This window comes from Carettochelys insculpta, chromosome 22 (genome assembly GCF_033958435.1).
Source record: "Carettochelys insculpta isolate YL-2023 chromosome 22, ASM3395843v1, whole genome shotgun sequence".
Classification (NCBI taxonomy): Eukaryota; Metazoa; Chordata; order Testudines; family Carettochelyidae; genus Carettochelys; species Carettochelys insculpta.
Window position 1 is genome coordinate 3,707,111 of NC_134158.1, and position 63,741 is coordinate 3,770,851.

Below are 63,741 nucleotides of genomic sequence, written 5' to 3' on the forward strand. Positions count from 1 at the left end.
ATAAGACTCAATATTTAAGGCACAGACAACCAAAAGTAGTCATCAAGGTTGACAAATCGGAATCAAAGTGGGCACATCAGAAGAGCGGTAGGAAGGGGAGAAATCCAGAGTCACATCAAACAAAGTGGCTATGTCTACACTAGCCCAAAACTTCAAAGTGTCCATGCAAATAGCCATTTTGAAGATTAGTAATGAGACCCTCTTTAGAATGCGGGGGGCGGGGTGGGGGGGCAGCACTTGGAAATTGCAGCGGCTCGCGCTGCGCAGCTGGTCCAGATGTGGAAATCCCCTTCCTTTAATTTGCTGATAGGAATAAGGGGATTTCGAAGTTGCCGGGGTTCTTTTGAAAAGGACCCCCATCTAGACCAGCGCTGCAATTCCAAAGTGCCCCAGCCACGCACTTGCTAATGAGGTGCTAAATATGCATTTAACTGCTTTTAAAGATGATAAATAGCAAAACAAAAAGCAGTCAAGTAGCACTTTAAAGACTAGCAAAATGGTTTATTAGGTGAGCTTTCCTGGGACAGACCCACTTCTTCAGACCAGAGCCAGACCAGAACAGACTCAAGATTTAAGGCACAGAGAACCAAAACAGTAAGCAAGGAGGACAAATCAGAAAAAGATAATCAAGGGGAGCAAATCAGAGAGCGGAGGGGTGGGGGGGGGGGAAGGTCAAGAATTAGATTGAGCCAAGTATGCAGACAAGCCCCTATAGTGACTCAGGAAGTTCCCATCATGATTGAAACCATGTGTTAATGTGCCGAATTTGAATAGAAAAGCCAGTTCAGATGTTTCTCTTTCCAAAGCGGAGCAAGAATTGCTTTTCTGCAACACACATCCCTTGAGGTCATCGACAGAATGCCCCGTTCCATGAAAATGTTGACTAACTGGTTTGTGGATCTGGAGCGTTTTGATGTCTGTTTTGTGCCCATTGACCCTTTGTCTAAGGGAGTTAGAAGTCCACCCAATATACGAAGCACCTGGGCACTGTTGGCATATATGATGTTAGTAGAGGAGCATGAGAAAGTGCCCGTGATTCTGTGAGTAACCTGATTAGGTCCAGTGAGGGTATTTCCAGAGAAGAGATGTGGAGAAAGCGAGCAGCGGGCTTTGTTGCAGGGAAAGGTTCCAGGACCGCTATTCCTGGGCTTATAGACTGTGGCTGTTAGTGAGAAACCTCGTAAGGTTGGGAGATTGTCTGAAACAACAAACAGGCATGTCACCCAGGAGCTTCTGTCATTATTCCAAATGTTAAACACGTATTTCACCGCTTCCTGAGTAATTTTTAAAGGAGCCATTTATATAGTAACTTGGAAGATCACAGCAAATAAAAACACAACCTGTAACCAAAACTTTAAATGATTCTTTGAATAAGTCTGCATATTAAAAGCCTTGTTTTTGGTTCAGAAAAACGAGACCTTCACACTCAAAATCTAATTTTTCACCAAATGCATTTTCCTCGAAAGGGAAGTGCACCGCTCCTGGAAGCACTGCAATACCAGGTCGATGCATGGAGTGGATGGAGCAAGCCCCTATTCCATCTCCCTCTTCCAAAAATCCATTTAATATAGAGTTCTCAGATAGAGAACATATCAGATATTAAACTGATAAGAACAGATTAAATGAGTTTTATTGAGGGAATGTTTCAAATACAGCAAGGAGCTTAACAAATTCACATACACAGGGATATATCATCTGAGAAACTAGAACAGGTTATGGAGCGTAATATACAGTAAACAGTATCTTAGTACTTACATAAGAAACCCAACTAGTCTCAGATAGACAACAAAACACAGTTACAAACAAGAGATAATATAAAATATCGGCCTTTTAACCAATCCCTACCCTGACAAGAAAAAGGGGAAAATACTTTAAAGTCGCAGACAATATAAGATATTGGCCTTTGGATCCATCCCCATCCCTAGGGGAAAATCAAAAAGGGGAGTATTTTACAGATACTAGACAATAAACAATATCGGCTTATCGGCCAGTCCCTGAGAAAAAAGAAGTCTTTGAACATAAAACTCCCCGACCCATTAAGTACCAGGGAGAATAAAAAAAAAAAAAAAAAAATTAAATAAATAAATTACAACAGGAGAAAAAAAAAATAAAAATAGATAAAATTAGGAGAAAAAAGGAAAACACAAAGGCGCTTGGTAATCAGCTGTCAGTATATTGGCGATGGCCCGTGATATGCTCTGTGTAGATGTCCCTGGACCACCTAATGGCATCGGACACCATCAGCCTGCGCATCATTCGAGCATAATAGCGACTGACCTCGCAGGCTTCCAGGACCTCATCATTCCGGGGGTCCCAGGCACCCAATGCCCCCACGAGCAACGCATGGACCTCCACCGAGTAGCCTCGGGACCGCAAGGTGTCCGCCAACGGGGCATACTTTCGCAGTTTCTTGGCCCGGGCATCGCGGAAGGCCACCATGCGGTTCTCAAAGGGCACCGTAATGTCCACGATGAGGATCTTCTTAGACCGCTCGTCCGTCACGACGATGTTCAGCCGCAGAAGGCTGTCAGTGCCAGGGATGGAAGAGTCCACGGTAACGGATCCAAGAGTCGGAGGCAGCGCTTTCACCAGCCGGTCTTGGATGGCGTTATGGCGGCGCTGCCAAGCCACCGAATGCACCATGCAGCTACAGAGGACGTGGGGAAGAGTCTCCAGCGGATATCCGAAACGCCTGCACCTTTTATCGCGGGTCCCGTGGCGGACACCGCCGTTGAGCGGGACGCATTTAAGGCGCGCTCGGTGGATGAAGCGCCAGTCCGCAAAACGGGTAAAGTTGCCCGCCCAGAAAAAATGGTTATTGGCACTTAATCTTAATACTACACTTGATCTTAGTCCACAAAAGGCCGAGAAGCGATACCATTTTCAAACAATTTTACACAGCCCACCCATCTGGACACTTTTCGATGGCATGACGACTCACCCGAGTGCAACACGTGAGCATTGCAACAAGATCTTTACAGATCGGCAAGTACACCTGCTCTCTTCATCCTGCAGCTCCTTTCTAGCTGGTCAAAGCAAAACCTCTCCCACCAGAGAATTCAGCTTTAAAATGACTTATTCCACCAGACCTGCGAGCTGCCTTTGTGGTGGCTGTTTCGCTCCCTAAGCGATCACCTAATCTGCATGAAGCCTGTCCCCTCGCTGCAGCATGCTGACGCCATCGAGCTGTTAACCCTGGATGGACTGCAGAACCAAAACAAAAAGCAGTCAAGTAGCACTGTAAAGACTAGCAAAAGAATTTGGAAACCTTCTGTTCATGCCACATGCCTGCCAGAAGGGCCGGCTTCAACTCTCGTGGGGTTGTCCTGTCAAGGATACAACCAACCAGCTCGAGCCCCCACCCAGTGGCCTGGGACAATTTCACCCCCATGCTGGGTGCCTGGAAGGCGGTTCTCCCCCCTCGCAAGCCCAGAGTCTGAGATAGAAATGGCTTCTTTAAGGACCATTACCTACCCCAAGGTTACAGTGACAGATGCAGTATATCTAAGCAAAGAAGAGACAAACCCCCTTTACCCAGCTACCATCCCCATATGCGGTAGACCCCAGTCTCTTGCTGGGGCTCTTGGCCCTTTACCCCATACACACAGTTACAGGGTGAACCTTCTGCAGTGCAGTCCCGAACCCAAAGCCCGCAAATACATTCATTACCAGGGCAGTACCAGCTGTCCACTTATCTGCTGCCTCCCCTTGCTGCCACAAGCCACCCACCCTCGTCTGAGGGGCTTCCTACCAGCCTCCCCCTATCATCTACCACCACAGTTCCCGACCCCACTGCTTAGGCCTCCCCAAAGGCAGAACCCTCTGATTTCAGCTCAACATGGCCTCAGCGGCAACTTTTGCGTTAGAACTCCTAGTATTGTTTATACAGAGCTTTACAAACATTCTATTATCCAACTCTATTTTTCAACAGGAGGGAAAAACTAAGCAAGCCAGACATAGAGCTATAAGGCCAAAGCACTCACCAAGCTGGCTTAACCACTACCCCTCCACTTTTTTTCTTACAAGTTTTTAAACCAGGGAGCCCTGTGTAATCAATGTCTGATGCAGCCATGGCGACTGCCCTGTCCCCCACAACAACGCAGAGCCTTGGTGAGGTCTCACAGCTCCCACACTGGGTGTCAGCATAAATTGTGGTTTCACAACGAGGTGTTTACAAGGGAGCAGATCTCAGGGCTGACTCGCTCCCCACAAGGCTTTGCCTGGCAGGTGTCACACACGCGCCCTTTGCATTCCCATGCAGATGAGCTCTGGCAGACACACCCCTCCCAGCCTGCAGCAGCGTTGCGTTCCTGCCGCCGCACCCCCCACACGTGTGACTCTTCCCGGCGCTGCAGGACGCGGGTGTGTGTCAGGGACGGACAGGGGCTGGGAACTGAAAAGGGGGTTTCACACACGGGGGTCTCCGCACTGGGACAGGTACAAGGCTGGGCCGCTGCGAGGGTCGGGGCACAAGACGCCCCCAAGCGGTGCCCGGTGACAGCGCCCCCGGCTGCGGGCGGACGGAGAGAAGAGCCGCCCCTGATACGGGCAATCCAGGCTGGGGGCGGGAGGGAGGGAGGGGCCCGGAGGGGAACTGACCCCAGCCCAGGAAATCTGCCCGCCTGGGGACCACGTGGGGCACAGAACAAACTCCCGCGGGGAAACCACAGACACGGGCCGGGACGAGCCGCTGGGGGCCGGACAGACGGGGCGAGGGGGCGGGGCCGGACAGACAGGGCGAGGGGCGGGGCCAGCACAGACTCGCTCCCCTCCGGGGCTGTGGGGAGCACGGCGGGGGCTGCGCGCAGCGCTGGGGCGGGGCGGGGTGAAGGGCGGGGATGACTCAGAGCAACAGCGATGCGCGGCGGGAGGCCAGTGCGGAGCCGGGCGCAGAGCTGGGGCCGGGCAGCTCGGCCAATGGGAGCGGGCGGGACAGGGCTGACAGGCAGCTCGGCCAATGGGAGCGGGTGGGGCTGGGCTGACAGGCAGCTCGGCCAATGGGAGCGGGGGGCGGGAAGAGGCGGTTTACACAGGACGAGCCCTTGGCAGGTTCGATGCAGGGACCCCTCCCCCTTCCCGGCTGTTGCTCGCCCCTGACGCAGCCCGCGGTGGGGGGGGGGGTGGCTGGAGCTACGAGCGGCCACTGATCCGTCTCCCGCTGCGCAGGCGCAGAGCCAGGCCGGGGGCAGCCGCCTTCTGCGGAGAGTTTTACCCGCGCAGCCTGTGAGTGAGAGAAACGCCCCCAACATCTGCCCCCGCCGCCCTCCTGCGTCACTTCCTCTGCCCCCTTCAGCTTCTCCTTCTCCGACGTCACTTCCTAGGAGCCAGTTTCCTGCGGCCGCTCCGCCGGGTTACGCGGTGTCGCCGCTTGGAACGCCCCGAGGGCCCTCCCCGGCAGGGAGCCGCCGCCAGGTGAGCGGGGACCCGGCCGGGCCCGGAAGTGACTCCGCCCCCACCCGCTTGTGTCTCGGACGCTTCGTGCGGGGCCCCCCGCCCGCGCCAGCGCCTCCCCCTGGTCCCGGCCGGGCCGCCCCGTTCTCCGGCCGCTCCGCCTCGTCCTGCCGCCCGCGCGCCCGGGGAGGGGAGGGGCGGAGGCGGCCGGGGGCGGCTGTGACTCGGGGCCGGTTTTCGCTCCTGGCTCCACTCGCCCCTCCAGGCGGAGTCTCTGGGCGGCGCCCGCGGGCTCTGCACCCCGCAGGGACCAGTGGGTGCTGGGGGCTCTGTGCTCGGTTCTCCCCCAGCTCCCTTGTTTTCGCCCCAGGGCCTCTGCACCCCCCTGGTTTTCTTCTCCCTTGTCCCCCTCAGTGATTTGGGGCCCTGAGTCCATTGCACCCCCCCCGCAGGGGATCCGAGAGCTCTGGGTGGGCTTGTGTCCCCCACCCCCGGTTCCCCAGTGGGGCCGGGCGCTCGTCGCACGGTGCCTGTGCTCCCCCGCGGTGCAGTTCAGTGACCCTCATTGTCCCTTCAGCTGCTCCCTTTCTCCGGGCTTGTCCCCGTGGGGTGTCACTAACCACGTGACGTGTCCGTGGGACACACTCCAGTGCGCAGCAGTGCTGGGCCTCAGGCCGCGTCCGGAGAGAAACGAGGACGGATTTGGGATCTGACTTGTGCGAGGTGGTTCTGTGAGACTCGAGAGTTTCCCCAAATGTGCGTGTGCAGCACGTGTGCCCCAGGGAGCGAGTGTGGGGAGCCGGGGCATGGGGAGAGGCTTCCAGCCCGGTCTGAAGTGTCTCCGTTGCCCTTTTCCCCTACCAGGTGCAGAGCCCCCATGTCTGGCTCCAGAGCAGCCCCGGACCTGCAGAGACAGAGCAAGGAGATGGCGGTGGTGGCGGAGCCGGTGACCTTGGAGGATGTGTCTGTGTGTTTCTCTGAGGAGGAATGGGGGCTGTTGGCCCCGGGGCAGAGAGCCCTCTACAGGGAGGTGATGCAGGAGAATTACCAGACTGTGCGCTGGCTGGGTGAGGAGTCCTGTCCCCGGGGGTGTCACATGCTGGGTTGGGTTTGGTTCAGGGTCCCTCCCTGCCCCTGTCCCCAGTGTCAGGGGACAAGTGTGGTGGTGTCATTGGTGGGTAGAGTTGGCGCTGAGGTTTGTCGAAAGGTTTGGTTTGTGATTTACAGTGTTGTGGTCTATACTTGCAGGTGAGAATTTGTTTAAGGTTGGCAGGTTGGCCGCAGGCAAGAACAGGCCCTGCCTCCCAAGGTCTTTGAGAGTGAGGGATCATTGTACAGGATGGGTTGTAGGTCACGGATGTTGCACGAGAGAGGCTTTAGCTGGGGGCTGCAGCTCATGGCCAGTGGTGTTCAGTTGTTTTCTTTGCTGGGCCTGTCTTGTAGCAGGTGGCTTCTGGGTACACGTCTGGCTCTGTCAATCTGTTTCTTCACTTCCTTAGGTGGGTATTGTAGTTTCGGGAGAGCCTGGTAAAGGTCTTGAAGGTGTTTGTCTCTGTCTGAGGGATTGGAGCAAATGTGGTTGTACCTTTAGTGCTTGGCTGTAAACAATGGATCGTGTGCTGTGCCCTGGATGGGAGCTGGAGGCATGGAGGTAGCACAGCGGTCCTTGGGTTTCTGGTGTAGGGTTGTGTTTATCTGACCATCACTTATGTGCACAGGAGTGTCCAGGAAGTGGATCTCTTGTGTGGACCGTTCCAGGCTGAGGTTGATGGTGGTGTGGAAACTGTTGAAATCACTGTGAACTCTTCAAGAGCCTCTTTCTCGTGGGTCCAGATGATGATGGTGATGATGTCATCAGTGTAGCTCAAGTGGAGGAGGGACGCCAGGGGTGGAGAGCTGAGGACGTTCCAGGTCAGCCATAAACATGTTGGCACAGTGTGGGGCCAGGCGGGTGCCCATTGCAGTGCCACTGAGTTGAAGGTATAAATTGTCCTCAAATCTGAAGTACTTGTGGGTGAGGACAAAGTCACAAAGCTCCACCACCACTTGTGCTGTGGCATCATCAGGGATACTGTTCCAAACGGCTTGAAGTCCATCTTCACGTGGGTTTTTTTGTATTAGGGATCGCGACATCCATGGAGGCCAGCATGGTGGTTTCAGGAAGATCACCAGTGCATAGCAGTTTCCTGAGGAAGTCAGTGGTGTTTCAGAGATAGCTCGGAGTGCTGGTAACATACGGCTTGAGTCGAGAGTCCCCACAGCTGGACAAGGCTGCAATGAGAGTGCCAATGCCTGAACTGATGGTGCCTCCAGAATGTCTAGATTTATGAGTCTTGGGGGTCTAGGGATGTGTCTGTGCAGATCTGTTCCTGTGCTTTTGTCAGGAGTGTCTTGAGCAGACGGTGCAGTTTCTGTGCGTGCTGCTCAGTGGGATCAGAGGACAGTAGCCTGTAGAAGGTGGTATTGGAGAGCTGCCTGGGAGTCTCCTTTTCATGGTCTGACCTATTCATGATGACAACAGCAGCTCCTTTGCCAGCCTCTTGGATGACAATGCCAGAGCTGTTTCTGAGGCTGTGGGTGACATTGCATTCCGCACGGCTGAGGTCCTGGGACAAGCGATGTCACTTTGCCACAAATTCTGCCTGTGCACAGAAGCGGAAGCGCTCTAGGTATCGATCCAGTCTGTCGTTTTGATTGCCAGGAAGGATTCCATGCAGAATTATTCTTCTTCTACTCTAGGTGTGACGGTGCCTGTAGGGCTGTTCAGAGTCTTGTTGAAAGTATTCGTGGCAAAACTGGGGCAGGGTTCCAGATCCCCACAGAACTGTGTCATGTTTGTGGGGGTGGTGGGGCACAAAGAGAGTCCCTGAGGTAGGACAGACTCCTCTGCCAGGCTGTGTGTGTGGTTGGATAGATTGACAATATGGCTGGGTGAGTTACGGGTACCACTACTGTGGCCCCATGCGGCAAGTAGGAGGTGAGAGAGTTTACAGTCCTGTAGAGAAGAGCAGTGGGCGTTGACTCTCCTGTCGCCTTTCAGTAAAGTCCAGCCACGTGGACGTTTGTGTGGGAGGCTGGTTTTAAGGAGAAGCTCCAGACTTGAGAGCTCCTTGTGATGTTTCCCTGTTTGCTGCACAGGAAGCTGAACAGGTGGTTCCTCAGGTCTGTGGGAGTGTGTGACCAATCTCTCGACACAGTCCCTGCAGTGTGTCCATTGCAGTGAGTGTTTCACCTTCAGCCCGTTGGATGGGACGTCCATCCATTTGCACTTGGCGAGGAAGATGGTGTCTGTATCTGTGCAGGTTTTTTCATGGGTATGATGGGTTCCCACTCCATGTGGCTAAGTTCAGTGCCTGCCTGGTGCCAGGCCTTGGGCGTAGCTGTGTTAGTTTTATCCACAAAAACAACCCCAAATCGAGTGACTTGTTTGAGCTGAGTGGTCCTGTCCTGCCTTGGGATGGGGAGGGTGGGGGAGCAGGTCAAGAGGGAGGCTGATTTGTACCCTAGCAAGTGCAGCAGAGCACTCGGCTCCCCCAGGAATGAGCTGGGCCATTCCCGAGGCAGGGGTGAGGCACCTGTACCCCAGGTGAGTGTGACATGGGATATTGTACCATCCAGAGCCCGGCCTGTGCCAGGTGGGGAAGGAGCCTCTCTGGGTGGGCGGCTCAGATCCTGGGGCTGGAAGAAGTAATGGCCTGGGCCTTCCTGAACAAGATCAGCACTTGGTTAATTGCTCCCCAGGCAGGATTTCCAGTTCCTGAAGCTGATGTGATCTCCTGGGTGGAGCGAGGGGAGGAGCTGGGGGTCCCAGATCTCCAGGGCGCTGGGAAAGGGGAGATCGTCAGCGACCCCCACACAGGTGAGCAGTGAGCTAAAGAGACTCAGAAAACGATTTCCGTGTCCTCCTACATGTCACTTGGGCCTTTTCATCCAGATGGACTGACCCTTCAGCCTGTCATCAGCCTTAGCCAGAGGGTGGGGGCAGGGCTGGGGTCCCTCCTCTGGGGAAGGGTTGTGAGGAAGGAGGAGCAGCTCAGTTCATGTTATTTCAATCTTTCCATCAGCTGTTGGCTGCGTTCCCCCTTTTCTGTTCCCTTTCAGAGTTTTCCTTTCAGCTCAGCTCAGAGAGTGACACTGTCTGGTTCTCTCTGTGTCCCAGCAGGTGAGGTGATGCTGCTCATGAACGACGAGGAGAATCTTCAGCTGGAAGAACCAGAGCAAGTGGCCTCCTGTGGGATGTTCCTGGGAAGCTCTGAAGGTCGTGTTTCTCCGAGTCCTGAGCACAGAGAGACCTGTGAGAGTCAGCGTAGCCCAGAAAGGCAGCAGGGAAACCATGCAGGGGAGGGGCAGGATAACTCCAGCCATGGAAGCAGAGGTGTGAGAAACACTAAAGAGAGCGAACAACAGAAAACCTGTGGGAAAAGGTTTAGTCTTAACAGTCATTGTACCATCCACACAGGAGAGAAGCCCAATATCTGCCCTGACTGTGGGAGAAGCTTCCAGCTGCGCTCAGGTCTTATTGATCACCAGAGAACCCACACAGGAGAGAAACCCTTCCACTGCTCTGAGTGTGGGAAAAGCTTCTCATGCTCCTCAAGTCTTAAAAGTCATTGCAGAATCCACACAGGAGAGAGACCTTATAACTGCTCTGACTGTGGGAAAAGGTTTAGACAGAGGTCAGACCTTGTTAATCATAGGAGAATTCACACAGGAGAGAAACCCTTCAACTGCTCTGAGTGTGGGAAAAGCTTTCGGCGACACTCGCACCTTCTCGCTCATCAGGTAATTCACAGTGGAGAGAAACCCTATCACTGCACTGCCTGTGGGAAAAGCTTCAGAAGGAGTGAAAACCTCGTTAAACATCAGAGTATTCACAGAGAAGATAAACCCTTCAACTGCTCTGAGTGCGGTAGATGGTTCCATGACGTTTCCAGCCTTGATAAACATATGAGAATCCACACCCGGGGAAAACCCTTTCTCTGCTCTGACTGCGGGAAAAGCTTCAGTCAACGCTCATATCTGGTTGATCATCAGAAAACCCACACCGGGGACAAACCCTTCCGCTGCTGTGACTGTGGCAAAAGCTTCGTGCGGCTTTCAAAACTTAGAAGTCATTGCAGAATCCACACAGGAGAGACACCCTATAACTGCCCTGACTGTGGGAAAAGGTTCAGAAATAGGTCAAACCTTGTTACGCATAGGGGATCCCACACAGGAGAGAAACCCTTCAACTGCTCTGACTGTGGGAAAAGCTTCTCACACTCGTCAAGTCTTCGAAGTCATTGCAAAATCCACACAGGAGAGAGACCTTATAGCTGCCCTGACTGCGGGAGAAGTTTCCAGCTGCGCTTAGGTCTTATTGATCATCAGAGAACCCACACTGGAGAGAAACCCTTCCACTGCTCTGACTGTGGGAAAAGCTTCTCATGCTCCTCAACTCTTAGAAGTCACTACAGAATCCACACGGGAGAGAGACCTTATAGCTGCCCTGACTGTGGGAAAAGGTTCAGACAGAGGTCATGCCTTGTTTTACATAGGAGAATCCACACAGGAGAGAGACCCTTTGACTGCTCTTACTGCCAGAAAAGCTTCAGTCGGCGTTCCCTGCTTGTTGTACATCAGAGAACCCACACAGGAGAGAAACCCTTCACCTGCTCCAACTGTGGGAAAAGCTTTCTTCAGCGCTCCAGTCTTAGTCATCATCAGAGAACCCACTTTGGAGAGAAACCTTTCAGCTGATCTGACTGTGGGAAAAGCTTTTTTCAGCACTAAAATCTAACCGATCAGAGGAACCTTTCAGCTGTTTTGTCTGTCTGGGAACACTCGCACATTGTCAATCGTCAGAGAGTTCACACAAGAGAATAACCCGCTGACTGCACTCACGTGGGTAACCTTCAGTGGCTGCTCGGACATTATTGATCATCAGAGAATTCACACAGGAGAGAAATCCCATAGCTCTCTCTTTGTTGCTATTTTTGAAGCTGGGCCACCAGGCAAAAAGTCAGTGAGAACCCCATGAACTACCACACGGCTTCTCATTCCTGAAGGGTGTGGTGTTACGGAGCCAGTCAAGTAACTAAAATAAAGTCCACTTGTTCCCTACATTAACTCCTGCTCCTTTATAAAAGAACTAGACACACTGGAGTTTGTTCAGGACCTGAACTTGATTAATTTTTGGTGTCTTTTTTTTTAATTAAATAAAGTGAAAATGCTGCACTTGAGTTGTTGCTGTCGGGTGTGTCTGGAGAGGAGGGGTCAGTGCATGGGGACTCTGGGGAGAGACCATTGTCCTAGCCCCCTTTCACCGCAGCAGCTTTGGGCCCAGGTGAGAAGCACCTCTGCTTGGCTGCTGCAGCTCCAGCAGGTACACCCAGGGGAGCGGCGTATGTCCCTTGCCTGCGGCAGGGCCAGGGTCGTCGGTCCTCTGCACTGCCCAGCCGGAGAGGAATGCAGCAAATGTGCACTTTCTCCTCGCTCCCTGATGGAGGGGAACAGCCAGCTCTGTCCCTGTATGAACTTAGGGGGGAGGGAGCTGCAGCTGTTCCCAAGGGCACCTGGGGGTGGGATGCTCATGGCTGGGATAGTCCTGGGTGGGGGAGAGGGGGTATCCCCAGCCAACCCCTTTCTCATGTGGTGGTCGTCTCTTTTCTGTGTGGGCCCTGAGAAGCCATCCCGGTGCAGCCCATCCAATCCCTGGCACACCCACACCCCAGCCTGGCTCTAAGTTACAAGAAGAGAAAGCTGCAGACCAGAGTGGGTGGTCCTGGTTCTTACCATTTAGGAGTTCTCGACCAATGGACAAGCCCAGACCCAGACAGACAGACAGACATTCCCTCTCAGAGACTCTAGAGCGGATCCCCATGGGAACAGATGGAATTAAAAAGGCACCTGGGCAAGTAAAACGATGCAAAACTTCCTGTACAAATGAGATGAGCAAACGTTGCTGGTTCCTCTGCCTCTGTCTGTGCAGTGTTTGTCGTCGCCTTTGCGCCCGGGCACGGCAGCGGCAGTGATCATTGCTCTGTTCCTTCCTCTCTTTGCTTTGGCAACACTCACTGTTGTCAATGTCGGCTGACGTGCAGATGTGCTGACGTGGTCGCTGCCTGGGGGAGTCCCCTAAACCGAGCAATACAGCGTAGGAGCCCTGCCCTGAGCAGTCAGCAAGGCCCAGCTGCCTTTTAGCAGGGCTGAGCAGAACAGCCAGTGCACCGGTGGTTTGCCCTGGCACAGGCGCGGTAACAGACACACAACCAAAGCAGTGTGGGCTGGGAGAGGCGAGGGGCTACTTCTCTCAGGGTGGGGGAGGGGGATGCAGGACCACCCACTCCACTGCTCCCCAGCCCGGGGCCCGAACAGCAGCTCCTGCCAGGAACCAGTGAGTTTTCGCCCAAGCAATCAGCTCCAGCCCCGGGCTGTGGGGCTCCCCAGCCCCAGTCAGGGACCTTGCAGCCGGCTCAGCTCCAACTGCAGGGCTGTGGGTCTCCCCTAACCCCAGCCAGGTGTCAGTGCGGGCAGAATCACGGGCAATGGACCCCCCGCTGACCCCGCACCAGCGTCCTGTTCGGATCCCCACGGCGCCTCAGACGAGGGCAAAGAAGAGACGGCAGAAGCCCGCCGACAGACAAAGGCCGCTCCGCTCCTCAGCAGGCCAATCCCACCCACCTCTGGCAGGGGGCCTAGAGACCAGTGTTGTACAAGAGGGGAGAGGCTGGGGAGAAGCTAATTCCCGGTAGGTCAGGAGCTGGCTCGCTCGTTAAAGGCAAGGGTGAGACAAGGAGAGGAAAAATAAACTATGTAATGTCTGTATTTATTAACCAAAACACAGCAACATATAAACGAACAAACACTGCAGATGAACTAAACTTGTATAACTATTCATGAACAACTAACGTATAAAAATATATGATCTAAACACTTACGCTAAATATTAACAAGAATTCCATGGAAGGAGTTTATGAGAGACTTCCCTTGTCAAACAAAACGGTAAAGAGACTTAATGAGGTTTGAAGTGAGTTTTTCTCCGAGCTAGGGAAGCTAAAGTAGTTTTTTTTTTTACCCCTATTTGCTCTGGACGGCTCGATGAGCCACCCTATTGGAAACCTTGAGGTCCAGCCTATCAAGGTTTCCTCCCAACTGAGATAATATATGACGGATTTCCCAGTGGGGATTGGAGAGAGAAAGAGGGAAGGTTAGGAGGAAAAAAAGAAATCTTAACAATAGCAGTTAACTAACAAAGCCTTAACTATGGGCTTATTAACCAATTGCGCAGCTTGGAGCAAATTAATTCAGCTCCGGGTTATGGCTCTTAATTAATCCAGTAGAACTGCAACCTAAGCCGCAGTCTGTTAAGTTCCCCTACACAGCCCGAATTACTTGATGGAGTATTAGGGTTTAGAGTTAGTGTCTCAGGGCGTAGAGGGGGTTTTACGTGTCCAATCAGGTGTAAGGGTCCAGTCCCGTAGTCTAGTCGAGTGCGTTGGTCCCGTCCGGTGAAGAAGAATCACAGCGACGAGCAGCGAGAGCGTAGGTGCTGCGAAGGTGGCAGGCTCGAGGCTTCAACTGATGTGTGCGCAGTTCTCCACCCTCAGGGAGAAGCCAGTTCGACACACACCAAATCCGCCTTTGAGCCGCTTGTCGGCGGCGAGGTCGGGGGTGCTGCAGCGATGACAGGCTCTGGGTGCTAAGGGGCGAGAGCGCAGTACCGCACCCTAAGGGTGAGGCCAGTTCGACACACACCAAATCCGCCTTTGAGCCGCTTGTCGGCGGCGGGGTCGGAGGTGCCGCAGCGATGACAGGCTCTGGGTGCTGAGGGGCGAGAGCGCAGTACCGCACCCTAAGGGTGAGGCCAGTTCGACACACACCAAATCCGCCTTTGAGCCGCTTGTCGGCGGCGGGGTCGGAGGTGCCGCAGCGATGACAGGCTCTGGGTGCTGAGGGGCGAGAGCGCAGTACCGCACCCTAAGGGTGAGGCCAGTTCGACACACACCAAATCCGCCTTTGAGCCGCTTGTCGGCGGCGAGGTCGGGGGTGCCGCAGCGATGACAGGCTCTGGGTGCTAAGGGGCGAGAGCGCAGTACCACACCCTAAGGGTGAGGCCAGTTCGACACACACCAAATCCGCCTTTGAGCTGCTTGTCGGCGGCGGGGTCGGGGGTGCCGCAGCGATGACAAGCTCTGGGTGCTAAGGGGCGAGAGCGCAGTACCGCACCCTAAGGGTGAGGCCAGTTCAACACACACCAAATCCGCCTTTGAGCCGCTTGTCGGCGGCGGGGTCGGGGGTGCCGCAGCGATGACAGGCTCTGGGTGCTAAGGGGCGAGAGCGCAGTACCGCACCCTAAGGGTGAGGCCAGTTCGACACACACCAAATCCGCCTTTGAGCCGCTTGTCGGCGGCGGGGTCGGAGGTGCCGCAGCGATGACAGGCTCTGGGTGCTGAGGGGCGAGAGCGCAGTACCGCACCCTAAGGGTGAGGCCAGTTCGACACACACCAAATCCGCCTTTGAGCTGCTTGTCGGCGGCGGGGTCGGGGGTGCCGCAGCGATGACAAGCTCTGGGTGCTAAGGGGCGAGAGCGCAGTACCGCACCCTCAGGGTGAGGCCAGTTCGACACACACCAAATCCGCCTTTGAGCCGCTTGTCGGCGGCGGGGTCGGGGGTGCCGCAGGGATGACAGGCTCTGGGTGCTGAGGGGCGAGAGCGCAATACCGCACCCTAAGGGAGAAGCCAGTTCGACACACACCAAATCCGCCTTTGAGCCGCTTGTCGGCGGCGGGGTCGGGGGTGCCGCAGCGATGACAGGCTCTGGGTGCTAAGGGGCGAGAGCGCAGTACCTCACCCTAAGGGTGAGGCCAGTTCGTCTCCCGCCCAATTTACCTCAGAGCTGCTGCCTTTGCTCTCTCAGTGTGAGTGATTCAGCGAGTGCCTCAGCAGGGCGGACCCTGCTGGGCGGATGTGGAATTGCTTCAGGGGATCTTCAAAAAGTCTTCGCCTCAGAGGCAGCTCTGCCCCAAGGGCCCCGAACGCTGTGCGGCGCTGCCTTATATTCCCTGATCTCATACATTATTCATGAGTCTATTTACATACAGACGTTCTGAAGGTCCTGCTTTCAAACAGGTCCTCCTCTCGAAGCTGCCTCACCTGTATCCAATGAGGAGCCTGGATTTCAAATCTATGATTTTTGAAATGTTTGTGAGTTCAGGTTACCGGTAAAACCAACTGACACAGAGTGACCGTTACAGAGGGCTGCTAACTGGCAGCCTATGTACCTTTTAGAGTCTACCTGCCCCGTAATGATATTAAAGGCCCAAGGCTCGTTTCCCCTGGACCACGGGGACGATTATGCCTGAGGGATGAAAAATCCCTGACACCAGGGACCCGGGGGCTGGCTCGTATGGGTGGGGAAGTCCACTCGCACAGTGAACAGTGGTAAGTGTGTGTCCCTCGTGTTAGTGAGTACTGGTAAGTGAAGCACTTGTTAAACGAGGGGTGAGTGTTAGTGCCACTTGCTGGGTGTGTCTGACAATCAGATGCAGATATTCTCGCGCTGTGAATTTGAGCACTAGGGTGACCGGATGCAGAGCTCCAGCTGTGCCCTGGCTGGTGCGGAATGAAGAAATAATCCCTTCCCTGGCTCTGCTGGCAGTGCCCCGCCCAGCGTCATCCCACACGCCCTGAGCCTTCTTGCTGCACATGCAGCTCTCAGCCGTTGTGATCCCCAGGGCCTTTTCTGCAGCCCTCTCCCTTAGCCAGGCGGTCCCCAGCCAGTGGTGCTGGGCTGGACGAACCCCAGGGAAGTGCGGGATTCTGCACTCGCCCTTGTTCAGCCGCTTCATATTGAAAGAAGCTGAAGAGCAGCACAGAGTGAAGTGAGAGCGGTGCCACGGTCACACAGGAAGCCTGGTGCTGAGCCAGAAACTGACCTCAGCTCTCATTCAAACAGCCACCCGGGGTCACAGGGAATGAAGAGAACAGGGCAACTTCCCGCTACCCGTTCCCTGCAGTCCAAGCTTCTGGCTGGTGGGGGTTTAGGGACAGCCAGAGCAAGAGGTTGTGTCCTGGCCAGCTTGGCTCATAGCCATCGCTGCTCCTATCCTCAATGAGCTACTGAGCCCTTCTTTGAAGCCAGTTACACCTGTGGCTCTCACGCCATCCTGTGGCAGCAGACGCCTAGATTGGGTGAGAGAGGATTTCACTGTTGGTTTTTTGTAAGTGCTCCAGGTGTCGCAGTGCAACGACCTCCCCACTTGAGTTTCTTTGTTTCTACTCCATGCAGCTGACACACTGGTTTTCATCCGCGAACGCTTCTGCAGAAAGAGATGTTAGTTTTTAAGGTCCTAGACTACAGTCTCTGGAGCTGCATATCTCAGAGAGCTAGAAGGGACCTCAGGATGTCACTGAGTCCAGTCCCTGCCCGCAGGGCCAAACACAATCCCTGACGGGCTTTTTTTTTTTTTTTTTTTTTTTTATTATTTGCCCCAGATCCCCAAATGGCCCCTCAAGTACTGGGCTCACAACTCTGGTAAAGGAGAATGCGAGATAAAGGCAGTTGGAGCAGATGCTCATATCCTTTCACTAGACCATTTCATCAGAGTAGTGTAGAAGCCAGAACAGTTCTCCTTAATAGTGGGACCATCCCCACTGCTTACAACAAGCAACGGCTGAAAAAACTTGGCACAGCACTCACCATATTAAGGAACACAATTCAGTCTGCAGTGACCAGAGATCTAATGGCAAGATAATGAGTTTTTATGTTCTGCAATCTGTGCTCAGGCCCAAGGAGTATTAGTGTTTCTTCAAAGACAAAAGAAAAGATTGCTCCCTCCCCTACTATAACGTAAGCTGCCACCACCACAATGCTGGGCCCTGGGGCACCTGCCTCCTTTGCCACCCCATCCCGTGGGGCTGCTCCCCAGCAAAACCAGGAGAGGGATTAAAGGTGCCCTGGTCCTGGCTTGTTCTGAAAAAATCACCTTTCAGCTGCTGAGCTTTTATGTCCAACGTGGGGCATTTTTGCTCTTTTCACTAAAATTCTACTTGCTAGCTGGGGGCTCCAGTGGAGGCGGTACCAGTACCCAGGGGGTGGTAGGGACTAGGAGTTTTGGGGAGCCAGGTGGGGTGGGTGTTGGGAGCAGGCTGGGGTGGAGGGTGCAGGGGGTGAGCTGTGGTCCAAGGAAATGTTGGGAGTGGGCCAGAGGGCGCAGGGGAAGCTGCAGAGTGTGACGGGATGTGCCTGGCTGCAGGGCTGTGGGCGTCCCACCACGCGGCCGGAGCTGCTTTGCGGCAGACAGCCACGGCTGCCCTGACGCATGGCAGGAGCTGCTTTGCTGTGCGCAGTTGAGGTACGCGTAGCTCTGGTGGAGGAGGTGGCAGCTCTTCCAGGCTGCAGCAGCAGTAAGTCCTTAACTTACTCGGGGGAGAGGGAGTTAGGGGTCTGTGGGCGGGGGGGGGGTGCTGCAGGCGGGGGGGGGGAGCTCAGCGACAGGGGAGCAAGTGGTGGTGTGGATGATCAAGCCAGACTGACCCTCCCTGCCATTTGCTGTGTGTTATCTCTTCTTGCTCACATGGTCGTCCGTGAGCCCACAGCAGCGGCAGCGCCAGCAGCCCACAGGCACCAGGCGGGCAGTGTGGACCCCCCGAATGTGATGGTGGATGTGTTGAGGCAGCTTCTGCCCCCTCGTTCTGCAGGAGATGAGGGTCTGGGATACTTGGGTCCCTCCATTGGGCTAATCCAAATGGCGTCTGAACCACCATTTGGTCACTGGCGTCCAAGGGGGCCCTGACTCCTTACGCCCCCCCCGGGGCAGACACCCCTGTGAGAACCTTCCCCACTGCCTTGTGGGCAGGATCGGGAGAGGCAAAGGCTACGGGAGCAAACTCAGCCAGCAAGTGCGGAGTGGAGCCCCTAAGGCGGGTAGCAGGGAGGAGTCGTCAACCTGCTTTCCAGCATCTCCTTGCAGTCACCTCAGTTCCAAACGTACTGACGTCTCTTTCCTTTGCATCCGACTGGGGCGACCCAGAGGGGGACGGCGCCCTTGGGCAGTGCACTTGCTCCAAACACTAGCCCAGGCCATGCGGCGTGTTGGAGGGTGCCAGCTGGAGAGGACTTTCCATCCTTGCTGGTAGCCTGGGTGCCGGGGTGGTGGGGGGGGCAGACCAAAAATCAAAAAGTAGCTGTAAATGATTGCGGAAGCCATCTTGTATAGACGCCATTTCACAGCCCTTACTCCCACGTGCACAGGAGCCGGTCCTTTCCTTGACCTGTTTGGGAACGGCGGGAGGATGAGCTCTATGGAATGCGATAATGGGCTGTTTGGAGTTGGGGCCCCAGCTCCCCGGTACCTGTTTCTCTTTGCTGATACCAGTTTCTCTTTGGAAAGTGATTTACGCTGCTCTAACTAACTGCCTCTGACACTGGGCGTTGTTTGCGTGAGGGGATAAAATACCAGAGTTCACTGCACCAAGCAGCCTTGCTGGGCCTGGTTTTACTCCTGTCCCGTTTGGCTCATCTGTTGCCTGATTGAGTTCAGTAAAGCTGAACGTTCTCTACCTACACAGAGACGTCTTGTGCTTTAGCAATCTGGAGGTTCCACTGAGATCCCAACGCACCACTTGCCCGGACGGGGGGGCTGGCACCCGACCTCCAAGCCTCTGAAGAGCGCTCAATAGAAGGTAAGGGGGATACCTGTTACAGAATCTCCCCGCAGGGGCTTGGGACTGGAGTGCCGGCGGCCGTCAGGGTAAGGGGGAGCTACGGGTTCCACCTTTGTGGAGCAGCTAACGTTCTGTGTGTGTCTGTCTTTCTCTATTAGGCCTGTGTTGTATGTCTCTGTTCCCAAAGGGCACGCCGGTGTCTCTCGTGAGGCAGCCATGCGCTGGGGCCTCTGTGTTCAGACACTAAAAGCTGGCGTGGTGCCACTCCTCTCTTTCAACACATGGAACTGTGGGAAGCTTTGTTGCCTCCCTCTGTTTCTGTTCTGAAGACTAACCGTTAATGATATCCCTAAGCCCAGGCAGACTTAACTCCCGCCAGGCGTCCTGCTGGGCTGGAGTGGGTGCCGGGAACACGCCCCCCCCCCCCCCCCCGTGAGCCAGGGGGGCTTTCGTCCAGTGCCTCACACTCTGTAACCAGGTGAGCTTCGGTTCGGTGCCTTGCAGGGAGAGATCTTGTGAGCCAGGTGAAATTCGGTTCACTGCCTTGCACCCTATGAGCCAGGCGAACTTCCATTCGGTACCTCACAGGGAGAAAATCAATGCTGGGGACAGGTCAGACTCCAGGAATTCCGGTACCCTCTAAGGGCCGTCCAGCTGTTTTTATGTACACTCACATAAATGGGGAAATTACTTGCAAGTTTCTAGAAAAAAGGAATTTTTATACCTGGGACAATCCCAAACTGCAGTTCCCTCTATTAGGTACCACTGATAGGGATAAAATTCCCCATTTAGGAGGCGCTCTTGAGGGTCATGGAGTGAAAACTCCCGATCAACAATGTTATCTGCCTCGTCATCATGGTATGAAGAAACTTGTAAAAGGCAGAACGAGTCTCGTTTAAGAAGTTTAAAAGATTCCCGGGAGAAACTTCAGTCAAAAATCAGACAGCTTGAAGGTACAGATGTACAACACAAAACAGCACACACACAGCCGAGTGCGCCATTTATGGGGCAATTGTATCCTTGCCTTCCAAGCCCTAACTCCCAGGACAATATGATGACATCCTGTGTTCTACCTGGAATCCTCTACCTTGTCCAAACCCAGGTCCCCAGGCCCAGGAGGATCAAAGGGATTCAGGAGCCTCTGTAGAGAGGGAAGAAAAGGGACCCAGGGTGCACCTCATGACCTACCAGCCAGCCGCTGCAGCTACTATTGTCCTCAAGACACCACCTTCAAAGGGACAACCATTAGCAAGATGCATGGGGGGAAACACATAATAGCCCAACCACTCAAATTTTTCCTTTACGAGAAGTCCCAAACCCCCAAGGAGGGCGCATGCAGGTTTACTAACCCTGGACTAGAACTGAATTACATGCCATGGCTAAAGACTTTCCCCCAGCAGAAGACGACCCAGTGAAGTTTCAATCAGGACTAGTGCTAGTGATCCGCTCTTATGACCCAAATTGGCAGGACCTCGATCAGCTTTTAAGGGTGATCTTGCCTGATAAGCATAAAAAGATCATAAGGAAAGCAGAGGGGCCAGCTGAGCCCATCCAAGGAGTGCCAGGGGCAGGAACTCATGATACTGAGCTTACACAAGCTAGAAACAGGCTGCTTGACAGTGTCCTTACAGTTTTTCCCAAGCGACCAGATTGGGTTAAAATTAATCTCTGCGAGCAGGAAGATAAGGGAACACCAGGTGCCTATTTGGAAAGGCTGACAAAGGTATCTGAGAGTCACTCTGGCAATGACAATCCGGCTGCGACTGCTCAACAGGCGCTGGGTGCCGCCTTTGTGAATGGATTAAACCCAGCTGTACAGAGACAGCTGAAAGGAATGACTGGGGGCTGGGAAACTAAACCTTTAGCAGACCTCTTAACAGTGGCAAACCATTGCAGCCAGCGCTTAAAGGCTAAACAGGTTAAAGAACCTAAATGTGTGGGCTTACAACCAATGCCCTCTGAATTAGGCAGGGGTCGGGGCCGCTGTACAGAGCGACATCTGCGGGGCACCTATGGGACAGCAAGATGGACCCCACCTTGGTTTGCAGCTACAGCTGGCAGAGGCAGCCCAGTTACACCAGTGGGTGCAACTGTTTGCCACTATTGCAAACAGCCTGGACACTGGGAAAGTCAGCGCCCACGTCACCCCAGGCCGACAGTCCCTGCAGTTCACAGCGCTGCACAGGCTCAGTTTAACTTAGTGGACTTTGAGAGCGAATAGGGGAGCCTGGAGGAGGATTGCAGCTTCTCTCTCTCATCTCCCCGTATTCCCCTGAACCCAGCTGGCGCTCTGACCTGCCAGGCTGCTGGACAAAACACCCAGGTTTTAGTAGACACGGGGGCCCGCAGGTCCAGCCTCCAAGTGTCGTCTTTCCCTGTTCCCCTTTCTGGCCAGGCGGTTAACGCCGTCGGCATTTCTGATCAAGTCGTACCTCACCCTGTCTCTGAACCCGTCTCCCCTGTACTGGGCCCGTTTCAGAGCAGGGCTCTTTCCTTCTCCGTCCTGCTCCCCCGGAAATCTATTCGGAAGGGATCTCCGGTGCGGGTCGCGCTGCACCATTTTCTGTGCTCCAGATGGGGTTTATCACGAAGTTCCTGCACAGCCAGGAGAGGAGGTGGAAGACCCCCTGCGGGATCCCACCGCCTCCCTCGTGCCTTCTATTCCCCAGCCAGATGCTGATCTTTTGGCCCAGGCACCCAACTGCTTGTGGGCCACCGCCCCAAACGAGGTGGGCAGAATATCAGCAGATCCCCTGTACATTTCGGTTAACCCTACCGAGCCCTTGCCCCGTTCCTCAGTACCCGCTGAATCCTGCGGCTGGGGCAGGGATTCAACCTGTCATTTCTGACCTCCTGGCCCAGGGGATTCTCACCCCCTGCTCAAGTCCTTGCAACACCCCCATACTGCCCTTAAAGAAACCGCGGAGGGACACCTGCCTTTGAGCGATCAGCTCCCTTGTTATCTCTCAATTGCCTATTACTCCCGACCCAGCCACAATTCTTTCCCCTAGTCCACCAGATTCCACCCACTTGACTGTGTTGCCCTCTCCTCTGCCTTCTCCAGTGTTCCGCTCCATCCCGACTGCCAATGCCTGGCAGCTTTTACTTATAAAGGGCAGCGATACTGCTGGACTCTTCTGCCACAAGGGTTGAGCGATTCTCCCACCTATTTTTCACAGATCCTGCAGAGGGACCTTGCTGAGATCACTTTCCCCTCTGGCTCTGCTCTCATTCAGTGTGGAGATGATTTGCTTCTGTGCAGCCCGTCCCTCGAGGCAGGCAGAGCAGACTCGCTTCCACTTCTCGTTGCCCCAGCCAAAAAATGGCACAAGGTGTCTAACTCGTTTAGCCAAAAGTCAGGTATTTGGGGCAGGATCTCTCAGCAGGCAGCCGTCAGCTCTCTGATGACAGAATCCAGGCAATCCCTTCTGTCCCTAGACCTACTACCCCTTTGCAAATCCCTTCTTTCTTAGGCATGGCTGCTATTGTAGGCAATGGATGCCTCACTTTTCTCAACTCACCAAACCGCTCAAGGAGCTTACTCGAAATGCCACCCCCACTCCCATTCCTTGGGGCCCCCAGCAAGGCACTGCTTTCGCCTCCTTGAAACAAGCATTAGCGTCTGCTCCTGCTTTGGGTTTACCTGACTATTCCCGGCCTTTCACTTTGTTCTGTCATGCAAAGGAAGGATGTGCTGTGGGTGTGCTGGTTCAGAGCCATGGTGAGAAATGCCGCCCTCTTGCTGATCACGGTACCTATCTTGATTCTGTGGCTGCTTCTTTCTCTCCTCGCCTTTGTGCAGTTGCAGCTGCAGCACGAATTTTAGAGCCAGCACAGCCTTTGGTTTTACAATGTCACTTAACGTTGGCTGTTCCTCAGTCAGTGTCTGCGTTGCTCCTGAAAGGAAAAACTCAGCACCGTTCCAATGCTCGTCCTGTTAAATATGAACGGCTCCTTTTTGCCTCTCCTAACGTTTCAGGGGTTCGTTGTGCTTCTTCAAATCCCCCTACATGGCTCCCTGCACCCCTCGAGGGGGATCCACGTGATTGCTTGAAAGTTGTTCAGGCTGTCACTGCTCCTCCACCTGATCTCTCTGGAACCCCCTGGGACAATCCTGACTTTATACTGTATACAGATGGTTCTTGCGTTTATAATCCTTCTGGTACCTCAGTAGCAGGCTCTGCACTTTGTACTGTTTATGATGTTGTGGAATCTGCTCCTCTGCCTTCTGTCTCCTCTGCACAGGTGGCAGAGCTCGTAGCTCTCCCTCGCGCCTGTCGTATCGCAGCAGGGGTTTCTGCCGCTGTCTGTACTGACTCCCGGTGCGCTTTTGGTGGAGTTCGTGATTTGGGCAGGCGATGGAAACAGCGAGGTTTTCTCACCTCCTCTGGACACGCTATAAAGAAAGGCCCTTATGTCGCTGCTCTCCTAGATGCTGTACTTTTACCGTCTGCTCTGGCTGTTGTTAACTGCACAGCTCATTCTGCTTCCTCTGATGAAGCTGCAATAGGGAATGATACAGCCGCTCGGGCTGCCAGGGCAGCTGCCCTATGTCCTCCTCAGGCTGAAGCATTGTACCCCTCCCTTCCGATGCCATCTCCCGCGCCCTCCCTGTCGGAACCGGCCCTCCTGCAAGACCAAGCCCCTGAATCGGGAAAGCGGGAGTGGAGATTGGCAGGGTGCACCTCGCACCCAGACCATTTGTGGCGCAGCTTTGACGGCCGCATTGTTGCCCCAGTGGTCCTGTTACCTCACCTGGCTTCCGTGCTCCATGGGCTGTCGCACGTTAGCAAAGGGGGGATGGTCGCAACTCTAAAGCTGTGTCTACACGTGCACGCTACTTCGAAGTAGCGGCACTAACTTCGAAATAGCGCCTGTCGCGGCTACACGCGTTGGGCGCTATTTCGAAGTTAACTTCGACGTTAGGCGGCGAGACATCGAAGTCGCTAACCTCATGAGGGGATCGGAATAGCGCCCTACTTCGACGTTCAACGTCGAAGTAGGGACCGTGTAGATGATCCGCGTCCCGCAACGTCGAAATTGTGGGGTCCTCCATGGCAGCCATCAGCTGGGGGGTTGAGAGACGCTGTCTCTCCATCCCGTGCGGGGCTCTATGGTCACCGTGTGCAGCAGCCCTTAGCCCAGGGCTTCTGGCTGCTGCTGCTGCAGCGGGGGATTCATGCTGCATGCACAGGGTCTGCAACTCGTTGTCGGCTCTGTGTATCTTGTGCTGTTTAGTGCAAGTGTGTCTGGGAGGGGCCCTTTAAGGGAGCGGCTGGCTGTTGAGTCCGCCCTGTGACCCTGTCTGCAGCTGTGCCTGGCACCCTTATTTCGATGTGTGCTACTGTGGCGTGTAGACGTTCCCTCGCTGCGCCTATTTCGATGTGGTGCTGCGCAACGTCGATGTTGAACATCGACGTTGCCAGCCCTGGAGAACGTGTAGACGTTATTCATCGAAATAGCCTATTTCGATGTCGCCACATCGAAATAGGCTACTTCGATGTAGGCTTCACGTGTAGACGTAGCCAAACAGAAAACTGGTTTGCTCCCAAATTCTCCCAAGTAGCCCAAGAGTCCGGTCTGGCTTTCCCTGTCGGCCAAGCCCACAACGTGGGCAAACCTGTACAGACAGTTCCAGCACCCAGACCCCCGCCTTTGGGGCCGTTCCTGAATTTGCAGATGGACTTCATTCAATTGCCTCAATGTAAATCCTTTGAATATGTGCTGGTTATTGTTTGTTTGTTCTCAGGGTGGGGAGAAGCCGATCCATGCAGGATATCTGATGCCATCACAGTGGCTAAAAATCTTCTAAATCACTTCATCCCATCCAGGGGAACACCCCTTGTGATCTCCAGTGATGGCGGTACTCACTTCACTGGGCAAGTCATTCAGAAGGTGGCAAAGTACCGCTCCATCCGACAGGCGCTACCCTGTCTGCCACACCCGGAGAGCGCGGGAGCAGTGGAAAGACAAAATGGGATTGTAAAGAATAAACTTGCCAAAATATGTGAGGACTCTGGTTTAACTTGGGTAGAAGCTTCTCCCAATTGCCCTAATGAATATGAGAGCCACTCCTAACCAAAAAACTGGACTTAGTCCAAATGAGATTGTGTGTGGTCGGCCTATGAGACAGCTGAGCAGCCCAGAGATTGACCAGGCTGACATCACACTTGTCAAAGGAAGCACAGTTAAGTAGTGGCAGGAACTGATGAGGTGTGTGCAGTCCTGTCATTCACAGGTCAAGGACACTTTCCTGGAGGCCCCGACTGAGCCATGCCGTAAACTGCAACCAGGAGATTGGGTCTGTGTAAAGGTCCACCAGCGAAAGACTGCCCTGGAACCCAGGTGGAAGGGCCCCACCAAGTCCTTTTGACCACCCATACTGCTGTGAAGTGCAAGGTACTGCCCACCTGGATCCACACCTCCCACTGCAAACCAGTTCTAGCTCCTGCAGAGGTTAGTCCTGAAGAGGAGCACCACAGACCTGGTACCAGCCATCCAGGTCCAGAAGCAGACGAACCTGAGGGACCAAGACTACGGTATCAACTACGACCCAGGCAACCTGCCACAGACAGGTGAAGAAAGCTACCAAGTCCTGAAGAACAGCCAAATGGGGCTGGCCAAACAAATCCTGCTGAACTGATGTTTAGTTTGTTTTTAATACCTAGTAGCTGTAGCCGATATGGCTTAAATATGGTTCATTAAAAGCATAAAACAAGTTTCCCTAGAGTTTAATACGTGAGATGGTTGAATATGTGCTCATAGTCCTGTACATTCAGAAGGAGGGGTCCCAATGATTCCAGCCCTACTAAATAAGTCAGATGAATGGCACATGGTTTGATGAATTGGGTCAGAATGGCACACGGTATGATAAAGAGTTTAATGGCCAAGGGCATGTCTACCTGGCCATAACCTCAGTTGGAGAACACTGCTGGACATGCAATGGCACAGGAGCCCACAGAATCACAGAGCTGGAAGGGACCTCAGGAGGTCATCTAGTCCAGCCCCTCTTTCAAGCAGGATCAACCCCACTAAGTCATCCCAGCCAGGACCTTGTCCAGCCGGGACTTAAAAACCTCAAGGGATGGAGAATCTACTACCTGTCTGGGCAACACATTCCAATGCTTCACCACCCGCCTGGTGAAGTAGTTTTTCCCAATATCTAACCTACACCTCTCCCTCTTCACCTTCAGACCATTACTCCTTGTTCTGCCATCTGACACCACTGAGAACAGTTTCTCACCCTCCTCTTTAGAGCTCCCCTTCAGGAAGCTGAAGGCTGCTTTTAAATCACTTCTAAGTCTTCCCTTCTGTAAACTGAACAAGCCCAAATCCCTCAGCCTCTCCTCATAGGTCTTCTGCTTCAGCCCCTCAATCCTTTTTGTTGCCCTTCGCTGAACCTGCTCCAGCAAATCCACATCCTTTTTATACTGGGGGACACAAAACTGAACACAATATTCCAGATGTGGCCTCACCAGTGCCAAATAAAGAGGCTTAGATTACTTAGAGATTTAGATTACTTCTCTAAATCTCAGAGTGGGGAAAAGCAAGTGTGAGATAAGCATTGTCCAAAATGGGGTTTGGTATAAAATTAACACCTGGGAAAAAAATAAAGGCATCTTTGGGTACTACATGCAGTGGATGATGAAACCGCAATGCGATGAAGCCTTAACAGCTAAGGTCAGCCATTATTTCATATGTGGCTGAAGAGCATATAAACTCTGTCTATAAACTGGAGTGGAACCTGCTATACTGGGGCAGCCTTCCCAGCCATTTGGGTAGCAGACCATCTTCCCGTTGGAAGGGTCTGAAACTACCGAGAGAGAACAAGTGAAACGTACTGCGGAGTCACGACCCCAGGTTTGGGTGTCGCCTTTGCACTGATGGAAATCTGGAGGAAGCTTTCAAGAAAGTAGCCAATGCTACAACCAAAGCCCTCCCAGCCATTGATAAGGAATTAGGAGAAGTTAGGCAAATGTTCCTCCAAAACCGAATGGCCCAAGATTACATCCTAGGGAGTAAGGGCGGGGTTTGTGCCGTGGTGGGAAAGGAATGCTGTGTGTATATTACAGACACTGGCAATAAAGTAGAGGAAGATGCCTCAGAAATTGAAAAGGCTGTGATGAGCCTGAAGCAGGAGGAAAGTTGGTCCCTCGGGCTGGTTGGGAGGTTGGATTGGACATGTGGGAACTTAATTTTGCAAGGAATAGCATTAGTATTAGCAATAATCCTTTGTGCTTATTTCTGTTTCTTGCTGATCAAATGCTGTATTTTCTGTTCTCTAAAAGGAGCCAAACAGGCTCTTACAAGCAGGGGAGTGGACCTAATGATTTTAAGGCATGATGAGCAAAGGAAAGAACAAGAGGTGTATGTAAATACTTTAATGAACATGTATCTATGAAATGGTTTCTGAGTTAGCCTTTTTAAAGCTAAAAGGAGAGAGTTGTGGAAACCATCTTGTATAGAAGCCATTTCACATCCCTTACTTCTGCATGCACAGAAGAGCCTGTACTTTCCTTGACCTGTTTGGGAATGGCGGGGGGCTCTATGGAATGCGTTAACGGACTGTTTGGAGTCAAGACTCCAGCTCCCCGGTACCTGCTTCTCTTTGCTGATAACGGTTTCTCTTTGAGAAGTGATTTAAATTGCCTCTGACACTGGGCTTTGTTTGTGTAAGGGTATAAAATACAAGCGTGAGCTGCATCAAGCAGCCTTGCTGGACTTGGTTTTACTAGTGTCCAGTTTGGCTCATCTGTTGCCTTATTGAATTCAATAAAGCTGAATGTGAGCCACCGAAACACAGAGAAGTCTTGTACTTCAACAGGCTCCTCAAGGAAGTCATTTTGAGGCACTTGGAGGAGGGGAGAGTGATCAGGAATAGTCAGCATGGATTCATGAAGGGCAAGTCATGCCTGACCAATCTGATTAGTTTCTACGATGAGAAAACTGGCTCTGTGGATAGGGGAAAATCAATGGATGTGATTTATCTTGACTTTAGCAAAGCTTTTGATATGGGCTTCCTCAATATTCTTCTCAGCAAGTTGAGGAGTGTGGATTGGATAAATGGATGGTAAGATGGATAGAAAGCTGGCTAGAAGGTCGGGTCCAGCAGGTAGTGATCAACGGCTTGATGTCAGGATGGCGGTCGGTTTCAAGTGGAGTTCCCCAAGGTTCGGTTCTGGGTCTGTTCTGTTCAACATATTTATCAATGACCTGGATGAGGGGTTGGACTGCACCCTCAGCAAATTTGTGGATGACACTAAGCTAGGGGGAGAGGTAGATAGGCTGGAGGGTAGGGACAGGGTCCACAGTGACTCAGATAAACTGGAAGACTGGGCCACAAGAAATCTGATGAGGTTCAATAAGGACAAGTGCAGAGTCCTGCACTTGGGCTGGAAGAATCCCAAGCATTGTTACAGGCTGGGGTCAGACTGGCTAAGTAGTAGCTCTGCAGAAAAGGACCGGGGAGTTGTTGTGGATGAGAAGCTGGACGTGAGTCAGCACTGTGCTGCTGTAGCCAAGAAGGCGAATGGCATCAAGAGGAGCGTTGCCAGTGGATCCAGAGAAGTGATTATTCCTCTTTATTTGGCTTTGGTGAGGCCACATCTGCAGTACTGTGTCCTGTTCTGGGCCCCAAAATATAGGAAGGATGTGGACACACTGGAGAGAGTCCAGCAAAGGGTGACCAAAATAATTCGGGGGCTGGAGCGTATGACCTGTGAAGAAAGGTTGAGGGAGTTGGGTCTGTTTAGTCCGCAGAAGAGAAGACGAAGTGGGGACTTGATAACAGCCTTCAACTTACTGAAGGGAGGCTGAAAAGAGGCTGGAGAGAGGCTGTTCCCCGTGGTCACCGATTGCAGAACACGGATCAATGGTCTTAAGTCGTGGTTGGGAAGGTCCAGGTTGAACATCAGGAAAAACTTTTTCACTTGGAGGGTGCTGAAGCATTGGAATCATCTACGCAGGGAAGTAGTGGAGTCGCCACCCCTGGAGGTGTTTGAGTCTCGGCTCAACAGAGCCCTGGCTGGGCTGATCTGATGGGTTTGGTCCTGCCTTGGGCAGGGGGCTGGACTTGTTGTCTTTTTAGGTCTCTTCCAGCTCTACTGTTCTTTGATTCTATGACCACACAGAAAACAGACAACCACCACACAAGAAAGGGGTTGGCTGGGGATGCACCCTCACCCCTACCCAGGCCTGTCCCAGCCATGAGCATCCCACCTCCACGTGCCCTTGGGGACAGCTGCAGCTGCCTCCCCCCTAAGTTCATACAGGGACATGGCTGGCTGTTCCCCTCCATCAGGGAGTGAGGAGAAAGTGCACATTTGCTGCATTCCTCTCTGGCTGGGCAGTGCAGCGGACCGATGACCCTGGCACTGCCCCAGGTGGGGGACATACACCGGTCCCCTGGGTGTTCCTGCTGGAGCTGCAGCAGCCAAGTAGAGATGGATCTCATTTGGGCCCAAAGCTGCTGCGGTGACAGTGGGCTAGGACCATGGTCTCTCTCCAGAGTCCCCATGCACTGACCCTCTCCTCTCCAGACACACCTGGAGCAACAACTCAAGTGAAGCATTTTCAATTTATTTAATAAAAAAAAAAGACACCAAAAATTAATCAAGTTGAGGTTCTGAACAAATACCAGTGTGTCTAGTTCTTTTATAAAGGAGCATGGGTTAATGTAGGAAGGAGTAGACTTTATTTTAGTTCCTTGAATGGCTCCATAACATCACACCCTTGAGGAATGAAAAGCAGTGGCCGTGTCTACACTAGCCCCAAACTAATGAAGCGGTGAAATGCATATTCAGTGCTTCATTAGCATTCAAGCGGCCGCGGCATTTGAAATTGACGCGCTTCGCCGCCGCCCGGCTTGTCCCGACGGGGCTCCTTTTTCAAAGGACCCCACCTACTTCAAAGGGGACTCTGAAGTAGGAGAGGTCCTTTCAAAAAGGAGCCCCGTCGGGACAAGCCGCACGGCAGCGAGGCATGTCGATTTCAAAGTGCTGCGGCTGCTCGAATGCTAATGAAGCTCTGAATATGCATGTCAGTGCTTCATTAGTAAACTTCAAAATGGCCATTTCCGTGGCCATTTCGACGTGTGGGGCTAGTGTAGACATAGCCAGTATGTTAGTTAATGTGGTTCTCACTGACTTTTTTTGCGCAGTGGCCCAGCTTCAAAAATAGTGACAAAGAGAGAGTTACCGGATTTCTCTCCTGTGTGAATTCTCTGGTGATCAATAATGTCCAAGCAGCCACTGAAAGTTACCCACGTGAGTGCAATCATTCGGTTTCTCTCTTCTGTGAGCTCTCTGATGATTGACAAGAGGCGAGTGTTTCCGAAACTTGTCCCACACACAGAACAGCTGAAAGGTTCCTCTCTGCTGTGGGTTCTCTGATCTGTAAGATTTTAGTGCTGACAAAAGGTTTTCCCACAGTTGGAGCCGGTGAAGGGTTCCTGTCCTGTGTGGGTTCTCCTATGTTTAACAAGGTTTGACCTCTGTGTGAACTTTTTCCCCACAGTCACAGCAGCTATAAGGTCTCTCTCCTGTGTGGATTCTGCAATGACTTTTAAGACTTGAGGAGCATGAGAAGCTTTTCCCACAGTCAGAGCAGTGGAAGAGTTTCTCTCCAATGTGGGTTCTCTGATGATAAATAAGATCTGAGCGCCGACAAAAGTTTTTCCCACAAACAGAGCAGTTGAACAGTTTCTCTCCTGTGTGGATTCTATGATGAGCAACAAGGGTTGACCTCTCACCAAAGCTTTCCCCACACTCAGAGCAGATGAAGGGTTTCTCTCCTGTGTGGCTTCTCCTATGATTAACAAGGTTTCACCTATGTCTGAACCTTTTGCCACAGTCAGGGCAGTTATAAGGTCTCTCTCCTGTGTGGATTCTGCAATGACTTTTAAGGCTTGAGGACCATGAGAAGCTTTTTCCACAGTCAGAGCAGCGGAAGGGTTTGTCCCCCGTGTGGGTTTTCTGATGCTTAACAAGATATGAGCGTTGACTGAAGCTTTTCCCGCAATCAGAGCAGAGAAAGGGTTTTCCCCGGGTGTGGATACTCAGATGTTGATCAAGGCCAGAAATGTCACTAAAGCATCTCCCGCACTCAGAGCAGTTGAAGGGTTTCTCCTCTCTGTGGATACTCTGATGTCTGACCAGGTTTGCACTCCTGCAGAAGCTTTTCCCACAGGCAGTGCAGTGATAGGGTTTCTCTCGTCTGTGAATCATCTGATGAATGAGAAGGTTTGAGTGTCGCCGAAAGCTTTTCCCACACTCAGAGCAGTGGAAGGGCTTCTCTCCAGTGTGGATTCTCCTGTGATTAACAAGGTGTGACCTGTGTCTGAACCTCTTCCCACAATCAGAGCAGTTATAAGGTCTCTCTCCTGTGTGGGTGATGCAATGACTTTTAAGACTTGAGGACCATGAGAAGCTTTTCCCACAGTCAGAGCAGTGGAAGGGTTTCTCTCCAGTGTGGGCTCTCTGATGATCAATAAGAGTTGAGCGCTGACGAAAGCTTTTCCCACACTCAGAGCAGCTGAAGGGTTTCTCTCCTGTGTGGATTCTCCTATGATTAACAAGGTGTGACCTGTGTCTGAACCTTTTGCCACACTCAGAGCAGTTATAAGGTGTCTCTCCTGTGTGGGTGATGCAATGACCTTTAAGACTTGAGGAGCATGAGAAGCTTTTCCCGCACTCAGAGCAGTGGAAGGGTTTCTCTCCAGTGTGGGTTCTCTGATGATTAATAAGACCTGAGAGCAGCTGGAAGCTTCTCCCACAGTCAGGACAGATATTGGGCTTCTCTCCTGTGTGGATGGTACAATGACTGTTAAGACTAAACCTTTTCCCACAGGTTTTCTGTTGTTCGCTCTCTTTAGTGTTTCTCACACCTCTGCTTCCATGGCTGGAGTTATCCTGCCCCTCCCCTGCATGGTTTCCCTGCTGCCTTTCTGGGCTACGCTGACTCTCACAGGTCTCTCTGTGCTCAGGACTCTGAGAAACATGACCTTCAGAGCTTCCCAGGAACATCCCACAGGAGGCCACTTGCTCTGGTTCTTCCAGCTGAAGATTCTCCTCGTTGCTCTTGAGCAGCATCACCTCACCTGCTGGGACACAGAGAGAACCAAACAGTGTCAGTCCCTGTGCTGAGCTGAAAGGAAAACTCTGAAACAGAACAGAAAAGGGGGAACGCAGCCAACAGCTGATGGAAAGATTGAAATAACATGAACTGAGCTGCTCCTCCTTCCTCACAACCCTTCCCCAGAAGAGGGACCCCAGCCCTGCCCCCACCCTCTGGCTAAGGCTGATGACAGGCTGAAGGCTCAGTCAGTCTGGATGAAAAGGCCCAAGTGACATCTAGGAGGACACGGAAATCGGTTTCTGAGTCTCTTTAGCTCACTGCTCACCTGTGTGGGGGTCGCTGATGATCTCCCCTTTCTCAGAGCCCTGGAGATCTGGGACCCCCCCAGCGCCTCCCCTCGCTCCACCCAGGAGATCACATCAGCTTTGGGAACTGGAAATCCTGCTTGGGGAGCAACTAACCAAGTGCTGATCTTGTTCAGGAAGGTCCAGGCCATTACTTCTTCCAGCCCCAGGATCTGAGCCGCCCACCCAGAGAGGCTCCTTCTCCACCTGGCACAGGCCGGGCTCTGGATGGTACAAGATCCCATGACACACTCACCTGGGGTACAGGTGCCTCACCCCTGCCTCGGGAATGGCCCAGCTCATTCCTGGGGGAGCCGAGTGCTCTGCTGCACTCTCTAGGGTACAACTCAGCCTCCCGCTTGACCTGTTCCATCCCCCCCATCCCAGCGCAGGACAGGACCACTCAGCTCAAACAAGACACTCGATTTGGTGTTGTTTTTGTGGATAAAACTAACACAGCTACGCCCAATGCCTGGCACCAGGCAGGCTCTGAACTTAGCCACATGGACTGGGAACCCCTCATACCCATGAAAAAGCCTGCACAGATACAGACACCATCTTCCTCGCCAAGTGCAAATGGATGGACGTCCCACCCAACGGGCTGAAGGTGGAAAAACTCACTGCAACCGACACACTGCACGGACTGTGTCGAGAGATTGGTCACACACTCCCACAGACCTGAGGAACCACCTGTTCAGCATCCTGTGCAGCAAACAGGGAAACATCACAAGGAGCTCTCAAATCTGGAGCCTCTCCGAAAAAACAGCCTCCCACACAAACGCCCAGGTGGCTGGACTTTACTGAAAGGAGACAGGAGAGTCACAACGCCCACTGCTCTTCTCTACAGGACTGTAAACTCTCTCACCTCCTACTTGCCGCATGGGGCCACAGTAGTGGTACCCGTAACTCACCCGGCATCGTTGTCAATCTATCCAACCACACACACAGCCCAGCAGAGGAGTCTGTCCTATCTCAGGGACTCTCTTTGTGCCCCACCACCCTCACAAACATGACACAGTTCTGTGGGGATCTGGAACCTCACCCCAATTTTGCCAGGAATACTTTCCAGGAGCACTTTCAACAAGACTCTGAACAGCCCTACAGGCACCATCACACCTAGAGTACAAGAAGAAGAATTCTGCGTGGAATCCTTCCTGGCAATCAAAACGAGAGACTGGATCTATACCTAGAGCGCTTCCGCTTCTGTGCACAGGCAGAAATTGTGGCAAAGCGACATCGCTTGTCCCATGACCTCAGCCGTGCGGAATGCAATGTCACCCACAGCCTCAGAAACAGCTCTGGCGTTGTCATCCAAGAGGCTGGCAAAGGAGCTGCTGTTGTCATCATGAAAAGGTCAGACCATGAAAAGGAGACTCCCAGGCAGCTCTCCAATACCACCTTCTACAGGCTACTGTCCTCTGATCCCACTGAGCAGCACGCACAGAAACTGCACCGTCTGCTCAAGACACTCCTGACAAAAGCGCAGGAACAGATCTGCACAGACACACCCCCAGAGCCCCAAGACCCATAAATCCAGACATTCTGGAGGCACCATCAGCTCAGGCATTGGCACTCGCACTGCAGCCTTGTCCAGCTATAGGGACTCTCTACTCAGACCTTATGTTACCAGCACTCCGAGCTATCTTTGAAACACCACTGACTTCCTCAGGAAACTGCTAGGCACTGGTGATCTTCCTCAAAACACCATCCTGGTCACCATGGATGTGCAGGTCCCTTACACAAAAAAACCCACGTGAAGATGGACTTCAAGCTGTTAGGAACAGTATCCCTGATGATGCCACAGCACAAGTGGTGGTGGAGCTTTGTGACTTTATCCTCGCAAGTATTTCAGATTTGGGGACAATTTATACCTTCAAATCAGTGGCACTGCAGTGGGCACCCGCCTGGCCCCACACTGTGCCGACATGTTTATGGCTGACCTGGAAGAGCTTCCTCAGCTCTCGACCCCTGGTGCCCCTCCTCCACTTGAGCCACATTCATGACATCATCATCGTCTGGACCCGTAAGAAAGAGGCTCTTGAAGAGTTCACTGTGATTTCAACAGTTTCCAAACCATCATCAACCTCAGCCTGGAATGGTCCACACAAGAGATCCACTTCCTGGACACTCCTGTGCACATAAGTGATGGTCAGATAAACACAACCCTATACCAGAAACCCAAGGACTGCTATGCTACCTCCATGCCTCCAGCTTCCATCCAGGGCACACCACACGATCCACTGTTTACAGCCAAGCCCTAAAGGTACAACCACGTTTGCTCCAATCCCTCAGACAGAGACAAACACCTTCAAGACCTTTACCAGGCTCTCCTGAAACTACAATACCCACCTTAGGAAGTGAAGAAACAGACGGACCGAGCCAGACGTGTACCCAGAAGCCACCTGCTACAAGACAGGCCCAGCAAAGAAAACAACACAACACCACTGGCCATGAGCTTCAGCCCCCAACTAAAGCCTCTCCAGTGCAACATCCATGACCTACACCCCATCCTGGACAATGATCCTTCACTCTCAAAGAACTTGGGAGGCAGGGCTGTTCTTGCCTGCGGCCAGCCTGCCAACCTTAAACAAATTCTCACCAGCAAGTATAGACCACAACACAGTAACTCACAAACCAAACCTTTCGACAAACCTCAGCGCCAACTCTACCCACCAATGACACCACCACACCTGCTAAACCGGGGTTGTGAGTTCAATCCTTGACGAGGCTATTTAGCAATTGGGGTAAATAGATGCTATAGACAGTGCTTGGTGCTGCCAAGAGGGCAGAGGACTGGACTGAGATAACCTCTCGAGGTCCCTTCCAGTTCTCGGAGATGTGTATCTCCACTTACATTTTAATTTTATTTGAACCAGCGGGGCTTATTCGCCTGCACATCTAAACTGGACAGTCTCTACGTAAAAGAATAAATGGATGCAAATAAGAGATCAGGAATGGTAATATACAAAACCTCCCGGGACGCTCAGGAGCAGATTTAAAAGTAGCCATCCTGCAACGCAAAAATGTCAAAAGCAGACCTCAAAGGGCAACTGCAGAGCTGCAGTTCACTTGCAAATGTGACACCATCCATTTAAGACTGAACAAAGACCAGGACCAGCTGGCCAAGTTGAAAAGGAGTTTCTCTACTCTGGCTGTTCACATCGCCACAACCTCCATGACTGAATTGCTCTCACTGACTCCAGCCTTCTTCTTGAGTGGGTCTCCCTCCTTTTCTTGTGCCTGTATATTTTTACTGACCTCTGGAATTTCCACGTGGTGCATGTGGTGAATTGGGCCTTTGTCCACAAAAGCTGATGCCCCAGAAAATCCCTTAGTCTATAAGGTGCCACAGGACTTCTCTGTGTTTTTGCTCGACTCAAAACGTGAGCTCTGTGAGGGCTGGTAGGGCCGAAACCGAGGCCCCAGGCAGGGCTCAGACTGCAGCTGCCACATGGCAGGTCACTAGAACTTGGAGAGAAAGGCTCTGGCAGAGCTCTGGCTCCACAAGGGCTCTGTCCTCAAAGCTCCTGGCTGGGACCTGGTTCCTCTGGCTCTTTGGCTCTGATGCGCTGCTTGAACCAGCAGGAGGCAGAGGAAGTTGTCTGAGCAGTGAGGTGAGTCCCGGGCTGGCTGCTTCAGATCCTGCCCAGGCTCCTGCTCTGAGGCCCCTGCCTGCCTGTTGCTGGGTGGGCCCTACCAGCAACTCACAAGAGCTGCTGCTCCTGCAGCCGGCCATGGCGGTGTTTGGCTGTGCTGCTCTCTGTGGGAAGTGGCTGTTGTTGCAGCTGGGCTCCCCCTCTGCTATCTCAGTTCTACTCTGCCAGCAGCAGCTTCTCTGCGTGATTTGACACTTTCCTCCTGCAGCACAGGCTTGCTGCTGACTCACGTTCCAGCTGCACCCGGTGCTGTTTCCCTTGGTGCAGAAAGGCGACTGGCAGAAGTGCGGCTGGAGGGGGTTAGTTACAGCCCCCTTCTCTGCCTCCCCCACAACCTCCTGCTGAGATTCTAGCTGAGCTTTTGCCTTCACAACTTTACTACTCACTGCCCAGGTTTAGCCCCACTCGGTGTCACATGACCTAACTGGGCACCTCCCAACCATCTTCAAAACCCCCCAATATCGATGAAGGCCGAGGACGCTGGATGAGGTGTGTTATGAGACCTACGGGGAGTGACACTGAATCCCAACTCAGGCACATGTTACTCATAAGTGGTTTGTCCTGTGTCTGGTTCCCACCAGTGACTCCTAAGAAAGCAATCTACTGTGCATGGGAGAGCTGGTGCGCCTGTCTGGGAGTTTGTGTTTCATTATTCAAGAACTCGCCCTAAATGGTAAGAGCCAGCAGGGGTGCAGCAGACTGGCCCCAGGGGTACCCTGCAGGGACTCAGAGCAGCCGGACCCAGCCCTACAGCTCTGGTACCCACCGTTCCTGCCAGCGCCCCTCCACTCACACCTCCAGACAAGGCAGATGGTGGGAAGCACATGGAGACCTGGGCTGTGGGAAGAGCAGCATCACTGCCATGTTCCTGAACCTGCTTCCCCTGGGAGGGGCTGTGGAGGGGACAGTCTCTCACAGGGGACCCAGTGATTCCTGGGGCTCACACTCCTGACACTGGGAACAGGGAGTGACCCTGAACCAAAGCCAACCCAGCTGCTGCGAAGCCCACACAGCCTGTGACACCCCCAGGGACAGGACTCCTCACCCAGCCAGCGCACGGTCTGGTAATTCTCCTGCATCACCTCCCTGTAGAGGGCTCTCTGCCCCGGGGCCAGCAGCCCCCATTCCTCCTGCGAGAAACACACAGCCACCTCCTCCAAGGTCACCTTCTCCGCCACAGCCATGTCCTCGCTCTGTCTCTGCAGGTCCGGGGCTGCGCTGGAGCCAGACATGGGGGCTCTGCACCTGGCAGGGGAAAAGCGCAATGGAGACACTTCAGACGGGGCTGGAAGCCGCTCCGCACCCCCGGCTCCCCACACTCGCTCCCTGGGGCACACGCGCTGCACACGCACATTTGGGGAAACGCTCGAGTCTCTCAGAAGCACCTCGCACAAGTCAGATCCCAAATCCGTCCTCGTTTGTCTCTGGACACGGCCTGAGCTCCAGCACTGCTGCGCACTGGAGTGTCCCCCACGGAAACGTCACGTGGTTAGTGACACACCACGGGGACAAGCCCGGAGGAAGGGAGCAGCTGAAGGGACAATGAGGATCACTGAACTGCACCGCGGGGGAGCACCGGCACCGTGCGACGAGCGCCCGGCCCCGCTGGGGAACCGGGGGGGACGGGGACACAAGCCCACCCAGAGCTCTCGGATCCCCTGCGGGGGGGGGGGTGCAATGGACTCAGGGCCCCAAATCACTGAGGGGGACAAGGGAGAAGAAAACCAGGGGGGTGCAGAGGCCCTGGGGCGAAAACAAGGGAGCTGGGGGAGAACCGAGCACAGAGCCCCCAGCACCCACTGGTCCCTGCGGGGTGCAGAGCCCGCGGGCGCCGCCCGGAGACTCCGCCTGGAGGTGCGAGTGGAGCCAGGAGCGAAAACCGGCCCCGAGTCACAGCCCCCCCCGGCCGCCTCCGCCCCTCCCCTCCCCTCCCCGGGCGCCCCGGAGCCGGGCGGGGGCGAGTGCGGGGCGCTGGGGCGGCGCCTCTTTGCTCCCCGCGGGGCCCAGCGCCGCGAGCCGCCGCAGCAGGAGGCGAACCAGGCCCCGCTGCCGGAGAACGGGGCGGCCCGGTCGGGACCAGGGGAGGAGCTGGGGCGGGGGGGCCCCGCACGGAGCGTCCGAGAGACAAACGGGGGGGGGGTGGAGTCACTTCCCGGCCCGGCCCCCCCCTCACCTGGCGGCGGCTCCCAGCGGGGGGGGGCCCCTCCGGGCGGCGGCAGGAAACTGACTCCTAGGAAATGACGTCCTAGAAGGAGAAGCTGAAAGGCGCAGAGGAAGTGACGCAAGAGGGAGGGGGTGAGAGGGGAAGTGACGCAAGGGTGAGGCAGGGGCGGGCTGTGGTGGGGGCAGATGTGGGGGGGTTTGTCCCACTCACAGGCTGTGCGGGTAAAACTGTCCGGAGCAGGCGGCTGCCCCCGGCCTGGCTCTGCGCCTGCGGGAGACGGATCAGTGGCCGCTCGTAGCTCCAGCGACATCCACCCCCCCACCGCGGGCTGCGTCAGGGGCGAGCAGCAGCTGGGAAGGGGTCCCTGCATCGAACCTGCCAAGGGCTCGTCCTGTGTGTCCCGCCTCTTCCCGCCCCCCGCTCCCATTGGCCGAGCTGCCTGTCAGCCCTGCCCCCCCACTCCCATTGGCCGAGCTGCCTGTCAGCCCTCCCCGCTCCGCTCCCATTGGCTGAGCTGCCCAGCTCGAGCTCTTCGCCCGGCTCCGCACTGGTCTCCCGCCGCGCATCGCTGTTGCTCTGAGTCATTCCTGCCCTTCACCCCGCCCCGCCCCAGCGCTGCGCGCAGCCCCCGCTGTGCTCCCCACAGCCGCAGAGGGGAGCGAGTCTGTGCTGGCCCCGCCCCTCGCCCCGGCCCGGTCCCGCCCCCTCGCCCCGTCAGTCAGGCCCCCAGCAGCTCGTCCCGGCCCGTGTCTGTGGTTGCCCCGCGGGAGTTTGTTCTGTGCCCCACGTGGTCCCCAGGCGGGCAGATTTCCTGGGCTGGGGTCAGTTCCCCTCCGGGCCCCTCCCTCCCTCCAGCCCCCAGCCTGGATTGCCCGTGTCAGGGGCGGCTCTTCTCTCCGCCCGCCCGCAGCCGGGGGCGTCTTGTGCCCCGACCCTCGCAGCGGCCCCGCCTTGTACCTGTCCCAGTGCGGAGACCGCCGTGTGTGAAACCCCCTTTTCAGTTCCCAGCCCCTGTCCGTCCCTGACACACACCCGCGTCCTGCAGCGCTGGGAAGAGTCACACGTGTGGGGGGTGCGGCGGCAGGAACGCAACGCTGCTGCAGACTGGGAGGGGTGTGTCTGCCAGAGCTCATCTGCATGGGAATGCAAAGGGCGCGTGTGTGACACCTGCCAGGCAAAGCCTCGTGGGGAGCGAGTCAGCCCTGAGATCTGCTCCCTTGTAAACACCTCGTTGTGAAACCACAATTTATGGTGACCCTCAGTGTGGGAGCTGTGAGACCTCACCAAGGCTCTGGGTTGTTGTGGGGGACAGGGCAGTCGCCATGTCTGAGTCAGACATTGATTACACGGGGCTCCCTGGTTTAAAGCCTCGTAAAAAAAAAGTGGAGGTGCAGTGGTGAAGGCAGCTTGCTGAGTGTTTTGGTTCTGTCGGTGTAAGTCTGGCTGTTGAAAGGCAGAACTGGCTACGAGGGTGTTTGTAAAACCCTGTATGAGAAATCTCGGAAGCTTTAATGCAAAAGTGGTAGCTGAGACCCTGTTGAGCTCTGATCAGAGGGTTCTGCCTTTGGGGAAGCCCAAGCAGTGGGGTTGGGAACCATGGTGGGTGGCTGGTAGGAGTGGTGGTGGGTGACAGTGGGCTACTGGTCAGTAGCCCATGAGATGAGGGTGGGTGGCTTGTGGCAGCAAGGGGAGGCTGCAGACAAGTGGACAGCTGGTACTGCCCTGGTAATGAATGTATCTGCGGGCTTTGGGTTCGGGACTGCACTGCAGAAGGTTCACCCTGTAACTGTGTGTATGGGGTAAAGGGCCAAGAGCCCCAGCAAGAGACTGGGTTCTACCGCATATGGGGATGGTAGCTGGGTAAAGGGGGTTTGTCTCTTCTTTGCTTAGATATACTGCATCTGTCACTGTAACCTTGGGGTAGGTAATGGTCCTTAAAGAAGCCATTTCTATCTCAGACTCTGTGCTTGCGAGGGGGGAGAACCGCCTTCCAGGCACCCAGCATGGGGGTGAAATTGTCCCAGGCCACTGGGTGGGGGCTCGAGCTGGTTGGTTGTATCCTTGACAGGAAAACCCCACAAGAGCTGAAGCCGGCCCTTCTGGCAGGCACGTGGCATGAACAGAAGGTTTCCAAATTCTTTTGCTAGTCTTTACAGTGCTACTTGACTGCTTTTTGTTTTGGTTCTGCAGTCCATCCAGGGTTAACAGCTCGATGGCGTCAGCATGCTGCAGCGAGGGGACAGGCTTCATGCAGATTAGGTGATCGCTTAGGGAGCGAAACAGCCACCACAAAGGCAGCTCGCAGGTCTGGTGGAATAAGTCATTTTAAAGCTGAATTCTCTGGTGGGAGAGGTTTTGCTTTGACCAGCTAGAAAGGAGCTGCAGGATGAAGAGAGTAGGAGTACTTGCCGATCTGTAAAGATCTTGTTGCAATGCTCACATGTGTTGCATTCGGGTGAGTCGTCATGCCATCGAAAAGTGTCCAGATGGGTGGGCTGTGTAAAATTTTTTGAAAATGGTATCGTTTCTCGGCCTTTTGTGGGTTAAGATTAAGTCTTTCCGCCATGGGACCCGCGATAAAAGGTGCAGGCATTGCGGATATCCGTTGGAGATTCTTCCCTATGTTTTCTGTGGCTGCATGGTGTATTTGGCGGCTTGGCAGCGCCGCCATAACGCCATGCAAGACCGGCTGGTGAAAGCGCTATTTCCGACCCTTGGATCTGTTATTGTAGACTCTTCCATTCCTGGCACTGACAGCTTTCTGTGGTCAGACATCGTTGTGACAGACGAGCCGTCTAAGAAGATCTTTATCGTGGACGTTACGGTGCCTTTTGAGAACCACATGGCAGCCTTCCGCGATGCCCGGGCCAAGAAACTGCAAAAGTATGCTCCTTTGGCCGACACCTTGCGGTCCCGGGGCTACTCGGTGGAGGTCCATGCGTTGCTCGTGGGGGCATTGGGTGCCTGGGACCCCCTGAATGATGAGGTCCTGGAAGCCTGTGAGGTCAGTCACTATTATGCTCGAATGATGCGCAGGCTGATCGTGTCCGATGCCATTAGGTGGTCCAGGGACATCTACACAGAGCATATCACGGGCCATCGCCAATATTCTGACAGCTGATTACCAGGCTCCTTTGTGTTTTCCTTTTTTCCTTTCCTTATTTTATCTATTTTTTATTTTTTTTCTCCTATTGTAACTTTTTTATTTAATTATTTATTTTTATTTTATGCTCCCTGGTACTTCATGGGTCGGGGAGTTTTATGTTCAAAGACTTCTTTTTTTCTTAGGGACTGGCCAATAAGCCGATATTGTTTATTGTCTAGTATCTGTAAAATACTCCCCTTTTTGATTTTCCCCTAGGGATGGGGATGGATCCAAAGGCCAATAGCTCATATTGTCTGTTACTTTAAGGTATTTTCCCCTTTTTTCTTCTCAGGGTAGGGATTGGTAAAAAGGCCGATATTTTGTACTATCTCTTGTTTGTAACTGTGTTTTTTTGTCTATCTGAGACTAGTTGGGTTTCTTGTGTAAATACTAAGATGCTGTTTACTGTATATTATGCTCTATAACCTGTTCTAGTTTCTCAGATGATATATCCCTGTGTATGTTAATTTGTTATGCTCCTTGCTGTACTTGAAACATTCCCTCAATAAAACTCATTTTATCTGTTCTTATCAGTTTAATATCTGATATGTTCTCTATCTGAGAACTCTATATTAAATGGATTTTTGGAAGAGGGACATGGAATAGGGGCTTGCTCCATCCACTCCATGCATCGACCTGGTATTGCAGTGCTTGCAGGAGCGGTGCACTTCCCTTTTGAGGGAAATGCGTTTGGTGAAAAATTAGATTTTGAGTGTGAAGGTCTCGTTTTTCTGAACCAAAAACGGGGTTCTTAATATGCAAACTTATTCAAAGAATCGTTTACGGTTTTGCTTCCAGGTTGTGTTTTTATTTGCTGTGATCTTTGAAGTTACTATATAAATGGCTACTTTCAAAATTACTCAGGAAGCGGTGAAATACGTGTTTAACATTTTGAATAATGACAGAAGCGCCTGGGTGACATGCCTGTTTGTTGTTTCAGACAATCTCCCAACCTTACGAGGTTTCTCACTAACAGGCACAGTCTATAAGCCCAGGAATAGCAGTCCTGGAACCTTTCCCTGCAACAAAGCCCGCTGCTCACTTTCTCCACATATCTTCTCTGGAAATACCATCACTGGACCCAATCAGGTTACTCACAGAATCACGGGCACTTTTTCATGCTCCTCTACTAACATCATATATGCCAAATGTCAAAGTTTGACTCAGACTCACAATTTATCAGACCACTCTGTTTTATTAGCAAAGCCGCTCTGCTAATACATTTAGAAGTGAGCCCCCCGAGTGGGGCTTGTGTCTCTTAATTTATACAGTTTTTTGGAGAACAAGTTACAGAGAAGTTACAGACAAAAGAAAAAGATTTTAGTCACCACCCTTCGAGATCCCTGAGACCAGTCAGTATCTTCAATTACCTGCCACCCTTAACAATCTCCTTTAACAGCTTCCAGTTAACTTAACTAATTGCCCTTCACACCTTCCATTCTGATGCCTGCTTCTTAGACGTGCTGGCTCCATCTTAATTGCTTCTCCATTCAAAAGCTAACTGTCCCTACGTGTGCTCCCTCAGATACTTTGTAACATGTTTTGGCATGTCCCTCTCATATACAATGTATCCGGCATGTCCCCTTATACAACGTTATACTTATACAATGTTATACTTCCACAATCCCCCCTTTTGGTCAAGGCTACGCCCATGACCAACGACTTACTGGATTCCATTCATCAATCGTTCTTTTTCATTACTTTCACTGGTGACATTTAACAACATTAGATTAGCACTCTGGTTAGGGGTAACCTGATGGATGGTGTGTCTTGTGCAGTTTTGGATGCAACAAGAAATCAATTGAAAACACACAAAGATTATTAGAATTCCAAATAGGATAGTCAGGATTCCTTGAAACAACCAGTTTCCCAGGTTGAGAGGAAGTTTATCTTTCCATACCCGGTTCGCCATTCTCCAACCTTGTTTGAATAGTCCCATACACCATGGGACACAATGTATTGGAGACAGCTGCTCCTCCCTAGATTCAGCCCTGTCCCATTACACACCCAGCACCAGTGGCCCTTTCCTTTCACCACACTTATAAGTTTAGGAACACACGTTTTTCCCAGCCCCCAAGTGTTATTTTCCTTCCATGTCCTTTTAAGTGGATAGGGTTCTCCAGCAAGCTCTGAGGAATTCAAAGGGATTGCCATGGTGGGGATACTAGCTTGTGAGTGAGCTGGGATGTGGTTGCAGACCCAGCAATTAGAAATATTCAGGATCTGGGCTATTTGCACCTGTTGTTGGATGAAAGAATTGTCACTGTCACTCTGGATTCCCCAGACCCTCAGGACACAGTAGCTGAGGATTAAGCTTCTCAAAGGACACATGTTCGAAGCAGGACCCTTTCTGGTTCCGACAACCCCTTTCGAGGGAACCGCAGTCACGGTTTTATGTCCACCAGGCAGCAGGCGCTAGGCTCACTATTGCTTCTTGTTTGTTGGGTCCTGCTGTCTGCTTACCCTCTGCTTCTGGCAACCCTTACGAGAGCGCAGATTGTAAGGTATTGCAGGCTGTTCCACTTTGTCTTCTGGGGTTGAAGCTGGTTCTGCGTGGTCTTGCAGAGGTGCTTGGTCCCCTGGAGGTGGCGCTGGCTTACACTGTGAGGCGTGGATCCATGCAGCGATGCCGGATAATTTCACTGCTGTCTGGGTGGTGAGCAGTACCTGGTATGGACCCTTCCACCGGGGTTCCAAGGGGTGCTTCCGAAGGTGGTGCCGCAGGTAGACCCAATCACCAGGCTCGAGAGTGTGACAGGCAGCAGAGGTGGGTTCCGTCGGCCAGGCTGCTCGCACCTGCGAATGGAAGGAGCTCACAGCTTGCATTAACCCTTTGCAGTACTGGAGGAGTGTGCTGTGAGTTAGGTTTAGGTCTGGGACTGGGGTAATAGTAGCCATTGTTCGCATAGGGCGTCCCATGATGATTTCAAATGGACTCAATTTGTGTCTCTGGGATGGGGATGACAGAATTTCCATAAGGGCCAGTGGTAAAGCAGCTGGCCAGTTTAACCCTGTGGATTTTTGCCAGCTTATTTTTAAGCACACCATTTCACCTTTCAACTGCCCCTGCACTCTGTGGATGGTAAGGGCAGTGCAACAGGTGGGTGACATGTAATACCTGGTTTAGATGTTGAACAATTTTTCCAGTAAAATGTGTTCCCCGGTCACTAGACAAAGTGGCAGGAATTCCCTTGGTAGGGATAATGTGGTTTAACAGACATTTTGCAACAGACAATGAATCAGCTTTGCGACAGGGAAAGGCTTCAATCCAACCCGAAAATAGACATATTATAACTAAAATGAATTCATATTTCTGACACTTTGGCATTTGTACAAAATCAAGTTGCCAGTGTAGGAAAGGTGCTTGAGGCAAACCCCGGAACCCTTGTGTTACTTTTACAGATTTGCCTACATTGTGGCTTTGACAAGTAACACAAGCGGCACAGTGGCGGGTTGCAAAGGAGCTGAAATGGGGAGCCCACCACCCCACCTTACTCATAGCAGAGACCATCCCCTCCTTGCCGACATGCGAAACACCATGTAGCAGGGCGGCTAGAGACGGGTAGAGTGAGAGGGGGGCTACAAAGGTACTGGTGGGCGATCGCCAAAGGGAATCAGAATGCAAAGAGCAACCCAAAGCACTCCAGGAGTCTCTCTGTTTCTGGGGCAGAATCCTGGAGCTGAGCGAGATGAGACAGGGATGGTGGCATTACAGAGACAGAGAGGGGACCAAGAAACGCTTCTGGTGAAGGTTTTATAGTGGCGGCATGTTTTGCAGCAGCAGCAGCAAGTGCATTACCTTTTGCCACCTCGGTGTCTGCCGCTGAGTGGCCAGTACACTAAACAATTGCCAAGGCAGACGGTAGTAAAACTGCATACAGGAGGGCGGCAATGTAGGGGCCATTCTTGATAGGGGTATCAGTAGAGGTAAGAAGGTGCCAAAGTCATGCACAACCCCAAAGGCATACCGAGAATCAGTAAAAATAGTGGCAGAGAGCCCCTAGGCTAGAAAGCAGGCACGGGTTAGGGCAATCAGTTCAGCCACCTGGGCAGAGATCACAGAGGGTAAGGGCGCAGCTTCTATGGTTTCAGAGAGAGAGACCACAGCGTACCCTGCAAGAAGGTGGCCTTGGTCATTTCTATAACAGGACCCATCAGTGAATAATACCAAGTCAGAGTTAGGGAGAGGTACATCTGAAAGGTCGGGGCACGGGACAGTGATAGCAGAGACAGTTGCAAGGCAGTCATGGGGTTCACCATCACTAGGTAAAGGAAGGAGGGTAGCAGGGTTTAACCGGGAGCAGCGCTTAATAGTGATATGTGAGGCTGAAAGCAGCAAAAGTTCATACCTAGTGAGGCGAGCAGAGGAGAGGTGAGCAGTGTTGCGTTGCAGAAGGAGAGTTTCCACAGAATAGGGAACCATGAGAGTGAGAGGAGAGCGGAGGACAAGGAACTCAGACATCTCGACCAGGCGCGCTGCAGCAGCTACAGCGCGTAGGCAAGGGGGTAAACCCTGGGCTACAGGGTCCAAGGTTGCAGGGAAATAAGCCACTGGGCGATTTCTGTCACCGTGCTCCTGAGTAAGAACCCCGAGGGCACAAGCAGATTGTTCGTGACAGAAAAGGGTAAAAGGTTTGTCACAGTTAGGTAACCCTAAGGCAGGGGCAGAGGCTAAACTCTGCTTAAGGGAGATGAAAGCAGCATTTGCTTCAAGTGGCCATGGCATGGGGTTAGGTACAGAGGATCGAGTGAGTTCTTGGAGTGGTTTAGCCAGAGAAGCATATTGGGGAATCCGTTGCCTACAGAACCCTGTCATGCCTAAGAATTTTCTGAGCTGGCGTGGAGAGCAAGGCTGGGGAAAGCTAAGGATGGCTTGTACCCGGGCTGGAGAGAGAGTACGGGAGCCCTGGGAGAGAAGGAAGCCTAGGTATGTGACAGAGGTTTGGCAGAGCTGCAATTTTGTGCGAGAAGCCTTATGACCCTTGTTCGCTAAAGCTGTGAGAAGTGTTAGTGAATCCGTTTCTGAGGCAGACAGAGAGGGGGAGCACAGGAGTAAGTCGTCCACATATTGGATCAGTGTGGATCCTGATGGGAAAACCAGATCAGCGAGATCCCTGGCTAGGGCTTGAGAAAAATAGGATGGACTCTCTGTATACCCCTGGGGAAGGGTAGTCCATGTATATTGCTGACCCTTGTAGGAGAAGGCAAAGAGATACTGGGATTCAGAGTGAACTGGGACAGAGAAGAAAGCGGAGCACAAATCTACAGCAGTAAAGTGGGTTGCATTTGGAGGAATAGACGCTAGTATTGTAGCGGGGTTAGGGACCACTGGAAAAGAAGGTGTGACAATACGGTTAATAGCTCGAAGGTCTTGAACAAATCGCCACGATTTGCCATCAGCCTTTTGAACTGGGAGGATAGGGGTGTTACAGGGGCTGGAACAAGGGACAATAATTCCTTGTTCTTTTAATGCAGATATAACTGGAGCAATCCCAGCCTCTGCCTCAGGATTCAAAGGATACTGAGACAGGCGAGGCAGAGGTTTGGAATTGTCTACAGTAATCCGAACGGGGTCAGTATTTAATCGGCCCACTTCAGATGGGTGAGATGGCCATAGGGAGGAAGGAACCTGAGAGATTAGGTGCTCTAGGGACGGAGTTAAGGGACAGCAAGGGACCGGAGTGGAGAGGGAAGTTTCAGACAGCAGGGAGGCTACAGAATCACATAAGGAAGACTGAGGGATTTGCAGATAGACACCATCTGGGGAGCAGTAAATAGAACAGCCAAGTTTACATAGCAAGTCCCGTCCCAGAAGGTTTGCAGGGGTGGAATCAGAGAGGAGGAATGCGTGTTCCTCAGAGAGGGGACCGACCTGAATAGACAAAGGTTTTGAGAGGGGAAAAAAAGAGGTAGGGATCCCTGTAATGCCAACAGCAGACACAGATTTTCCAGATCGGGGAACCACAGGCAAGTCAGTGGTGCAGATTGTAGAAAGAGAAGCTCCAGTATCAACAAGGAAAGGGAGAGAGAGACACCATTTACAGTCAGGACACATTCTCCAGTAGGGGACAGAGGTAATAAGGGAGCTAAAACTTTGAGGTTCCCCAGCACCCCGTCATTGTTGGGGTGAAAAATAGGGTTGGGGATCAGCTGGAGGAACCAGCGGGGGGTTCACTTGGTTTCCCATACGATTATTAGGTCGTCTTGGACACTCTTTTTTCCAGTGTCCAGGCTGTTTACAGTAGTTACAAACTCCAGTTAATCCAGCCCCCCGCCCCCTTCCGCAACCCCGTCCCTGTCCCCGGTGTGGTCTGCTTAGCCCTGAATAATGCTGTATCTGCAGAGCCATTAACTTTTGGGAGGACTGTTCCTCCTTTCCTTTTAAAGTGCAGTGGCAATGCTCTGCTACTGCCAGCAATTTGTCCATGGTTTCAGTCTCCCATCCCACACTTATTCGTTTTAACATACTGCCTGTGGCAGGGAGAAGACCATCAACAAATGCATGTGCCAAGGCCCCCTGCCCATTTACATCGGGCTCTTGTATTCCTGAATGTTGTAGGAAAATATCAGTTGGCCGGGACCTATAGTCGCCTGGGCTTTCTCCTTGCCCTTGCTTACAGCAACGTATTGCTGTCCAGTTTGTTTTAGGAGACCACACTTTGGGAATGGCTTGATGCAGGCGCTTCCAAAGAGCCATACACCGGTCTCTGTACACCGAATCTGGGCCAGTACTTTTTATGGTTGAGTGGCGTGCCTCAGCTGGCCAGTCTGCGGCAGCCAACCATTTTTCATAATAACTGGCAGGAGCTAACAATTTGCACAGTTGGAGGAGATCTGTCTCAGAGGGTTCATAGGTGTCACAGATTAACAGAAACTCCTCAGCAAATTTGACAGAGTTTTCCTGTGGTTTGGGAAAACCTTTAACTATAGATAAAAGTTCCGTACGAGTCCAGGGCTTATAATCCCATATGGACTCACTTTCTCCCATCTTAAGGACTCATAAGGGTGCCACAACAGTTTGATCAGAGTCTCATTAACCTCCCATCAGGTTCTCTTTTCCAAGAAGAGATGTCAAGAGAATCTTTGCAGTCTGCTTTGGATTTCTTCTTCATAATATTTTGCAGAGCTGCGAGGCCAATGAGGGTATCTTCTTCACTTTCATTATCTGTAGTCACTGAAGATTTTCCTTTTTCTGATTTCTTATTTGCGCAGGAGTAAGGTGGGGGTCGGGTTTGATCCGGATCATTGCACAGGACTGGGCAAAGGGGAGCGCTCGGACTAGTGGTGGGAGAGACTGCATCCAATTGAACTTTTAGGTTTTTTTGCTAGAATTTTTGAGAGAGGTGAGTTTTGACTCAGTCCATCTACGATTTGCCTCTTCCCACCACTGCATGAAGCAGTCTACTTCTCCTCTCTCCAATTTGGTTTTTGGGAGGACGAGTTTGCTTTTTAAAGCGTCCACTCGATCCTTGTCCCAAGAACCTAACAGTGGCCACTGTAATTTGGGGTTCTCTAGAGCTAATTTGGATCATTTTTCAAGAAACCTACAAGAGTCCGGACCCCTCCTAAAATACATAAAATAAGCCGGAGTTCCCTTAGGGAACTGTTCTACCTTAGACTTCTGATTACCCATCCAGGAGGACTTCACACAGCACTCACACAAGAAGGAAATTCGGGCTCGGCAGAGCGGTACCCGGTGCAACACACAGAAAGGAGCCCACAGGCTACTGCCTCAACTGCCCTTGCTTTCACACCAGGGGTTATACCCAAGGCGTGGTGCGGCTGCAGCTGTGCAGATTCCACTTATTCAGACCGTGGGGATGGGGACCCCTTGGTCAGCCAGTCTCCGGACAGAGATGGCTCCCAGATTCACACACACACCACAGGGAAGACGGATAGACACAAAGACAAGACAGTCCTCAAACCGGTTAAAGCACAAAAATAATAATTACCTGAGACGTCTGATTCCAGAAGCTGGATCCAAAGACCCCTACCCGAACAGAGTGGGAACCAACAAGTTCAATTGCGTAGACTGCGCTGCTGCTGTGTACCTTTCTGTCTTGTGGAGGATCGCTTGGACTAAGCGTCCAGGCGCCGGCTGCCACGATCGTCCTGCAAGGCAGTCAGGGATCACACAGCCTCAGCGAAGTCGCTTGCCATCTCGGTGGAACCTCCAAATTGTCAAAGTTTGACTCAGACTCACAATTTATCAGACCACTCTGTTTTATTAGCAAAGCCGCTCTGCTAATACATTTAGAAGTGAGCCCCCCAAGTGCGGCTTGTGTCTCTTAATTTATACAGTTTTTTGGATAACAAGTTACAGAGAAGTTACAGACAAAAGAAGAAAAAGATTTTAGTCACCACCCTTCGAGATCCCTGAGACCAGTCACGTATCTTCAATTACCTGCCACCCTTAACAATCTCCTTTAACAGCTTCCAGTTAACTTAACTAATTGCCCTTCACAACTTCCATTCTCATGCCTGCTTCTTAGACGTGCTGGCTCCATCTTAATTGCTTCTCCATTCAAAAGCTAACTGTCCCTACGTGTGCTCCCTCAGATACTTTGTAACATGTTTTGGCATGTCCTCTCATATACAATGTATCCAGCATGTCCCCTTATACAACGTTATACTTATACAATGTTATACTTCCACAGAGGCTTCCAGACAACTCTGCAATACCAGATTTTACAGGCTACTTTCCTCAGACCCCACCGAGGAATACACTAAAAAGCTACACCGTCTGCTCAGGACACTCCCCACACAAGCACAAGAACAGATCTACACCAACACACCTCCAGAGCCCCGTCCAGGGTTATTCTACTTACTACCCAAGATCCACAAGCCTGGAAATCCTGGACGCCCCATCATCTCCGGTATTGGCACTCTCACTGAAGGACTGTCTCGTTATGTGGACTCTCTCCTCAGACCCTATGTCACCAACACCCCCAGCTACCTCCGTGACACCACTGACTTCCTGAGAAGGCTGCAATACATTGGTGACCTACCAGAAAACACTATCCTAGCAACCATGGATGTAGAGGCTCTGTATACCAACATCCCACACAAAGATGGAATAAATGCTGTCCGGAACAGTATCCCTGATGATGCTACAGCACATCTGGCGGCTGAGCTCTGCAACTTTATACTCACACACAACTATTTCAGATTCGGTGACAATATATACCTTCAAATCAGCGGCACAGCTATGGGTACCCGCATGGCCCCTCAATATGCCAATATTTTCATGGCTGACCTAGAACAACGCTTCCTCAACTCTCGTCCACTAACACCCCGGCTCTATTTGTGCTACATTGACGACATCTTCATCATCTGGACCCATGGGAAGGAGACTCGGGAGGAATTCCACCGGGACTTCAACAACTTCCACCCCAACATCAGGCTCAGCCTGGACCAATCTACACAGGAGATCCACTTCCTTGACACTACCGTGCTTATACACAATGGACACATCAGTACCACCCTGTACCGTAAACCCACTGAGCGCTACGCCTACCTCCATGCCTCCAGCTTCCATCCCAGACACACCACACGATCCATCGTTTACAGCCAAGCACTTAGATATAACCGCATTTGTTCCAACCCCTCCGACAGAGACAAACACCCACAGGATCTGCACCAAACATTCCTGAGACTGCAATACCCACCTGAGGAAGTGAGAAAACAAATCAACAGAGCCAGACGTGTGCCACGAAGCCTCCTACTACAGGACAAGCCCAAGAGAGAAACCAACAGAACACCACTAGCCATCACCTACAGTCCTCAGCTAAAACCTCTACAGCGCATCATCAGGGATCTACAACCCATCCTGGACAATGATCCCCCACTTTCACAGGCCTTGGGAGGCAGACCTATCATTGCTCACAGACAACCTGCCAACCTAATACAAACTCTAACAAGCAACTATACACCGCACCACAGTCACTCTATCTCAGGGACCCACCCATGCAACAAACCTCATTGCCAGCTCTGCCCACGTATACACACCAGCAACATCATTACAGGACCTAACCGGATCAGCCACACCATCGTGGGCTCATTCAGCTGCACATCTACCAATGTAATTTATGCCATCATGTGCCAGCAATGCCCCTCTGTCATAGACATCGGACAAACTGGACAGTCTCTACGTAAAAGAATAAACGCACACAAATCCGACATCAGAAATGGCAATATACAAAAACCCATAGGAGAGCACTTCAATCTCCCAGGACACACAGTAGCAGATTTAAAAGTAGCTATCCTGCAGCAAAGAAATGTCAAGACCAGACTCCAAAGAGAAATTGCTGAGCTACAATTCATCTGCAAAGTCAATACCCTCAGCTCAGGATTAAACAAAGACTGTGAATGGCTGGCTAAATACAAAAGCAGCTTCCCCTCTCTTGGAGTTCACACCTCCAGATCTACTGATGACAAAACAACTCAGCCTGCCTGACTGAGCTAACCTCGTTACCCCCAGCCTTGCTCTGGCCTATTTCTACCTGGCCTTGCAGATTTCCAGGACCAGCATCTGAAGAAGTGAGTTAACTCACGAAAGCTCATGCTCTAAACTTTTCTGTTAGTCTATAAGGTGCCACAGGACCCTTCGTTACTGTAACCTTGGGGTGGGTTATGGTCACTAAATAAGCTGTTTCTATCTTAGACTCTGTGCTTGTGGGCGGTGGGGGGGAAGAACCTCCTTACAGGCACCCAGCAAGTAGTAGTAGTAGTAGTAGGCATCCTTCAGTCTGCACAGACTATGGATCGCGCCCTTTAAAGTTTCAATTGAAGACTTCATTTACAGCGTCTATTGTGACTATAAAGACCCACATGAGAGTGACAGTCCTTGCTGCATCTCTTGCAGATGTAGTGGGTGTCTGGCAAGTCCTTATTGTGCTTTCTGTGCGCTCGCTTCTCCTCTGCTAGCTGACTGATCTTCAGCTCACCCTTCTGAAGGCCCTTGTGTAACCCCTGCCCCCATCTGCTGCGGTCATCTGCTAGTTCTTCCCAGTTGTCCAGCTCGATGTCTACCTCTCTGAGGTCTCTCTTGCAGACATCTTTGTAACACAACTGGGGGCATCCGGGAGGTCTTTTGCCAGAGGCTAGCTCACCATACAGGATGTCTTTTGGAATCCTTCCATCGTTCATCCTGTGGACGTGGCCAAGCCAGCGGAGCCGACGCTGCCTGAGGAGGGTGTGCATGGTTGGGATTCCAGCTTGCTCGAGAACGGCTGTGTTGGTAACTCTGTCCTTCCATGATATTCCAAGGATGCGCCTGAGGCAGCGCAAGTGGAAGACGTTCAGCCTCTTTTCCTGGCGGGCATACAGGGTCCAAGTCTCGCTGCCATAAAGGAGGGTGCTGAGGATGCAGGCTCTGTAGACTTGCATTTTGGTGTGAGTGTACAGCTTGTTGTTATTCCACACTCTCTTGCTGAGTCTGGACAGAGTTGTGGCCGCTTTTCCGATCCTCCTATTTCGCTCAGTGTCCAACGACAGGGTGTCAGTGATGGTGGACCCGAGGTAAACGAACTCGTGGACAACCTCTAATATATAGTTGTCAATGCTGATTGATGGGGATTCAGCAACATCTTGACCAAGTACATTTGTCTTCTTTAGGCTGATGGTAAGCCCAAAGTCCTTGCACGCTTTGGAGAACCGATCCAGCAGTTTTTGAAGCTGGTCTTCTGTGTCAGACACTACAGCAGCATCGTCTGCGAACAGCATGTCTCTGATGAGGACTTCTCGCACCTTAGTCTTAGCTCTCAGCCTTGCAAGGTTAAACAGTTTCCCATCAGATCTTGTGTGCAGCAAGATGCCCTCTGTTGAAGATCCAAAGGCGTGCTTCAGGAGGAGTGCGAAGAAGATCCCGAACAATGTCGGAGCAAGCACGCATCCTTGTTTGACGCCGCTCCTGATTCTGAAAGCATCCGATAATGCGCCGTCATATTGGATGGTTCCTCATGTTTTCGTGGAACGACTGGATCATCTTGAGTAACCGTGGAGGACAGCCTATCTTGTGGAGCAGTTTGAACAGACCATCCTTGCTGACCAAGTCAAAAGCCTTGGTCAAGTCGATGAAGGCTATGTAGAGTGGCTTTCTCTGCTCCCTGCACTTCTCCTGCAGCTGCCTTAGAGAGAAGACCATGTCAACGGTAGCCCTCTCTGCGCGGAATCCGCACTGCGATTCGGGGTACACCCTCTCAGCAATCTTCTGGAGTCTGCCAAGGATGACGCGAGCGAACAGTTTACCAGTGACGCTTAGGAGGGAGATTCCATGGTAGTTGTTGCAGTCGCTTCTGTCTCCTTTGTTCTTATACAACGTTACAATGTTAGCGTCAGGCATATCCTGTGGAACCTCACCCTCTTTCCAGCACAGGCACAGCAGCTCATGCAGGGGTTCCAGGAGTGTGACCGCGGCACACTTGATTACCTCTGGTGGTACCATCCTGGCCAGGGGCCTTTCCTGCTGCAATGCTGTCGATGGCTCTCTTCAGTTCATCCACAGTCGGTTCTTGATCCAGTTCGTCCATTACTGGTAGGAGCTCGACGGCATCGAGGGCTGCATCAACCACAACATTCTCGCGTGAGTCCAGCTCGGAGTAGTGCTCGACCCAGCGCTCCATCTGTTTGGCTTTGTCAGCGATGACTTCACCAGATTTGGATTTCAGAGGTGCCGTCTTGTTCTGGGTGGGTCCGAATGCCTTCCTCATACCCTCGTACATTCCTCTGAGATTACCAAAGTCGGCACAGGTCTGGATGCTGCTGCATAGCTGGAGCCAGTGGTTGTTGGCACAGCGCCTGGCTGTTTGCTGTACTGTTCTTCTGGGCTCTCTAAGCGCTTGCTGGGTACTCTGGCTCGGTGAGCGTTTGTACTCCAGGAGTGCAGCGCGCTGCTTTTCAATGGCTGGAATCATCTCATCGGAGTTAGCTTCGAACCAGTCGTTCGTGTTTCTAGCTCTTCTTCCAAACACCGACAAGGCCGTGTTGTAAACTGTATCCCTCAGATGTTGCCATTTGGATGTCGCATCGACGCCCCCATGGCCGTTGCACAGATTTTCCTGGTGGGTCTCTCTGAACTTTTCAGCTTTCTCCAAGTTTGCTGTCTTTCTGGCGTCAATGCGGGGCCTTCCAGCAGGTTTACAGCGTACAGCTTCTTGGGTCTCAGCTTGAGCTTGGAGCAAACGAGTGAGTGATCTGTGCTTGTGGGCAGCGGGGGGGGGGGGGGGGGAAAACCTCCTTACAGGCACCCAGCAAGTGGGGTGAAATTATCCCAGGCCACTGGGTGGGGGCTGGAGCCGGTTGGTTGTATCCTTGACAGGAAACCCCCCAGGAGTTAAACCTGGCCCTTCTGGCAGGCACCTGGCATGAATAGAAGGGTTCCATAAGTGGGGACTCGTCCAGGATGTCTTTTGCTGGGTAGTACCCCTCACAAGCACATATATATAACATGGTAAGAAGCCCAGTTCTGTTGTTGCAGGATAAGTTAGAGTTTACGCCATGGCTGGCTGTGTGCTAGAAGACTGGTGTGAGGAGTTGAGTGCCGATCCTCGGAACTGTATATGAGTATTGGGGATACCTGAGGGTACGGAAGATGGCCCAATTGAGGCCCTTCTAACAAAAGCCATTGATTCTCTAACGAGGTGTCACATACAGGGGCGTAGACCTCAAGTAGAGGACAAAGCCTTTGTGGTGCTGTGTGAACTGCCAGTGGCTGTGGACTCTTTGCAGATCCCAAGTGAGAGAGACTCCCATTGGCACACTGAAAGTTGTGATCAGCAAGGCCTTTGCAAGGGGCCCTGCCTCACGTGCCGGGGTTGAGGAGAAGGTTATCGCCTTCTTGGCACGGGAAGGAAAGACTATGGCAGATGTGTTGAGTTTACTGAGTGCCGAACCATCGGCCCCTGGCTCTTCAATGGCTCTACGGTGTCAGCTCGCTGCAGCCAGGGGGCGGGCTGCATGCAGATTAGGTGTTTTAATTAGGTGTTTCTAGTTTTAAAGCTGAATTATGAGGTGGGAGAGGTTTTGCTTTGAGCAGCTAGAAAGGAGCTGCAGGATGAAGAAAGTAGGTGTACTTGCCGATCTGTGAAAATCTTGTTGCAATGCTCACGTGTGATCCATTGGGCTGAGTCACTGTGATGTTTAAAAGTGTCCAGATGGGTGGGCTGTGTAAAATTTTCACAAAAGTGTATCGCATCTCGGCCTCTTGTGGGCTCAAATCAAGCGTAGTATGGCTAGTATGGCTGTCACTCGGAAGGGAACTACAAAGGTGAGGATCTGTAAAAGCACATCTGCAAGAACAAGAAGATTCTGCGGTGCGGTATCCAATAACACCAGCATGAGAACTTCAATGATCAACGCCAGCAGTATTGGGAGCTGTGGTCGTGATTTTCTATCTCCAGGGTTGCTGTGTGATGGAGATCTTCAAGGGACAGAACCTGGAGACTCGGAAACTACTGTCTCTGCGAAGACGACTCTCGTGGAACACATTTTGCTGGACCAGGGCTGTTCTGCTTCCCTGCCGAAGATCCCAGTTGCTGCTCCAGACTCTCCTGCTTCAGACAGGATGGCAGCCAGAGGATCCCCTTGGGATGCAGATGCTGCCTGTTCTGCTGCTGCTCCTTTGGCTTCTCATCCGGACCCATGAGCTGCCCTGTGCCTCGCTGTCCCCAGAGGAGGGATCCCTGAGAAATCTCCTGGGCTGGACTTGCCTCCTCTCTGTTCCACGTCGCCTCTGGACCGAGAAACTGCTCCAAGCTCTGTTACCCCAGGAGGACGGGCCACGGCAGTACCTCCTCCATCGGCTGGGTCTCCTGCTTGCCGTCCTACTGCCCGCTTGGCTGCACTCCTGGATCCGGAGGCTGTTCTGCGCCCTGCTACCTCAGGAGAATCAGTTGTGAAGGGACCCCTCCCGTCAGACCTACCTCCTGTCTGTTGCCCTGTCACCACTCCAACAACAACGACCCTGGACCTGGGAGCTGCTCTGTGCCCTGCTAACCTGGGAGGAGCAATTGCTTCGCAATCTTCATCGCCAGACCTGGCGCCAGCGCCCACTGGCCCTTGCAGCGCCGCCCCAGTAGCACAGCAGGTCACTGGTCCGGAGCCTCTGTATCTCGACTTCCCTATCCCGGATCACACCCTCCTCTGCCCGGACTGCTTCCCCTTCCGTGGAGTGCGGACACTGGGGGCCCTCAGCAAGCACGTGCGAGCGGCGCACAAGAAGAGGATCGCCTTCCGTTGCGGCTCCTGCCACGAGCTATTTGATACACAGAAGCAGTGTAAGCGGCACCTGCTCACCACCTGCCGAGGCCATAGTGCTCGTGTGCCCCCCACGGTTCCGATTCGTCTGGTGCCGACAACAACTCTTCCAAAGGAGCACCTGCGGCAAGCTGGAGCCGTCCTCCAGTCAGACCTGAGCTCCTCCACTGTGCGACCCGTCGCTTCCATCCCGCTATCCGGTTCCTCCACCAACGTCCCAGAGGTACGGGCTGCCCCTGTGTGCTCCAGCCAGGCGGTGGGATCTAGTTCCTCGCTCCCTGCTGCTACACTGGGAACCAGCCCGCCCTCGGGGATTCCCATCCTCGCCTCCGCTGGCCAGCGTGCACCTCCATCGCTGATTGTCCAGAACCTCTCCGACCGCTTGGACCAGCTCCTTTCCCATGTCCGGAAGACAACTGGTTCATGCAGGATCAGTGCTTCTTCGCGGGTGACCGAGCCTCGACCGTCCACTGGCAGACCCAGCCTCCCTCCGCAGACCGCTGGTCAGAGGTTGTTGGCTGCCCCGCACGACTCTTCCCCGTGCCCCTCCTCAGCCTCCACTGGGATATCCGCAAGATCTCGCAACGCTGCTAAGAACTGCTCCTCTCGGGTCCTTTCCCGGCCGGACCCCTCCCAGAGGAAGTCCAATAACCACCCCAGGACTCTTGGTGTATCTGAGGGTCTGAGTTCTGGCCTTAGATCCCCTGATGCTGCAGCCTCACCACTGGAGCCCGCCGCTGCAGCGCCCAGCCAAGCTGCCTGCACCTCCGCGAGTCCCCCGCCTGCCATGCCTGAACCCGAGCCCACGTCTCTTCCAGAGCGTACGCGCACCCGCAAGCGGTCTGCCACGGCGTGGCAACTTCTTTGGCTACAGGAGTTGGCAGCTGTCCATACCTATGAGGACCTAGTAATTATCACAGAGCGCCTGACACAAGACCTCTCCGCAGGCATAGCGGACGGCCGCAAGCGCCACCAGGAGGTTGCCCGTCATCCACACCAGCCCATGACCCCTAGACTGGCCCCTGGCGGCAGGGCTGGCAGACGAGGAGACGCCGGCCGCCAGGACGACCCGGTCACTGCCACTCGCCTGCAAGGCCTCTATCGCTCTGACCGTCGGAGGGCTATGAGGGAGATCCTGGAGGGAGCCCCGATGCACTGCTCCGTCCCTGCAGAGGAGCTCCACTCCTACTTCTCGGCCGTCTTCGAAGGGGGGGCCTCCCCGTGACCAGCCAAGGCCAGACTGCCTCCCCCAGCTGCCGAGGATCCACGCCGATAACGCCCTGGAAGTGGATTTCACGCCCCATGAGGTGCTGGCTAGACTGCAACGGACTGCAAATACGGCCCCGGGAAAGGATGGCATCCGCTATTCCCGCCTTAAACAACGTGATCCCGGATGCCTGGTCCTTGCTGCCCTTTTTACCGCCTGCAAGAAGTTGCGGCGTATCCCGGAGGCCTGGAAGCGGTCAATGACCGTCCTCCTTTACAAGAGGGGCGACCGCGATGACCCTGGCAATTGGAGGCCCATCACGCTAAGCAGCGCCCTTTACAAACTATATGCCAGCTGCTTAGCCGCCAGGGTTACGGATTGGGCAGTTGGTGGCGGTGCTCTCAGCTCCGCGCAGAAGGGCTTCCTTTCTTGTGAGGGCTGTTACGAGCATAACTTTTTGCTCCAGGCGGCCATTGCGGAGACGAGGAGATCCCGGGGCCAGTGTGCCGTGGCCTGGCTGCACTTGGCTAATGCCTTTGGCTCCGTTCCTCATCAGCACATTTTCGATGTTCTCGCAGAGTTTGGGATCCCAGACAGCTTCCTGATCATCCTCCGTGATCTTTATAAGGACTGTGTTACAACCATCCTCGCGGCTACCGGAGAGGCCGCCCCCATCCACATCTATCGGGGCGTCAAGCAGGGTTGTCCTCTCAGCCCGATTATTTTTAACTTGGCCATGGAGCCGCTTTTGCGGGCCATCTCCAGCGGTGGGGACGGGCTGGACCTTTTCGGCGTCCGGGTCGACGTGCTGGCGTACGCAGAGGACCTGGTCCTGATTGCTGACAGCGATGAGGCTCTCCAGCGAGTGCTCCACGTCGCCGGTCTGGCTGCCAAGTGGATGGGTTTGCGCTTCAATGCAAAAAAATGCGCCTCCCTCCATGTCGACGGCAGCCTGAAGACACTCGCTAGGCCCACCGTGTTCTCTGTACAGGGCCAGCCCATGATCCCCCTGGAGGAGGGCCAGTTTTACCAACACCTGGGCACGCCGACGGGGGTCCGGATCCAGGGCACGCCTGAGGGCATCATCTGCGGGATTTTGAAGGACGCCGAACGCCTCCATGATTCCCTCCTCACACCAGGGCAGAAGATCGATGCACTCAATACATTCCTCATCCCACGCATCTGCTTTACCCTCCATGGCTCTGCGGTTGCCAAGGTCCCCTTGAATAAAGCAGACAAGACCATCCGTCACCTGGCCCGGAAGTGGATGTATCTCCCTGTAACACGTCCCACGACGCCCAGCCCCTTGGTCTAGGGCGGGCGGCAACAAACAAAAAGGGGGTTAGGGCACCAGCCCGTACTCAGTTCGGGCAGTTAGCTGCTCACCGCTACCACCATACGGGCCCCCAGCCCTCCGTCTAGGGCGGGGCAGCAGTTCAGAAGAGTTGTATAGTTCTGGGCCCAGCCCTCAGTCCAGGGCAGGGCAGCAGTCCCACGTAATAATACAGTTCTGGGCCCGGCCCTCAGTCCAGTGCAGGGCAGCAGTTCACAAGAGTTAAGCACCAGCCCAGCCCTCAGTTTGGGGCGGGGCAGCAACACAAGGGTTACAGACAGGCTCAGCGGGGGCTGAGCCTGTCAGGGAGGGGGTAGGGGGTCGCAGGCCCTCCCACTCCACTGCGACCCGGCCCAGGGGGTCGCTCACATGCAACCCCGGCAGTGGGGATCCAGACAGCAACACACTGCCATTGGTTCCCGAGCGACGTTCCCCGGGCCTCTTCCTACCTCACCCTCTGTTGGCAGCAGGTCCCAGTCCATCTGCTCGAGGGGTCCTCCTAGGTCCGTCTCCTCCGGGTCATCCACCTTTGGGGGCTCCGGCCAATCGTCCATAACAACGTTGTTAGGGTAGTCAGGCGGCAGCAATACAGGAGGCACAGGGCAGTCCTGGGTCTGAGCGCTGTAAGGGTCCCCCGGGGCTCTGGGGCAGCTGCTCCCGGGGCCTCTTCCAAGGCAGGGGGTCTCCGGCCGCAGGAAGGTCCTGGTAGATCCGGGTAGTCTCCTTGGGGCATACGGACCCGGGATTGCGTGGAGCCTCTGGAGGCCTGTTTCTCTGGCCTGGCCAGGCAGCCACAGGCCCTCTCCCTTCGGCCCAAGGAGCTCCTACAGGCCCGTCCTCCCTGCCCAGAGGCCCAGCCCCGGATGGTTCCTGAGTCCCGCCTTTGGCTCTTCTAGCCCTTGGCCCCACCCCCTGAGGGGAGGGCCTCTGATCTCCTGACTCTGGCCCCACCCACCAGGGCCTCTGCAGAGCTTCCCCGGCCTCCGGGTCTGCAGGAGGCCAGCTGCAGGTGCTCCTGCAGGGCTGCTGCTGCTGCCACCGCCGCCGCCGTGGGACCCTCTCCCACGGCTGGAAGGCGAGCATCTGGGGGCTGGCGGGCCTTGGCTGGCTGAAGCCCCCACAGGGCTGCCTTCCCCCCCCCCCCCCCCTTTCTGGGGTCAGCCTCCCTCCTGCCTCGGGCAGGCAGGGTCTATCTTCTCCCCCCAACCCTCACCCAGTCCTTTTAGGAACTGCTGAGTGGGTGGAGGGTGGGGGCCTCTTGCCCCCTGCCCTACAGCAGGGGGCCCCCCCCCCCCTTCTTCCATCTTTTGGGGGAGACACTGCTGGCCCCCATTTGGGCCCACCTTCCATCCAGCAGCTGCTGCATCCTCACCACCTGGAGAAGGTAGGGGGCTCTCTCAAAGCGGCGGTTGGGCTCCCTCCACACAGCCTCCTGTGGAGTGGCTTGGGGAGGGGTGAGCTTGGGCAGGGCCCCTCTCCACCGGGGCTCCGGGGGGAGCTGCATAGCCAGGGGTGGGGTGTTAGGGCGTGGCCCCTGCCCCACCCCTGCAGCCACCCCCCCCTCCTACTGCCCCCCCCACACCCAGCTGCCGCTGGGGCCCCCTCCACCTGGGCCCCTCCAATCAGCTGCCCCTGCCTTCTCCCCTGCCATCTCGAGGCTCTGCAGCAGCAGCTGCTACGGGCCCACCCCTCAGGCGCACGTGGGCACACCCCTCCCCCCATTAACCCCGCCATCCCCCTTAAGCGGGCTGTGCCTCCTCCCTGCCCCCCCACGTGCCCACGCCCCTTCCCCCCCCCTTCTTCTGTTTACTCAAGCGCCTGAGGCCCCCCCACAACCCACACACACACACACAAACTTTGACTCCCTCCACACCCCAGTGCAGAAACAGGAGCCATCTTACCCTCTTGTGCTGGGAGTTGTGGTCTCTCTTCTGTGTCTCCTTTTCCCTGCCCTCACTCCCCTTGCCCTGCCCTTCCCCCATCTGACTGGGTCCTCAGCCCAGCCGGTGGGGGAGGGGCAGCCACGCCTCACTCCTTCCTTCCCTTCCACTCTCCTCCCCCTCCCCCCGCTTTCTCTTAAAGGCCCCCACCCCCAATAAACCTTATCCCTCTCCAGACCCACCAATATGGCCCCCACGCCCGCTGGAGGGTCATCTGGTGACCCCTCCCTCCCTCTCCCCTCCACTGTCACCCCTCCTATCCCCGAAATGGCGGCCCACTCGTCCAGGGCTGCCCAGAACATCACAACCACGTCGGCTGAGGGCGCGGGCGCGGGCTCCGGGGCTCCTACTGCCTCCGCCGCGGCGCCCCCTGGCGACCCAGCCCCAAACCCCCCCCCCCAAAAGGGCAGGAGGGGCCAGGGGAAAAGAAAGGGCAAGAGCCCCGCCCGGAAGGCCAAACCTCCCGTGGCGGGGACTCTCCCCCAGGCTGCCCAAACATCCAGTGCAGCCTCCCCTTCTCCCCTTCCCCCTGTTCCCTCCACCGCTCCTGGGGGCCCCGACCTCTCGGCCCCCAGGTCGTACGCCCAGGCGGCGGCCGCCGCCTCGCACCCTACTCCTGCCGCCTCCGCCGGGACTACCATCCCCAACGGTCGCGGCCCCTTCCCCGCGCTCACCAGGAGGCACGGAGTCCGCTGCCTCCTGGTGGCTGCCTCGCCCCACGTGGAGACCTACGTGCGGGCGTTGGCACGGGTGGTGGGGCCCGCGGCCGTGGTGGCGGCCTCCCGGATGTTCGGGAGGATCGTGTTCTTCCTGGCTTCGGAGGCCGCCGCCCAGGAGGCGGTGGAGAGGGGCCTGGCGGTTGGGGGCGTGCACGTGCCCCTGGAGCCGCTGGAGGACCTGGGCGTGCGGGTGGTTTTTTCTTCTGTCCCACCCTTCCTTCCCAACTCTGCCCTTCTGCCTTTCCTCACTGCCCTGGGCCGGCCTTTGACGGTCCTGAGTCCCCTCCCCCTAGGCTGTAAAGACCCCGCCCTCCGGCACGTGCTCTCCTTCCGCCGGCAGGCCCGGGTCCAACTGCCGCCGGCGGCAGCACGGGGCGGGGTGGCCCAGGAGGGGACTATACTGGTGCCCCATCAAGGGGCCCAGTACCGGGTCTTTTACACCCTGGGGGAGGCCCGGTGCTTTATGTGCCGGGCGGCGGGGCACGTCCGGAGGGATTGCCCCCTGGCCCGGCACGAAGGGGAGCCCGGGACCTCCTCCGACCCGGGGGGCGTCAGCCACGAGATCGGCGGCGCCCCGACCGCGACAGGCCCCGGGACCGACCCTCCTCCTCTCGTCCCGGACGGATCCATCGCCGCTCGGGCGTCGGAGGATGCCCAGCCGCATGGTGCCGGGCAAGAAGAAGCAGGCGCTGGCGCCCGAGCGGGCACAAGAGCCGGGCCTGCGGAGGAGAGGGAGGAGGGGCCGGCGGCAGGACCAGAAGAGGGCCCGTCCCGGGGCGGGTCGTCCCCCCCCCTTGCCGCCCCGCCCCCTTCTTACCTCCCTTCCTCCTCGTCGGCCCTGTCCCCTGGCCCCTCCTCCTCTACTGCCCAGCCCGCCTCCTCGGAGGGCTGGGTGCTGGTGGGGGGGAAACGAAAGAAAAGAAGTGCGCGCACCCGGCACCCCGCCCTGTCGGAGGACGGGGTGGAGGCGCCGCGCAAAGCGCTAAAAAGAGCCGCCAGCCCAGACCCACCTGCCGAACCCCCGGCTGCCGATCCTCTGCCGGGGGCGACGGGGGCTGCCGCGGTGGCGGCTGAGAACGGCAACACCCCCTCCGCCCCGGAGCCAGAGCCTCAGGAAGCTGAGAGGGTTTTTTGCACACCCGCGCCCTCCCCTGACACCCCTCCGGCCGCGACCCAGACTACTGCTGTGGAGCGTCCGGAGGAGGTGAGCCCCGGCCTCGCCCTCCTCTCGCAGGAGGTCGAGGCCCTAGGCCTCACCCCGGTGGCCCTGGACGTGGACAGCCTCCTACTGGAGGCCTGTGGGCCGTCCATCCACTCACCCCCACCCCCTCCATTCTCCCCCTCACCGTCTACCAGTGATCCCTCAACCACCGCCTCCCTCTGCCTTGGGACGTCGCAGGAGGCGACCCCCCCCTTAATCAGAGATGACCTCCCCACGGGAGTTGGCCAGCCCCTGGGCACCCTGGGGGAAGCAGAGTTCCCCATGCCCCCCACCTTTGGCCCCGAACCCGAGGACCCCAACACCCACCCCCTCGACCAGTTGGCACTTCCTGCCGAGTATGTCGGCACCTCGCCCCTATCCCCCTCCCCCGCCCCACCATCCGAGGAAGCCCCTCCTCCCGAGGCACCTTCTCTCCATATCCCCGCTCCTGCTCCCATCTTAGCCCCACCACCCGCCATTATCCCCGCACCTTCTCCCAGCCAACACCCCGCCCCAGAACCTGCAATCCTACCCCCCCCAGGCCCTCCTCCCCCTCCACTTCCTCCTCCCCCTCCCCCGCTGCCCCCCCTCCCTCCCCCTCATGGACCTTCCCCTCCCTTGATGAGTCCCATCCCCCCTGCCCTCCCCCCCCACCCCCCCTCCTC

The 63,741-nt window shown here is 54.2% G+C and overlaps 1 protein-coding gene and 3 pseudogenes across 1 annotated transcript; 2 read left to right on the forward strand and 2 right to left on the reverse strand.

Annotated features, from left to right (window-relative positions):
* Window positions 1-1,465: 1,465 nt before the first annotated feature.
* On the reverse strand, window positions 1,466-1,641 carry LOC142025316 (U2 spliceosomal RNA; annotated as a pseudogene).
* A 1,000-nt stretch (window positions 1,642-2,641) lies between these two features.
* Window positions 2,642-11,600, forward strand: LOC142024626 (uncharacterized). The gene is made up of 4 exons (XM_075016766.1): window positions 2,642-2,788; window positions 5,294-5,412; window positions 6,256-6,354; window positions 9,816-11,600. The coding sequence occupies exons 1-4, from the start codon at window positions 2,642-2,644 to the stop codon at window positions 11,128-11,130; spliced, it is 1,680 nt and encodes a 559-aa protein (XP_074872867.1). The 3' UTR covers window positions 11,131-11,600.
* Window positions 11,601-30,034: 18,434 nt separating this feature from the next.
* LOC142024779 (uncharacterized) lies at window positions 30,035-38,392 on the reverse strand (annotated as a pseudogene).
* A 3,526-nt stretch (window positions 38,393-41,918) lies between these two features.
* On the forward strand, window positions 41,919-42,094 carry LOC142025340 (U2 spliceosomal RNA; annotated as a pseudogene).
* Window positions 42,095-63,741: the final 21,647 nt, after the last annotated feature.

What these genes read in the sequence shown, in the direction of transcription:
- LOC142024626 (XM_075016766.1), top strand. Translation starts at nt 2,642, where the DNA reads ATGCAGCTACAGAGGACGTGGGGAAGAGTCTCCAGCGGATATCCGAAA. An exon ending in AGCGCCAGTCCGCAAAACGG is followed by an intron (nt 2,789 to 5,293) that starts GTAAAGTTGCCC and finishes TGCCCCCTTCAG; the next exon opens with CTTCTCCTTCTCCGACGTCA. An exon ending in CGGCAGGGAGCCGCCGCCAG is followed by an intron (nt 5,413 to 6,255) that starts GTGAGCGGGGAC and finishes TTCCCCTACCAG; the next exon opens with GTGCAGAGCCCCCATGTCTG.